General features: G+C 51.7%; 2 protein-coding genes and 1 long non-coding RNA gene across 7 annotated transcripts; 2 read left to right on the forward strand and 1 right to left on the reverse strand.

The window, feature by feature from the left end:
* Positions 1 to 1,043: 1,043 nt before the first annotated feature.
* On the reverse strand, positions 1,044 to 38,064 carry SYNGR1 (synaptogyrin 1). 5 transcript variants are annotated; one of them, XM_084750359.1, is made up of 4 exons: positions 34,775 to 34,942; positions 16,980 to 17,217; positions 15,911 to 16,056; positions 1,044 to 1,208 (listed from the first exon to the last, which is right to left on the reverse strand). In XM_084750359.1, exons 1-4 carry the CDS (start codon positions 34,871 to 34,873, stop codon positions 1,059 to 1,061), a joined length of 633 nt encoding a protein of 210 aa, XP_084606485.1. In that variant the 5' UTR covers positions 34,874 to 34,942; the 3' UTR covers positions 1,044 to 1,058. The 5 variants fall into 5 exon arrangements, with proteins under 5 accessions (XP_084606485.1, XP_084606487.1, XP_084606484.1 ...); XM_084750361.1 differs by lacking the exons at positions 1,044 to 1,208; positions 34,775 to 34,942 and adding exons at positions 2,874 to 6,927; positions 38,042 to 38,064; XM_084750358.1 differs by lacking the exon at positions 1,044 to 1,208 and adding an exon at positions 2,874 to 6,927 and having other exon boundaries at positions 34,775 to 34,941.
* A 6,780-nt stretch (positions 38,065 to 44,844) lies between these two features.
* On the forward strand, positions 44,845 to 50,939 carry RPL3 (ribosomal protein L3). The gene is made up of 10 exons (XM_084749257.1): positions 44,845 to 44,970; positions 45,695 to 45,887; positions 46,563 to 46,731; positions 47,315 to 47,450; positions 47,883 to 48,069; positions 48,740 to 48,900; positions 49,907 to 50,008; positions 50,293 to 50,388; positions 50,619 to 50,738; positions 50,841 to 50,939. The coding sequence occupies exons 1-10, from the start codon at positions 44,968 to 44,970 to the stop codon at positions 50,883 to 50,885; spliced, it is 1,212 nt and encodes a 403-aa protein (XP_084605383.1). The 5' UTR covers positions 44,845 to 44,967; the 3' UTR covers positions 50,886 to 50,939.
* Positions 50,007 to 50,284, forward strand: LOC311579051. The gene is made up of 2 exons (XR_014773036.1): positions 50,007 to 50,094; positions 50,255 to 50,284. It is a non-coding gene; the product is annotated as an uncharacterized lncRNA (long non-coding RNA).
* Positions 50,940 to 69,771: the final 18,832 nt, after the last annotated feature.

Below are 69,771 nucleotides of genomic sequence, written 5' to 3' on the forward strand. Positions count from 1 at the left end.
TAATCTTATGTATCAGTGTGTATGTGCGTGCATATATGCGGGGGGTGTGTGTGTATGTGTATATATGTGTGTGTGCAGAATTTGTCCTCGTGTGTGTGTGTGTGTGTGTGTGTGTGTGTGTGTGTGTACATGTGTGTGTTGCACTCACCTGGCCTGAGGTCTAATGTGCCATTCCACTTTTTTTTTCAAGACAGGGTTTCTCTGTGTAGCCTTGGCTGTCCTGGACTCACTTAGTAGACCAGGCTGGCCTCAAACTTATCAATCCACCTGCCTCTGCCTCCTGCGTGTGGGGATTAAAGGCGTGCGTCACCAGGCCCGGCTACCAGCTTTTTTTTATTTATTTTTTTTGAGACAAGGTTCTTTCACTGACCCTGAAGCATTTCGTTGGACAGGCTGCCAGCAAGCCCCAGGGTCCCCCTCTCACCATCTGCCCGCAGCCCCGAGAATACAAGCCGCCAGTGCTGGCCACCACACCCAGCCTCTTTTGTGGATGCCTGAGATCCAACTCAAGCCCTCATGCTTGCCCAACAAGGACTTGACCAACTGAGGCATCTCGCCAGCCTCTGACTTACTGTGCCCTTGTACTTTGTAAGTAAATCCAGTATACAAAGCAGTAGGCCCATGAGCAGAAGGCAGAGGCCAGATGGCACTGAGCAGGCTCAGGCCAACAAGCATGGCAGGTGGTGGAGAGCACAGGTGCCTAGGAGTTGGCCTGCCCACCTGGCATGCACTCATAAGGCTAGGCAGTCTGTGATACTGGCGAGCTGCAGGGGCACAGGAAGCTAGGATTGGTGCCCAGATGGACAGGAGCAAAAGAAATGGTGGTGGCAGAAGCCCACCAAGGCCCTGGCAAGAGAAGGGAGTTCACGTGGGAGGAGCCTGACCCTGGGGTTTGCACAAATGCAGCTCTGGCATCTAGGAAAGGGCAGCACAGGCAGCACTATAAGGCGAGGACTTTTGATAACCTGAAGGTTGCATTAAAGCACTGGGTTTGATTTAGAGAACGAAAAAGAAAGGCTTTTTTTTTAAAGCATATATGGGTATTTTTGCCTGCATGTTTATTGTGAATCACTTGTGTGCCCAGAGAGACCAGAAAAGGGTGTTGGGTCTCCTAGGACATAAGTTATAGACAACTGTGAACTGCCATATGGGTCCTGGGAATTGAACTCGGGTCCTCTGGCTCTTGACCACTGAGCCATCTCTCCACCCTGGGAAAGAAAATTATTTATAAAGACACAAAGCAAACATCAGACACAAAAATCAAGCTAAAGCTTCACCACACTCTATAGAAGATAATTGTTATGTTCTCAAGATGCTTTGACGTTAACCAAGGCAATTTTTGTCTTGTTTTGTTTTATTTTTCAAAACAGGGTTTCTTTGTGTAGCCTTGGCTGTCCTGGACTCACTTTGTAGACCAGGCTGGCCTTGAACTCACAGCGATCCACCTGCCTCTGCCAGCATAACCAAGGCAATTTTACAATACACTTTTCTTGCTGGGTGCGGTGGTACACTCTTGTAATCTCAGCACTCAGGGAAGCAAAGGCAGATGGATCTCTCAGTTCAAGGCCAGCCTGGTCTACAGAATAAGTCCAGGACAGCCAAAGGTGACACAGAGAAACCCTGTATCCAAAACCAAACCAAACCAAGAACAAAAATTACACTTTTCTTTGTAATTGAGGAAATCAAATTGCATACGCAAACTGGGGCTTAGAGAATTGGCTTAGCAGTTAAGAAGATCCGCTACTCTTCAGAGGACCCAGGTTCCATTCCCAGTACCCACAGAGTGGTTTGTGGCCATAGCTAACTCCAGTTCCATAGGATCAAATGCCATCTTCCGACCTCTACAGGGACTTCACACACATGATGCATTTACAGACAGACAGACAAAACACTCGTTCATATACATAAAAGTAGATAAGTATTTGTAATTGCATAAATAAATCACTCAAATGTTTACAGTGAGCCAGGCATGGCAGCACATGCTTTTAATCCCAGCAGTCAGGAGGCTGAGGTAGGTAGACCTCTGGGACTTCGAAGCCAGCCTCGTCTATATAGTGAATGTCAGGTCAGCCATTGATGACACGAGTTTGATCCTTAGGATCCACACAGTGGAAGGAAAGAACCAGTTCCCAAAAGTTGCCCTCTGACCTCCACATGTGCTCGATGGCGCACACACCAAGCCCACATAGATATGTAAACTCGATTTGGGCTGGGAGCATAGATTACTCAGTACAGTGCTTGCCTAACACACAGAGCCCTGGATTCTCTCTCCTGTACCGGATAAACCAGGCGTGCTGGCATAGGTTTATAATCCTAGCACGGAGGAGGTGGAGGCAGGACCAGAAAGGCAGATGACTCTGTTGCCAAAATGCTTTGTTATCTAAGTGTGAGGGTCTGAGTTGGGATTCACAGCCTCCGAGGAAGAATGGAGCCTGGCCCTGGGGAGGCGCAGAGAGAAGGCTCCACGGAGTCCTTCCAGGATTGATGAGCTAGTCTCTGCGGAAATGGTAAACTCCAGATTCAGTGACAGGCCCTGTCTCAAGAAAGTAATGTGGAGGGCTGATGAGTAATGTGGATGGCTCAGTGGGTAGAGTGCTTATACCACAGACTTGGCTATCTGAATTCGACCGTGGAAGGAGAGAACAGATGAAACAAAACTGTCCTCTGAGTAACCCCACGCACATCACAGCCCAAGTTCACCTGAAGCCACACAGCAGATCTGAGGCCAGCCTTGGAGACAAGCAACTTTGTCTTGGAAAAGCCAAGTTAACCAAATGTTAATAAACAAATAAAACTTGACCCAGGTCAGGAAGAGAGAGGAGATAAACAACACTCGGGACAGCCGAAAGAAACACAGGGACACAGTCCACTGGTGAGTTGGAGTCTTCACTTTATTACTATGTCACCAGAAGTCACCACCTTCACTTGGTTCACCACAGATGGATGGATGTCACGGAGGAGGATGCCACAGAGCCACTGGAACCACTCTGGGAGAGGCTTAACCAGAGTGGGGAGGAACTAGAGCAGGGCCCAAGTTTGGGGGCTGCCCTTCACCGCACACACACGCACGCGCACACACACTCACGGATATATTGTGGAGCCTTATATTATACATCTTATATATAGAAAATATATATTTATACTATACACAGGCAGTTACGCTGCGGGAGGGGCCGAGGCACCCAGACAAGAGCTGTGGGTACCAGGGGATGAGAGTATCAGGTCAGGGGTAGCACTGGGAGATGGCTAGCCCAGTCCATCCTCCATAAACTCTGGGGACTCCTGCTCACACTCTTTAGGGATCAAAGGGTTTATAGAACAAGGTTAGAGTTGGCCCAGGGGTGACAAGGGGGAGCTCTTGGTTACATGGGAAAAGCCTGGATCCCCAAGTTTTTGAAGATCAAGAATCATTAGGGACAGATGGAATGGAGACTAGTGGCCAGTCCCCTGAAAATTAGCCCCTTGATTGCTACATCCCAGGTGGATTGGGTGCCACCCAGGCAAGATGGCCTGTGACTGCGCGGGATATGTGATCTTAGAAGGCAGAAGATGGGGCCCCCAGTCTCTCACTCTGTGCTTGACCTTGGATGAGATATGAATTCTCTCAAAGGGTCCTTGCAGCTACAAACTCGGCGTGGAACCCGAATTTCCCAGACCTTCTTTTGTGCTTGACAGGGAAAGGGGAACCCGAAATTCTCTAGGACCCAGCTATGGGGGACCCTGTCCAAGTACGGTGTGAAAGGAAAGCAAAGGAGGTGGAGAGGGGAAGGAAACCCAGGATGGTACTGGCCTCGGGTCCTCCAAGGGCTACGCTCTGTCCGTGGGGGTGCAACCCCTCCCAAACCATTCAGTCAGAGGCCTGGGTCTTACTCAGCTCCTCCTCAGACTTCTCGCCTGCTGTCTGGTATCACCCCGTGATAGTGGCATGCATCTGGAAGGAGGGGAGATGCTGAGGTCCCAGCTCCCAATCGTGTAAACTTCCTCAGCCAGAGGAGGAGCTTGTGCTAGATGGCCAAGGCTGGGCAGAGTTTAACCAGCACCCTGCCCTCTGCCTGACATCACCAGCTGCCTGTTGCTGTCTAGGGAGAAACAGACGGGCAGCCCTCGGGTCTCTAGTGCCCACCAGCAAGGAAGGCTCTGAGTCTAGAGTAGCAAAAGCCAGGACTTTTCACAACTTCTTGGTGGCGCAGAAACACTCCTGCAGCCACAGTTGTACCCCATCCCCCACCCCCTGGGTCTGGTTAAGTCACCCATGTCCAAGCTGTGCCCACTTGAGCCACTTGGTGGGGGCATGGGGCTGGACACAAGAGCCCCCTCCCTGACATGGAAAATGAAAGTTAGCAACAGCCAGCTGCTACTCAGTCGCCTGGGGCCCTCTCCCAACACCATGGCCCCCAGTGAAGTTGGAGACCCCAGTATGGATCCATTTCAAATGCTAACTCTCTAAGCTCCTGGATCTGTAAACTACCTGAGGGCTGGCAAGGGTCTGCTTCCCTTTCTAGTTTTCTCTTCTGCTCAGAAGGTCCTCCTTCTAGACCTCTGAAGCTCCTGTCCCCTCCCTGACCGCCTTTCTCAGGCCTGCACTCTCGCCATGTAATGAGCCCTGTACCTCTACGCATTTCACTGGCTCCTAGAGGACAGGTACCACAGACACCCTTGGTGACACCACGCCAACGTGGGTACCGGAAGAGCAAACCTACCTGGAAACACCCAGTAGGGCATGGGATGATGTGGGGATTGTTGATGCTGACCCACAGCCTACTGCCCTGCTTCCCAAGGAACCAGTTGGTGTACACTGGGCGCACACACAGGAGGATGACCCAGACATCCTCGCTCTGTGTCTCCTTGCCGTCCCCTTGGGTCCCACTCACTTTCCTTTGTGTCTTTGAGACAACCTGCTCTTCTCTTTCCTGTGATGCGGTCCCCTGAACCCACACTGTGGTGTCTCACTTGTGCATCATTAGGGGATAGTGAGACGTGTGGCTGTGGCACTCAAACTGACCCTGTAGTTAAAAGCCCCTGGCCAGGCCTCCCACTGTTCCAGCACTGAAACCTTGCTCACCCAGAACAGAGAGAGACAGTATCCCAGGTGGTGACTGAGGGGACCCTCCCCCAGAGACCCCAGCCCCCCCCAAAGACCCCAGTTTGCTTAACTACTCCAACTCCATGACAGGCTTCAGGCTTTCACTCTGCCTAACTAGGCCAAGTTTCTAACAATTCCTGGAAAATACACAACTCATAGACAGCTTAGGACAGCTCATGGGCAGCTAATCAGCTTATAGGACAAAATGACCAGATACTATGTTTTTATTACTTCATGGCCTTGGTAAAGAACACAGCTGGCCCTATCCCACCAAATTAAAGGCCAACTCCTGAGTTAGAGCCAAAACCTCAATGACTCGAAAAGTCCCCAGTAACCTAACAAACAGCCAATCCTGAATCCCCTCTGATACTTTGACTCAATTCTGACCAGTTAAAGTTTGTCACCAATCCCTCTGACTGTCTGTAAATTGAGCCTGCGTGCTCATTTCGGGCTCCCCCTCTAGAGGAGAGAGGCAACCCCAGCATGCTGGAATAAATACTCTTTGCTCTTGCATACTGTCTTGGGGGGGGGTCTTTCTTCACCAGATCCCCCAGACCCTAACAGTGACAAGGGTGCAGCCACTCACTGGGTGCTTGGAGCTAATAAACTTAGGCAGCAAGGCCAGCTCTTCCACTTACTCACTGGGACCCTGGGCCAGTCTCCACTACCTCCTGGCCTCCTGTCTACCCAGCCATGAACAAAGGCTCAGTGAGCCCTCTAAGAGGCAGGGATGGCCACCCCTCCTTTGGTAAACTGCAAAGGGGGTTGCTGCATCACCTCCAAAGGAGCTCCCCATGGGATATGTTGAGCATGGAGCAAAACAAAAGGACAAGGGCAGGTTTGGGGGGGGGGGCCCTGCATGGAGGAAGCAACAGAGGCAGAAGAGGCTCATGGCTTGTACCATGCCTCACTGGACTCAGGTCTTGAAGCACTGCCCTTTTCACCCCACCCCACCCCAAATCAGAGTAACACTGAGTGGCAGAGCCTAGGTGTAGGAACAGGGAATAAAGAAAAAGCTGACAGAAGCTCTATATCTGTCCCATCTTGATGTGGCCTCAACACCAACACCAGCTGCTTGAATGACCTTGGACCTCTTAGACCTTAGTTTCCTCACCCAGAAAATATGGAGCTAGCCCTGCAATCCCAGGAGGACTGTTGTCTATCGAGGATTCAGGGGACGATGGCCCACGCCACGCTCATCATGTGGCTGAGCCCCTTGCACCAAACTTCCAGGTATCCATGTATCCCACCTTTCCTGTCCTGGAACAGGGAGGGCCTCCTCAGCCCACCTTCCCCCTACCCCCACCGCGCACTCCCCAGCTGAGCAAGGCCTGGCATACAGTAGGTGCTCAGTGAATGCTCAAGGACACAATGAATGACTGTAACCCCTGGGCCCCACCCTCTAGACCCCTGCTGGGCACACACTTGCACACACATGTGGACACACCCCACCTGGTTCCCCAACTCCTCACCCCAGCTGCACTGGGCCTCAGTGGAGTCACTTGGAGGCTGAGTTAGGTGCTAGGCAGGGTCACCTGGAGGGGGCAGGGTGTTAGGGAGGGGAGCTAGGATGAAAGGGCAGGGGCAGGGTAGGCGGTCACTGTCACCACCAACCCAGGGGCTCAGTAGCCCTGCGACTGGTAGCCCTGGGGCTCAGCATCGAAGGCGTTGGCTGGATGCTGGTAGGTGCCACCCATGCCAGCAGGATCCGGCCCAGCGCTGGGCTCCACGTAGGGTGCATAAGGCATGCTGGAGTCCTGGCTGGGATCCATGTAGTCCTGTGAGAAGAGGGCCGAGTCGGCGCCAATCTGGTACCGCTGGAAGGCTAGCACAGCCTGGCCCGCCTGGGATGGGGGCAGGTGGGGACCAGGAGAGGTGGGTGGGGTGGTTAGGGGAAGAGACAGACAAGAGTACTGGGTTAGTAGAGGTTAGCTGACAGAATGCAGAGGGTTACAGATGTTCAAATCACCAAGCCTGAAGGACCGTTTGCACAGCCACCCGTCCAGAGGCCCAGGACCACATCACCTAGACATAAAGAGCCTCAGAATTCACCTGCTCCATGTATCCCAAGCCAAGACCACTTTCCTGTCAAGGGTTATGACGGCCCAAAGACCCACAGCCTGCTCCCAACCTGTGTCCAAAGGAGAGTCATGTGAACTGGCAGGAAAGGCTGCCTAGAACAGAGAACTCTTGGCAACTCCTCAAAGCCATCTTTCTGTCCCTGCTTGTAGCTGGGCACAGTCACATGGTTAACTCCCAGCCAATGAGATGCAGCCATGTTCTTCTTCCCACTCTCTGATCTAATGCCTGGAAAGCAGATGTGACAGCTGGAGCTTTAGTTGCTAAAACACACTAGTGTGGGGGCTAGAGAGATGGTTCAGTGGTTAAGAGCACTGGCTAATCTTCCAAAGGTCCTGAGTTCAATTCCCAGCAACCACATGGCGGCTCACAATCATCTATAATGAGATCTGGTGCCCTTTTCTGGCCTGCAGGAACACATGCAGGCAGAACACTGTGTACATAATAAATAAGTAAGTCTTAAAAACAAAACCAAACCACATTAGTGTGGAAGATGGGTAAGAGATGGGGATGGAAGATGCCTAGAGCCACTCCGCAAGCCCTGCACCATCTCTCCAGACTTGGAATTTGTTTAAGCCATTATTATTTGGAATTGAAACCACTTGCCCCCAAAGCTAATTCTAGCTGCAACACTTGGTCAGACAAGTTTGGAAAACAAAACTAAGAAGTCAAACAAGTTCCAGAACTCCAGGACTGATCATAATCGTGACTGTTCAGTACATGCTGGGTCCTGTTTCTCTCAGCATAGTCTGGGAGAGGTCTGGCTGCAGCCACAAGCAGAGAGAGAGGATAAGGATGCTGAGTGTGGGGACCTCAGGAGCACATCCGCCCTGCAATTTGCAGCCTTCCCTAGACCTTTCCAGCCTACACTCCTAGGTCACGGCTTGGAAGGTGTCGCCAGGGAGGAGGGGGACCTGTGCAGAGTGCTGAAACTCAGCCTGTGAGGGACGGGAGTGGTCAGAGCTCTCTGGGGCTAGGGTTAGAGGGCAGGAAGCAAACAGGACCATTCCTGGAGAGGCACAGAGACCAGGCTCTCCCCACACTCCCTGCCTTCATGATGCCTGCACAGAGGCAGGAGGCTGGAGCAATGACTTCCATGGACCCTTCCCATTGTCCTCAACCTGTGGGGTTGCATATCCGATATTTACATTATGATGTATGAAAGTAGCAAGATTACAGTTATAAAGTAGCAACAAAATACCTTTTTTGTTGTTTTGTTGTTTTGTTTTTTTTGAGACAGGGTTTCTTTGTGTAGCCCTGGCTGTCCTGGACTCGCTTTGTAGACCAGGCCTGGCCTCCAACTCACAGTAATCCGCCTGCCTCTGTCTCTGGTGTGCTGGGATTAAAGGTGTGCAACACCATGCCTAGCCAAAATACCTTTATGGTTGGGGTTTACCACAACATGACGAGCTGTATGAAAGAGTGCCAGATTTTGGAAGGTTGAGAACCACTGAACTAGAGGCACTGGTGACTGTGTCTGTGGCTAGTCCCCTGCCTCGGCATCAATGCCTACTATGGCCAGCCAGTACAAGAGGCCACATACAGGAAAAGAGAAGGACCTGGCCCAGCAGAGCCATTAAGAGAGGAGGCTGAGGGGCTGGAGAGATGCCTCAATGGTTAAGAGCAGTTGCTGCTCTAGCAGAGGTCCCAAGTTCAATTCCCAGCAACTACATAGTGGCTCACAATCATCTATAATATGATCTGATGCCCTCTTCTGGCCTGCAGGTGTATATGCAGATAGAACATGTGTATACATAGTAATAAAAAAAGACTTTTTTAAAACTTTGGTTTTTCAAGACAGGGTTTCTCTGGGTAGCCTTGGCCGTCCTGGACTCACTTTGTAGAGCACGCTGGCCTCAAACTCACAGCAATCCACCTGCCTCTGCCTCCCAAGTGCTGAGATTAAAGGTGTGCACCACCACGCCCGGCTAAAAAATAAATCTTAAAAAAAAAAAAAAAAAAAAAAAGAGCGCTGTCTGTTCTTCCAGAGGCCCTGAGTTCAATTCCCAGCAACCACATGGTGGCTCACAACCATCTATACTGTAATTTGATGCCCTCTTCTGGCCTGCAGGTGTGCATGCAGATAGAGCAGTCATAAAAATAAACAAACAGATAAGAGGGGAGGCTGAGGGACTCTGTTCAGCACTCTGGGGCCTGCTCTCCATGTGGCATCTCACCAGGCAATAGGCTGTCTGGACTTGCATCCCTCCTATGCCAACAAGTTCACTCTGCATTCAGCTACAACAAGACAGAGGCATGCTCTGGGGTCCTCCACCCCTGCAGAGACTACAAGCATAGGTGGGTGCTCCCCAGGCTCTGGGACCCAAAGGAGGCACGGAGCACCTGGCGGCCAAAGTCTTCACAAGTATTTACTACGAATGAGATGCAGTCCCCGAGGAGGGAGTACGGAGATGCACCTGACTCAAGGAATAAATGAATGAATGAATGAACGAATGAACAAATGAACATTTATTGAGCATGGCTGTGCCAAGCCCTGTGCCGGCCCTTGTTCAGTCTGCTCAGCCGCCTGAAGAAGTTGGCCCATTATCAGTCAGGCTAGGAAAACTGACCAAGATTCAGCGAGGTACAAGAATTTGACCCCAGTCACACAAGCACAGGAGAACCGAGCCAAGCCCAAGGTCCTCCAACATTCCAGGCCAGCTCTCTAAAGGCAGCCAGCCCAGGGAAACAGTAAACTGGCCTTTCACACTAAATCGTGGACAGGTTATCACCAAGGCCACAGCTCTTCCATAAAGGCACCCCGGACCATCTAACAGCCCTCCCCACTTTGTGAAAGCCTCACTATTGTTCCCGCCCTAGCCGATAGGCTCGTGAGGCCAGGGAACCTATCTCATCCACACAGGCACAAAACAGCTGCTCAATAAACGTTTACTGAAGGAACGAACGCAAAGAATAAACAAAGGAAGCAACACAGCACAAGCGAGCGAGCGAGCCACAGCTGACTCCTCCAGCTAGCCTCATCCACGTCTCCTGTCCTAGTTGTCAGACATCTCCAGCACTGGGCCATTGCTGCAGCTGGGCCCTGCTGGGCCGTAGATTCCCTGTCCTTCAGGGGCTACGGTTGTGCTGAGGCGGGGAACAGTGTGTTGTACTCCTCCTGGAAGGTAAGGTCCTTGAATCTGCGTACGGCCAGGGCTGCAGTCAGGCTCTGCCGGAGAGAGCAGGGGTGAGGCCATTGAGGCAGAAGGGCAGAGCTGCCTCAGGAAGGCCAGCTGTGGCCAGCAGTGCCAGGCCATCATCAATCCGATCGCCGTGGTCCTGTCAGCCCCATCCATCTCAGCCAGCGGCAGAGATGGGGGAATTTCTACTTCTGGGGTACAGTCTTCCCAAACCAGATGCCCTGAGGTCACCTTGATCTTTCTACTCTGTCCTGAAGATACAAGAGTCATACGGTGACCATGGCTCACCCCTGGGGCCTGAACCACAAAACTCTAGTTGGCAATACTGGGGGTGTGGAGTGGCCCCAGAAGATGGCTGTTGGAGTCCTCAAAAAGAAAAGGAAGGGGTGGGCTGGAGAGATGGCTCAGTGGTTAAGAGCACCGTCTGCTCTTCCAGAGGTTCTGAGTTCAATTCCCAGAAACCACATGGTGGGTTACAACCATCTATATTGGGATCTGATGCCCTCTTCTGGCAGGCAGGTATACATGCAGATAGAGCACTCATACATAAAATAATAAATAAAAATTTAAAAAAGAAAAGGAAGGGCTGGAGAGATGGCTCAGTGGTTAAGAGCACTGACTGCTCCTCCAGAGGTCCTGAGTGCAATTCCCAGCAACCACATGGTGGCTCACAACCATCTATAATGAGATCTGATGCCCTTTTCTGATGTGCAGGCGTACATGCAGGCAGAGCACTGTATACATAATAAATAAATAAATCTTTAAAAAAGAAAAAAAAAAGCCAGGTGGTGGTAGCACAAGCCTTTAATCTCAGCACTTGAGAGGCAGAGGCAGGAGGATCACTGTGAGTTTGAGGCCAGCCTGGTCTACAGAGAGAGTTCCAGGACAGCTAGAACTGTTACAGAGAAACCCTGTCTCGGGGGGAAAAGAAAGAAAGAAAGAAAAAGAAAGAAAGAAAGAAAGAAGAAAGAAAGAGAGAAAAGGAAGTTATGGCAGGGAATGTGAGGACAGGGAGGCCAACTGTGTGCAGGCCAAGGGGTTCCTTGAAGAATGTAGAAGTTTGGACAGAGCAGCGAGAGAAGGGAGAAGCTAAGACCTTTCCACAGGAAGGAGATTAGGAAAGGAGGAAACAGACGTGACCTGGACCCATGAGGAGGGGCTAGCCTTGCTATGGCATGAAGAGGGGCTAGCCTTGCTATGGCATGAGGAAGGGCTAGCCTTGCTATGGCATGAAGAGGGGCTAGCCTTGCTAGGGCATGAAGAGGGGCTAGCCTTGCTAGGGCATGAAGAGGGGCTAGCCTTGCTATAGCATGAGGAGGGGCTAGCCTTGCTAGGGCATGAAGAGGGGCTAGCCTTGCTAGGGCATGAAGAGGGGCTAGCCTTGCTAGGGCATGAAGAGGGGCTAGCCTTGCTATAGCATGAGGAGGGGCTAGCCTTGCTAGGGCATGAGGAGGGGCTAGCCTTGCTATGGCATGAAGAGGGGCTAGCCTTGCTATAGCATGAGGAGGGGCTAGCCTTGCTAGGGCATGAAGAGGGGCTAGCCTTGCTAGGGCATGAAGAGGGGCTAGCCTTGCTATAGCATGAGGAGGGGCTAGCCTTGCTAGGGCATGAGGAGGGGCTAGCCTTGCTATGGCATGAAGAGGGGCTAGCCTTGCTATGGCATGAGGAGGGGCTAGCCTTGCTATAGCATGAGGAGGGGCTAGCCTTGCTATGGCATGAGGAGGGGCTAGCCTTGCTATAGCATGAGGAGGGGCTAGCCTTGCTATGGCATGAGGAGGGGCTAGCCTTGCTAGGGCATGAAGAGGGGCTAGCCTTGCTATGGCATGAGGAGGGGCTAGCCTTGCTATGGCATGAGGAGGGGCTAGCCTTGCTAGGGCATGAAGAGGGGCTAGCCTTGCTAGGGCATGAAGAGGGGCTAGCCTTGCTATAGCATGAGGAGGGGCTAGCCTTGCTATGGCATGAAGAGGGGCTAGCCTTGCTATGGCATGAGGAGGGGCTAGCCTTGCTATGGCATGAAGAGGGGCTAGCCTTGCTATAGCATGAGGAGGGGCTAGCCTTGCTATGGCATGAAGAGGGGCTAGCCTTGCTATGGCATGAGGAGGGGCTAGCCTTGCTATGGCATGAAGAGGGGCTAGCCTTGCTATAGCATGAGGAGGGGCTAGCCTTGCTAGGGCATGAAGAGGGGCTAGCCTTGCTATAGCATGAGGAGGGGCTAGCCTTGCTAGGGCATGAGGAGGGGCTAGCCTTGCTAGGGCATGAAGAGGGGCTAGCCTTGCTATAGCATGAGGAGGGGCTAGCCTTGCTATAGCATGAGGAGGGGCTAGCCTTGCTATAGCATGAGGAGGGGCTAGCCTTGCTATGGCATGAAGAGGGGCTAGCCTTGCTATAGCATGAGGAGGGGCTAGCCTTGCTATGGCATGAAGAGGGGCTAGCCTTGCTATGGCATGAGGAGGGGCTAGCCTTGCTATGGCATGAAGAGGGGCTAGCCTTGCTATAGCATGAGGAGGGGCTAGCCTTGCTAGGGCATGAAGAGGGGCTAGCCTTGCTAGGGCATGAAGAGGGGCTAGCCTTGCTAGGGCATGAAGAGGGGCTAGCCTTGCTAGGGCATGAGGAGGGGCTAGCCTTGCTATGGCATGAAGAGGGGCTAGCCTTGCTATGGCATGAGGAGGGGCTAGCCTTGCTATAGCATGAGGAGGGGCTAGCCTTGCTATAGCATGAGGAGGGGCTAGCCTTGCTATGGCATGAAGAGGGGCTAGCCTTGCTATAGCATGAGGAGGGGCTAGCCTTGCTATGGCATGAAGAGGGGCTAGCCTTGCTATAGCATGAGGAGGGGCTAGCCTTGCTATGGCATGAGGAGGGGCTAGCCTTGCTATAGCATGAGGAGGGGCTAGCCTTGCTATAGCATGAGGAGGGGCTAGCCTTGCTATGGCATGAAGAGGGGCTAGCCTTGCTATAGCATGAGGAGGGGCTAGCCTTGCTAGGGCATGAAGAGGGGCTAGCCTTGCTAGGGCATGAAGAGGGGCTAGCCTTGCTATAGCATGAGGAGGGGCTAGCCTTGCTAGGGCATGAGGAGGGGCTAGCCTTGCTATAGCATGAGGAGGGGCTAGCCTTGCTATGGCATGAGGAGGGGCTAGCCTTGCTATGGCATGAGGAGGGGCTAGCCTTGCTATGGCATGAAGAGGGGCTAGCCTTGCTATGGCATGAGGAGGGGCTAGCCTTGCTATGGCATGAGGAGGGGCTAGCCTTGCTATGGCATGAGGAGGGGCTAGCCTTGCTAGGGCATGAAGAGGGGCTAGCCTTGCTAGGGCATGAAGAGGGGCTAGCCTTGCTATAGCATGAGGAGGGGCTAGCCTTGCTATGGCATGAAGAGGGGCTAGCCTTGCTATGGCATGAGGAGGGGCTAGCCTTGCTATGGCATGAAGAGGGGCTAGCCTTGCTATAGCATGAGGAGGGGCTAGCCTTGCTATGGCATGAAGAGGGGCTAGCCTTGCTATGGCATGAGGAGGGGCTAGCCTTGCTATGGCATGAAGAGGGGCTAGCCTTGCTATAGCATGAGGAGGGGCTAGCCTTGCTAGGGCATGAAGAGGGGCTAGCCTTGCTATAGCATGAGGAGGGGCTAGCCTTGCTAGGGCATGAGGAGGGGCTAGCCTTGCTAGGGCATGAAGAGGGGCTAGCCTTGCTATAGCATGAGGAGGGGCTAGCCTTGCTATAGCATGAGGAGGGGCTAGCCTTGCTATAGCATGAGGAGGGGCTAGCCTTGCTATGGCATGAAGAGGGGCTAGCCTTGCTATAGCATGAGGAGGGGCTAGCCTTGCTATGGCATGAAGAGGGGCTAGCCTTGCTATGGCATGAGGAGGGGCTAGCCTTGCTATGGCATGAAGAGGGGCTAGCCTTGCTATAGCATGAGGAGGGGCTAGCCTTGCTAGGGCATGAAGAGGGGCTAGCCTTGCTAGGGCATGAGGAGGGGCTAGCCTTGCTATAGCATGAAGAGGGGCTAGCCTTGCTATGGCATGAGGAGGGGCTAGCCTTGCTATAGCATGAGGAGGGGCTAGCCTTGCTATGGCATGAGGAGGGGCTAGCCTTGCTATAGCATGAGGAGGGGCTAGCCTTGCTATGGCATGAAGAGGGGCTAGCCTTGCTATGGCATGAGGAGGGGCTAGCCTTGCTATGGCATGAAGAGGGGCTAGCCTTGCTATAGCATGAGGAGGGGCTAGCCTTGCTAGGGCATGAAGAGGGGCTAGCCTTGCTAGGGCATGAGGAGGGGCTAGCCTTGCTATAGCATGAAGAGGGGCTAGCCTTGCTATGGCATGAGGAGGGGCTAGCCTTGCTATAGCATGAGGAGGGGCTAGCCTTGCTATGGCATGAGGAGGGGCTAGCCTTGCTAGGGCATGAAGAGGGGCTAGCCTTGCTAGGGCATGAGGAGGGGCTAGCCTTGCTATAGCATGAAGAGGGGCTAGCCTTGCTATGGCATGAGGAGGGGCTAGCCTTGCTATAGCATGAGGAGGGGCTAGCCTTGCTATGGCATGAGGAGGGGCTAGCCTTGCTAGGGCACGCAGAGCCCTTTGGATTTGGGCCTAGCCCAGAAAAGAACAGGCTCCAGCAATGTTGGACCGCTAACTACACCTGCCTCCCTATGCAAGATTTGGTTTTCCCAGACACGGTTCCTCTGTGTAGCCCTGGCTGTCCTGGACTCACTCTGTAGACCATGCTGGCCTCGAACTCAGAGATCCACCTGCCTTCAGAACGCTGGGATTAAACTCCTGTGCTGCCATCACCACCCAGCCTAAAAGTAAAATTCCTCAAAAAGACAAAAAGTAGGGGCTGGACAGATGACTCAGAGGTTAAGAGCACTGGCTGCTCTTCCAAAGGTCCTGAGTTCAATTCCCAGCAACCACATGGTGGCTCACAACCATCTGTAATGAGATCTGATGCCCTCTTCTGGTGTGCATGCAGACATAATGTAGTCAGGACACTATATATATATATATATATATTTTTTTTAATTTAAAAGTCCTTTTTCTTTTTCTTTCTCTCTCTCTCTTTTTTGTTTGTTTGTTTGTTTGTTTGTTTTTCGAGACAGAGTTTTCTCTGTGTAGCCTTGGCTGTCCAGGACTCACTTTGTAGACGAGGCTGGCCTCATACTCAGAGATCCACCTGCCTCTGCCTCCCCAGTGCTGGGATTAAAGGCGTGAGCCACCACCGCCCAGCAAATAAATAAATCTTTTTTAAAAAGTAAATAAGCCCACTGCTATGTGATTGAGCCCCACTTTCCTTGTTTGGAAAGCAGAGCCAATAGGAAGCTTTCCCCTGGAATGGGGAGACTCCAGGAAATAAAGATTCATAACTTGAAAGCTTAGTAGCAAGGGCAGGGCGCATGCGCATGACCACTGAGGAGGGAGGGTCCTGAGATCAATACCAGTCATGGCTACGTCCTGATGCCCAAGCCACACCCTCAGGAAAGCTGCTCCACAGCAAGGCAAGGGAGGCTGCCTGTGGAGCCGGAGCAAGGTTCCTTCCGGAAGCAGAGGTCACTCAGCCTATCTACTCAACAGGGCTTAGCGTGGGGTTTGGTTAGGGCAAGTGGGGACGCTACGGGCACTGTACTCACCCAAGTGAAAATGGAGAAGAAAGAGAAGGCGATGGCAGCGCGGGCTGCATCCGTCCCTTCATTCAGGGGGTTGTCCTTAGGCTTGGAGACTTGCCACTGGTTGGCCAGGAAGCAGAAACCCACGAACCAGAAGAAGGCCCAGAAGGCTGAGGTACACGGGGCCAGGCCGGATGTCAGCGACACATATAGAGAAGAGGGAGAAAACAGGGGGACAGTTCAAGAGTGTGCTCCCATGCTCCGGAGCCCACAGATAACAAGCGAGGGGGTGGGGCAGAGAGAAGGAGCCAGATTGGGAATGACACAGAGCTGGGGTTGGGGAGACCACGAAGTGGGCAGGTCAAAGACAAGTAGCCCTGCAGGGCCTGGAGTACAGGGAGGACGCGGGAGGGGAGGGAGGCAGCCAGGTCTGGGCAGGCTCTTAACGCCTGCTGCCTCCCTGGCTTGGTCTGGAAGGCCTGCTCTGCCAATGCACTGGTGCAGGAGGCAGCGACCCTGCTCAGACTTCTAAAGAACTGATGGGAGGGGACAAACCCAACCGAGATAGGCCAGCAGCGGCTGCGCATCCTCTGAGGCCTGGCCCTTCCCTTCCCACAAGTGTGCAGGCCCCAAATGGAGCCGCCTCTGAAGCTGGCGTGTGTGGGCTGGGTAAAGGGGCAAGGTCTTCTGTGGGTGCCCATGGTCTACCCAGAGCTGTCCAGGACAGAGCAGGCATTCACCAGCCTGCCCTTCAGAGGAGCTGCTGGGAACTCCACGGAAACTAGAAAATACTGGTTTACTCTTAGTTCTTTCTAGAAGGTCCAAGGGACCCCAGGCCTGGAAGCAGGGACCACAGTCCTAATCATGCCTAAAGTGCCTACCAGGCTGATTCTGGGACTCCCAAGGTGGCAGTCCTGCCCAGGACCAAGGGAAGGGGGGATGCCAGGCTCCCCAAAGAAGGGGTGCAGGAGGGCACGGAGACCAGAGCGGACCACGGCCCCTAGCCTGTTGCATCACTACCTACACTTCAGGGGATGGTGGAGGAAAGCGCTCTGGACATGCCCTTAAGGGGTACCCCCCAAAGGAGCCTCACCCGAGACGCCGATGTCGGACAGCACGGCCTTCTTGCGATCCTTGACACTGCTGATCTGTGGGAAGTACACGTCCAGCGCCAGGTAGAGCAGGCAGGTGAGGAAGGCCAGCACGCCCACAGTCACGCCGTAGCTGCAGGCATTGGGGTTGCGGTTGTAGATGCAGAACTCCTCCTCCTCCTCTGGGTTGTTGAGGTAGCCCTCGTTCACGATGGAGCCGAAGACCACGATGGAGAAAACCTGCAGGGGGAGGAACCGTTTGTAGGCTCCACCAAGCCTGTCAGTTGTAGCCTGACACACTGTGAACACAAGGCAGGCAGCTATTACGCAAAAGACCAGAGAGGGAGGGCTACTTGCTTGAGGTCACACAGCACAGGCAGCATCAACCATTCCCTAACACTGCTGCAAGGGCTTAAGGGCCTCTGAGTGCACATGTTGCCCCTCCTACCACCGAGGGCCCCAGGGGCTGGCTTGGACCCCAGAGTAGGGAACTCGGGTCCTCCTCAGCCATAAACCTTCTAAGCCCCTGTCTTCCAGGTCACCTTCTACAGTTCCTGGCACCTGGCCCGCTCTATAGTGTTCCTCTGTGAACTGCCTAGGGTTGTTCTGGTCTGGTGTCTCAGCCCACAAGTCCTGGCCTTACCCCAGGTGAACGAAGTGACAAATCAAAACCTGGGCATGGTAGCAATCCTGCCACATGTATCCCATAAGCCACCTCACTTACAGTCACAGCCAACCCAGTTCACTTCAGCTGGGTGGGCAGCTAGATCAGGCCGTAGTAACCCTGCCTCTTGCTGGCCACACCTTACAGTGACTGACCTAGTGATCTGCTTCTGATAGTCAAAATGTGGTTTAAAAGGGTCTGGGTAGCCGGGCGGTGGTGGCGCACGCCTTTCATTCCAGCACTCGGGAGGCAGAGGCAGGCAGATCTCTGTGAGTTCGAGGCCAGCCTGGTGTGCAGAGCGAGTTACAGGCCAGCCAGGGATGCCCAGAGAAACCCTGTCTTGGGGGGGGGGGGGGAAGTGTCTGTATTCATGAGGCCCCAGGCAGCTCTGAGGAAGCTATAGGTCACTAGTAATTGCTGGGGAAGGGCAGCCATCTTCCTCATGGTGTAGGACTGATGAACTGCCCTGGCCAAGTAAATAAGCCCCTACTGTGTTCATGCAAACAACCTGCGCAAAGACAGTGCTGGAGAGATGGCTGAGCAGTTAATAGTTTGCTACTTATCCGGATGTGGTAGTGTATGCCTTTAATCCCAGCTCTCTGGGAGGCAGAGGCAGGTAGATCTCTGTGATCTACAAATTGAGTCCAGGACAGCCAAGGCTATACAGAGAAACCCTGTCTCGGAAAAAAAAAGAAAAGGAGAGAGAGAGAGAGAGAGAGAGAGAGAGAGAGAGAGAGAGAGAGAGAGAGAGAGAGAGAGAAAGTTTGCTACTCTTCCAGAGGACCTGGGTTCAGTTTCCAGCATCCATTTTGAGTGGCTCATAAACTCCAGCTCTGGGTGGAATCTGATGCCCTCTTCTGGTCTCTGTGGGTACTGCATGCACTTAGCATACACAGACACAAATGGCACACAAGTAAATAAAATACAAATAATCAAAGACATGAAGGTAAAAGCTTGTTAGGAAGGGGAGGTTCGGGAGGAGAGAGATGAAGGAATAACTGGGGGAAACATCCATGTACACTCTCTAAGTATGAGGTTATGAAAGGATAATTTAAGTGACGAAGGATTGCTTCTGGCTCCCTCTTCGCTCACTTCTCTGGTTTCCTGACCCTGCCTGCTCTACTGTGTTCTGGGGTTAAAGGCGTGCGCCACCACGCCCGGCTCAGCGCCCGGCTTTTAAATGAATACTCGGTTATTGAACTCAGGTCCTCATGCCTACATAACAAGAATTTAGCAAATGAGTCGTCTCCTCGGCTGCTACTTTCCATTTACTGCACGCCTGCAACCTCAGCCCTCGGAGAGGCAGAGGCAGGAGGACCGCTGTGAGTTCGAGACCACAGAGCGAATCCAGAACAGCCAAGGCTACACAGAGAAAGCCTGCCTCAAAATTAATTAATTAAATAATGAAAATAAAAATGTATTTTATGTCAGGGATGTTTGCCTGTGCACCACAGCATGCAGTGCCCATAGAGGCCAGAAGAGGGCGGCAGATCCCCACGGGACTGGAGTCACGACCACAGATGGCTGTGAGCTGCCGTGTGGGTGCTCAGAATCAAACCCTTGGCTTCTGGAAAAAGATCCAGTGCTGTTCACTGATGTGCCATCTCCTCGGCCCCCCTTTTCATCTATAAAAAAAACAAGCACTTCAGTATCAGCCATGCATGCTCTCTGCCACAGCTAACACCCAGGAGGGGTAGCAAGGAAGGGGTGAGGTGGGACAGGAGGGAAAGCCCAGAACCATCCCCGCTGTTCTCCTGTCTTGCACGTCTACACCGTAATGTGACAGTGGTCCCACTCGGCTGTTGCCTGGTGACCCGCTCCCCCCCCCCCCCCCCCGCAAGGCCTCAGCGCACTGTGATGTTTGAATTCTGTAGTGTGGCTCTACAGGAAGTGCCTGACTTTATGAGATACCGCAGAGCAAGTTACACCAGGCAGGGAAAGTCGCACTCCGAGGGCTCGAGCAAGAAGGAGCTTGAGGCAACCGGTTCAGGACACTGACTGTGGCCTAGACGCGCACTGATGGAGGAAGGAAAGCAAAACCCACATCCCTTCACAGGCCGGATTCTGATTGGGCCGTTGGAAGGATGTACTGAAATAAGCAGCGAAGCCGGACCACCGGGGCGAGGGGCAGAGGTGCGCTTGGCATGCATGAGGTCCTGGGCTTCATCCCCGGCGGCCAAATCCAAAACTCGATCTGGACACAAGAGGCCACGTACTGTGACTATTTTCTTTCTCCTTTCTTCTGACAGGTCTCACTCACTATGGAACTCTAGCTGGGCCAGAACCCGATATATAGACCAGGCTGGTCTCGAACTCACAGAGACCCTCCTGCCTCAGCCGCCTGAGTGCTGAGATTAAAGGCATGCACCACCACGTACTTTCTGTGGTTTCTTTTCTTTCTTTCTTTCTTCCTTTCTTTTTTTTCCCCCCCCCCGAGACAGGGTTTCTCTGTGTAGCCTTGACTGTCCTGGACTCGCTTTGTAGACCAGGCTGGCCTTGAACTCACAGCGATCCACCTGCCTAGTTCTGTGATTTCTTTTACCAGCTGTTTTCCCTAGACAAAACAGCAAGAGAGCAGAGCAGAAGGTGAGGAAAGGAGGAATAAGGATGACTGTCTGATGGGCACTGGGTGGTGCTCCACAACACGGAAACACTAACGGCCACTGGATTTGAAGGGTTATTAAAAAAAAAAAAAAAAAAAGAATAGAATAGAATAGAATAGGCCAGTGTGATTTCACACACCTTTAACACCATTCAGGAGGCAGAGACAGGCAAACCTCTGCAAAGGTGAAACCAGCCTGGTCTAGACTACAAGTTCCAAGATACTCAGGGCTACATAGTGAAACCCTATCTCGATTAAAAAAAAAAAGGGATGGAGGGCCTAGGTTTGGGTGAGCCACAGGATACCACAGACTATCCATGCAGAATATTCTGGATAACTGACTCTCCATCTCTGCACCTATGAAGGCAAGAAATGTGATTTAGACGGGCCCACTGATAGAAAAGGGAAACTGAGGCTCAGAAGGCAAAGTGACACTGTGCTCAGCAGCCGAGCCAAGGAGGAGGGCCTAAAGAAAGGGACCAGGGGACCAGGTGGCGAGGCACAGAGAGGCTAGCAGGCAGCTTTGCTGTACCTTGCAACATCAATTTAGATGGCCAAGGCAGCAAGACTGAGTCCAGGCTGGTGCTCAGGGGAACAGGAGGGGAGTAGCTTAAACTAGGGTTTCAAAGACCCTGTCAGGGAGGGGCCCTTGGTCTACTGACACCCCAGGCAGGCAAGGCAGGCTCTGAGGGACAGCTGAAGTGCTGCTACCCGGTCCCTGCACACCACCATCTGCTTTTAGCAGCTGCAACGACCCAAGGCTTCTAGCAACAAACGGCCAGGTCCTTCCTGCACACTGCCAGATGCCACCAGACCAGCCGAACGGCCAGACAGGCCTGCTGCATCCAAACCTGAGGCTTGCTGTGTGCTGGACAATGAATGGTCGTCTAGAAAAATTATCTTCTGGTGAGATAGCCCAGTGGATAAAAGTGCTTGCGGCACAAGCCTGGTGACCTGAGTTCGATTCCTGAGACCCACATAAAAGTAGAAGGAGAGAAAACAACTCCTCGGAGTTGTCTTTAGACTTCCATCTGTGCGCGCCATGGCACACTCATAAATAAATATATATATATACACACACACATACATACATACATACACAGGGGATGTAGTTCATTGGTAGGTCAGGTGCTAGCACTTAAAAAACAAAACAATACCAACCTCTCAGCTTGGGGAGGTTGGCACGCCAGAGCAGGGCATGCCTCACAGGAATAAAGAGGTCCTTTCAGGTTGCTTTCCCTCTCAGGCAAGAAGGAACAACGCCAGGGGCCTCTCTTGAGCAACACTGCCTGGGAGACGCGTGCTTCCTGTGGCCGGAAAATGTACCACTGCAGCAGGGGCTGTAGGAGCACAAGAGTGGGCCCCACTTCTCAAAAGCAAGGAAAATGGGCTCCCCCAAAGGCTAGGAGGAGGCGCTGGGAGGAGAAGCAGGCAGGCAGAGATTTAGGCCTTGGGGAAAGCTGAAGAGGAACCATTAAGACTGGGAATCTAGGGGGAGCCAGGCAGGAAGTCCTTGGAGAGGCCAGGAAAAAAGTGCTGGAGACATGTGTCCCCCAGTGGGGCAAGGAACAAAATCAAAACACCCTCAGAAGAACAGGAATGGGGCTGCCTGTGGCCTCACAGCATCGGCAGCAGGCTCCAGCCTTGGTCAGGCATTCACCACAAGTTGTAGGCTTCCTGGGGCCTGGATGGAACCTTGCAGAAACGGGTCTTGAGTGCACTAGGCCCTTCCTGTGGGGAGTGACCCTGCGGGGTTACAAGTCTGACCAGTGAATCATCATGCCTGCCTGCCTTGGGTCTAGCTAGCAGCTTTAGCTATGCAATTTCACCTCTGGGGAACAACAGCAGCCCGTGGCTCCCGGTGTGCTTTGAGAATGAAGGCCATGCATGCCAGGCCCATGGGCGACGACCCGAGCGAGTATCAGAAGTGTGTATGTCAAGGGGAATGGATGCTCAGGGTGATAACATGTCCAGGTCGTGGAAAAGGTCAAGAGGACACATCAGTGGTCAGGGAAGGTCAGTGAAGCCAGGCCCTTTGAGATGGACTGAGAAGCCGCCAGCCTGCATGGGTGGGGGCCTGAGGGTGGGGGCACAGATAATCCAGACAGAGGGACGGAAGCAAAGAGCCTGGATGTGGACGAAGGAGATGGTGGCAGAGTGGGACGGAGGACAGCTGTAGCAGTCATTAGTGACCGGGGTGGGGTGGGGTGGGGGACACCTAATGGCCTGTGGAGTAGCCACTGTCTTCCGGTGCAATGAGCACAGGGTTCTGAGGGAGCTGGTTGACAAGGCATGGCTCTGAATCACAGAAGCTTTCTCACTGGTCCTGTTCTCTCCCATGTGTCCCCGCTCTACAGTCGGGGAGGTCACTTTTGGGGTTCCTCTCTACTGTATGGATATACCCTGAGTTTCTATGTACAGAGGCCAAATGGGCACCAGCCCCATTCAACTCTGGGGGCTCCGCTCCCTGACAGCAATGTGCTCCCTCCCTTGCTTTCCCTGCGCTAGGCTCCTCCCTACGAGACTGTTCCTAGCACAGGTCACATCTCAAACTGCCACAGGTACAGGGAGAGCACACAAACGTCACGGGCACACTATCCAGGGACCTGACTGTGTCACAACCACAGATCTGCACTGCGTCACTGTGGGGCCTGGGAGGCCTCTTCCTAGAGGCTGGTGTTGATGTCACTTAACAGCCACTCCCGGCACCTCATGCGCAACTACATCAGAACTCCGAGGCAGGCAAGGTGTCTGCTCACACGCAAGGAGACAGGTATGTACTTAAGTTCTGAAATGTACCACAAAGAGGAGACAGACTGGGTGGCCAGGTGGACCTCTGATGAAGTGACCACTGAGCCAGGCTGCAGCAAAGACCTGGAACCAATCAGGTAGCTGGAAAAAAAGATGGCCCTGGAAGGAGCCACATGTACAAAGGGCCTAGGGCGCAGATGAGTTCATTGTGTTCAGGAGGGAGATGAGGGAAGCTGACTCAGAGCCAGGAAGACATCTGAGAATGAAGGTCACCAAGATTAGCAAAGACTGGGCCCTGGCCTACAGGTCAGGGTGGGTCCAGGAGCCAATGCAGACTCAGAAGCCGTGTTTGCAAACAATCAGCTGGCGAGCTCAGAGAGAGACTGCAGGGAGCTCCTGCGGTGTCCAGGCTGAAAAGAGCCAGGGAGGGAGGAAGCTGGGGGAGCTCAGACCGCAGTGGAGGTGCGGCCTGCAGAATCTGCCCAGCTCGCACGCAGTGACGGAGAGGGCCACTGAACTGGACAGTGACTTGATGATAATCGGGAGAGAGGTGTGCACCTGAAAACACCACACACCCCGCAGGCCCAGGAGCCTACAGATGGACAGACTCCAAGGACCTACACCCAGTCTCTAGAGGTCACCAGACCCTCCTGCAGGACTCCTCACACACAGCAAAGATCAACTGTCTCATCTGAGTCGGAACCCCCAGAGCAGAAGACAGGACCTCAGGTGTGTGCTGCCCGGCTTCTCACAGATGTGGGAGAGGAAGGGACTACAGTGTGCACTGATGTGTGCGCCGACCCACCAGGCTGACACGCTCATCCCTACCTTAGGTCTGGAGACTGACTAGGTCTCCCGGGCTGAGGTGGAGCCAGCACCAGCATGCCAGGCTCTATGAATCCAAAGCTGGTACCCTATGCCAGGCAGCCTCCCTGGGTAGCTCATTAAGGCCAGATCTGCAGAGACTGCAGGGAACACACAAGAGTTGTGCAAACAGACACTGGAGAACCGGAAACCAAACCAGAAGGAAACTCTATATGGATCCAGCAGCGCCCAGGACACAGGGGAAAATACATTGCGGTTTTAGCTGTGGCACAGGCAGAAGCAGGACCGGCAGAGGACCCAGCAGCGGGAGGAGACAAGGGGGCGGGCTCAGAAGGAACCTCCTTCTCCCCCTGGCCCCCACCTCCCCCTCCCCCGCTAGCCAGTGCAAATGGTGAGGAAGGGCTCTGCAGGTAAAGGTGTTTGGTGCCAAAGCCTGGCATCCTGACTGTGACTCCAGGATCCACATGGTGAGAGAAGAAAAGTGGAAGGTGTCCTCTGACTGCCACATGTGCACTGCGGCAGGCACCCCTGAACACATACAATAAGAAAACAGAAAGGAAAAACCCAGGTAAACAGCCGGCCTCTGCCATGTTTCCACCCGCTTGTGACTCCATCCATCCTGTCTCTAGGAACAGAGCCCAGATGGTGCTTGCTACAGACCCGCAGCCAACTCAGAAGCAAGCCAGAAGGAAAATCAGATCGGAGGAGAATTTTGGTGATACTGGGCTGCTAAATACAGAGGTGCAGAGAACCAGTCACCCCAGAAGGCCTGAGCTTCTCTGACCCCCGCACCCTGGTCAGCCTTCGGGAGGGTAAGGATGGCACAGACGCAGGGTGCCGGAAAATTCTGTACATGCCACTCCCCTTAAAATATGGTTTCCTGAGCCGGGCGTGGTGGTGCATGCCTTTAATCCCAGCACTCAGGAGGCAGAGGCAGGTGGATCGCTGTGAGAGCCTGGTCTACAAAGCGAGTTCAGGACAGCTAAGAATACACAAAGAAACCCTGTCTCAAAAAAACCAAAAAAAAAAAAAAAAAAATATATATATATATATATATATATATATATGGTTTCTTTCCTTTTTTCCATCTAACAGGATTGATGCAGTGCCTTCCCACTTTTTTTGTTGTTGTTGTTTCTTCGAGACAGGGTTTCTCTGTGTAGCCTTGGCTGTCCTAGACTCGCTTTGCAGACCAGGCTGGCCTTGAACTCACAGCGATCCACCTGCCTCTGCCTCCTGAGTGCTGGGATTAAAGGCGTGTGCCACTGCGCCCCCACCCGGCTGCCTTCTTACTTTTACAGACACTATTAGGATGTGATGACCCCAGCAACCTTCTGGACACCTCCTTGGTGGCTCCCCCTACCCTGATCCCATGGGCTGGGATGTTTACTTTTTGTCTCCCATGAGGTCCTGGAGACTCCTGCAGGCCCGGAGGGCCAGAAGCCAATAGGAAGTACCTCACAGATTGGCCTTTAATAGTCACAGAGACCCATACATCCCAACAAAGTAGCTGTCACCCAGTAGGGAGGCTGAGATTCAGAAGGAGGCAAGAGTGTGGCCTCTGCCCCAGCCTGCCCCTCCAGAGCACTCCAGGACACAGCCAGGACCCTGCTTACAGTTGCTTCCAAAAGGGACAGATTCCAGACCCCAGCTCCAGGGTACCATGACAGCCCTGTGCAACCTACCCATCTCCCGAGGGACCAAACAGCCAGAATCATTAGAGGACAGGACCAGGAGGCACGCGCCTGGACCAACTGCAGGGCTCTAAGATCAGCTCCCCTCCCCAAGCCCATCCCCCAGCAAGCATGGGACAGCACAGGCTGCTGTTGCCCCAGCAACTCCAGAAATCTAGGTATTTTTCCCCCTCTCCTTCTCTTCCCTCCTTCTTTTAAATAAATTCTTCTGCTGGGTAGTGGTGGTGTATATCTTTAATCTCAGCACTCGGGAGGCAGAGGCAGGCGGATCTCTGTGAGTTCAAGGCCTGCCTGATCTACTAAGTGAGGCCAGGACAGCCAGGGCTACACAGAGAAACCCTGTCTCAAAAAACAAAAACAAACAAATATATATATATATAATAAATTAATGATAATAAATAAATAAATAAACAATAAAATAAAGCCTTCTTTCCTTATGTTTAGATTTAGTTTTATTTGTGTGTGTGCCTGTGAGAGTGTGTGCCATGTGTATGCTGGTGCCCTAGAAGGCAAGGCCAGAAGAAGATGCCAGCAGTTGTAGTGCGCTACCTATCATGAGTGCAGGGAATTGAACTTGCTTGGGTCCTCCAGAAGCACAGCAAGCACTCTCAGCCACTGACATATTTCCCCAGCCATCCCCTGTCCCACCCCCCCCTCTTTTTTTTTGACAGGGTCTTAACTAGTCTGGTACTTGCTTATGTAGCCCAGGCTGGCTTCGAACTCACAACAGTCACCCTGACTCAACCTCCTGACTATCGATTGGACCACAATATGCCACCCCACTGGTCTGGAAAGGTCTTTAGACAAATGCAAGGCTTACCCAGATAAGCTGTAGACAGTATCCTGTGAGGCCACACCCCTGCCCTGCAAGGTCCCAACACCTTCCTCCGGCCCTGCACAGACACTGATTCCTAAGCCAGGTGGCTGGGAGGAGCCTGGTCCCCACCCTTTGGCCCAGGCAGCAAGGCAGCTTGCTCACCACCTCAGGTCCTTCTCTCTTTCTCCAATCGGATCCCAGATAGCAGCTAGGCAGATATCACCAACCTCAAATACCCTGTCCATCCCCTAGCACAACTCTGAGGCAAGCAAGGTTCTGGCCCTTAGCTTCTGCCAAGACCCCCATCCACCACTCACCCACACACAGGGTCCCATCCACCTACCAGATCCTAGACCTCGCCCCCAGCCAATCTGGCCACCTGGCCTATTATTTCAGCTTCTCTGAATACCTTCAACATTTCGTTGTTACCACCCCTGTGGCTACGTCCACTGGTCTCCAGGCAACGACACCGGATGCTCTCTTTAAACCTAAACCAAGGCATGCTAGTTAGGCCCCTACTAAACTGGCATTCACTTACCCAGGAAGTGAAATCACCCTTACCACGTGCCCCTTACCTTCTTTCTCTGGCTCCTTACCAAGCTCACCCACCCAAGGCAATAAAACCTCAAGGCCGTTCGCCCTTGCCTGTCCCTTGGCCTGGCATACCTAACTTTCCCCTGATTGTCCCAAGGAGGCCCACGCCTCTGACTCTGAGCCGCCATAGGATCCACACGGCCCCAGCAAGCCCTCCAGACAAGACTCTCAGATCCACCGCAGCTACCAGTCCTTGGTAACATCCTTACATAAGTTGCTCCCTGTAGCTCAGTTGTTGGGTTCAGCCTCCCTAGACCCAGGATGCAGGTCAGGAGAGGCCTGGAGGGGAACAGGAGCCACTCTGACAGGCCCAGCCAGTACAAAGTTCACGGGAAGAACTTCTCGGTGACCCTGGCTGGTAGTACCGTGCACACCGCTGAGAATAAGGCTCTTAGTCTCAAAACCTACAGTGAGCTGAACCTGGCTTCCAGCCAGCATCTGAGCGGATGCAGCCCCCCCTCCTTAGCCCCAATCCTGCCTCCTGGACCAGGAAACACGCAACCATGCTGAGATGAGTCAGGCTGCCAAGGGCCCTACTACAGACAGGTCCCTGGCCCACAAGATCATGTGAGGACAGCAGAGAAGCCAGCGCAGGGACACATGACGGCTCCCTGCAGCGGCTCATCTGCCTGAAGAGCCTGGGCCTCTTCTCCCTGTAGCCTTGGATGTGGCTGTTGAGGATTAGGTGGTAATCTTCCCACAGGCTGTCCTCACATGGTCTCAGTAGTGGCGGGTCGGGGGGGGGGGGGGGGGAGGTGCTGGCTGAGGAGGGCACAGGAACCGAGTGTCATTGGGTGCTAAGATGCTAGCAAACTTCCCCCTCCTGAGGCTATGAAAACACGGGGACCCAGAAACCTCACCAGGAAGAGGAAAACTAAGACCCAGAGGGCTGCCTTGACTGGCCAGCACCCCTCAATCAACACCACCTCTGCCCCTTTTAGAAGGAAGAAAGAAGATGTGAAGCGCAGTTACCACCTGGAGAAGTGTCTATGGCGTCAGATCCCGTCACAGCTGGACCTCAGCTCCCAGCCCACCCAGAGAGGTGGACAACAGAGACTCTGGAGTGCCTCAGCTAGTGGGCAGAGCTCACCACTCAGCGACTGGCTCTCACCTTGTCAGCTGATGCACCCCAGCCTGACACTGCCATCTCTCCTAGCCCTAGAGACACCCAGAGTGGGAGACAATACAGCTTTGCCAATTTTCAGCTGTCTGCCCAGTGCACAAGAGCAGTGAGGAGTCAGGGAGCAAGCTGGGGAAGCCAGGAAGACGTCACAGGAGAGATGACAGTTCTGGTAAAACGAAGGGACAGAGCAGGGCAAGTCCCACCTCACACACCTACAGTGCAGAGTCCTCCCAAGAAGTGCCACCACCACCCAGCGCTGGGGGTCTGACAGATTCCCTGACCCCAAAGGCTTACAGGACAACTCAGCTCTGCTATGCCTCTCTCAGCCTATGCCATCAGCTCCTTCTGCCTGTTGGTTCTTATCCTGCCAAGTCCAGTGACACCTTCTTGTCGCCAAGGCAGGGCATACATCTCCTGCTGGTTCTCCAGTCACTGGATTCTGGACCACATTTTTCCCACATTAGTGCGGGAGTCTTCGTCGCCTGGACACACTCAGAGCTCTAGGTTAAACGAGAGGGCAGAGTGTCCACATCCTATGCATCTGGATCCATTGGGAAGGGCATGCAGAGGCCCCCCTGCTGCCAGCCGGGCACTGTGGAGATCCATTTATAACAATCGGCCACGGGATTTGGTTGGCTATGTGAAGGTCATGGGTGAGCCTGACCAGAGGGAGAGGTGAGGCGGGAGGAGCCTGCCGGGCACTGTACTAGACTGAGCACACTCAGCTCAGGAAATGGGGAGGGCGTGAAGCAGGGGACACTGAAGAGGAGGAAAGGGCCAAGAGCAGAGAAGGGGGGGTCTGAGGTGAGGGCAAGAGGAGTGAAGGAAACATGCCAGATGCCAGACACAGGAACTTGAGCATGTGACAGGGACAATATCCACCAAACAGAGAGCTGGCCAGGAAGGGCAGAGTGAGAGAGTAGGGTGGAATTTAACCGAGCAATGGCAGGAGGGTGCAACTGCAGAGTTGCCAGATCGGAGATACACAACTCCTGAGGGCCTAAGGTGGAGAGGCTGAGGGCCATGGAGACGGCCTGTGGCTCAGAGGCCCAGATACAAGATCATGGGAATCAGGGGAGGCGACACATAAGAGGGACATGGGGTGAGGACACACACACAGCCTGGGGTGTGGTTGGTAGCTGTGGCTCTGTCAGATAAGGATGAGACTGTGGAGGAAGGGGAGGAGGGGGGGAGGGGGGAAGGAGAGGAGACCCTCTCCCGCCCCCCACCCTGCAAAGTTTAAAAAAACAAACAAACAGGAACAGAAGTAGACACAGCCAACCAGAACTGAAGAGAGCTGCTAAACTGGGAAGGTGTGCGGGGCCAGGGGAATCGCGCTGGAACTGGTCTATCTGTCGGAAAGGAAGGGAGCTCTCAAGGTTGCTGTCAAGCCGGAGGAAGGCATAGAAGAGGCTTGAGAGACAGAAGGACCCTGAGCCCGCCCACTTCCGGCCTGCCAGAGTGAAGGTGGGAAGAAAATGACCCTCACTGAGTGGCTTCAGGGGACAAACAAGGGTTCAGGGACAGACCAGGTTACAGCGCAATTCACACGGACTATGAAGTCACAGACTGGGACTTCAGGAAGGATGGAGAGGCTGAAGCCCCAGGGAGCACGCCATGTCCGCTTGCTTGGTGACTGCGGGGTCACTTGAGAAATCTGGCTTGCTCGGTCACCGTCCTAGGCTCAGCTGACAGTGCGGGGCTGTACCAGCCAAAGTACATCTTCCTCCACGTCACTTCCCCTGCACCTGCCTCCTCAACAGAGGAGAGGAGCCAAACTCCATGCCTGGAAAAGAAAGCTCTCCCAGAAACAAGGGGGTGGGGGGTTGGGGGTAGGACCGACTCGCCAAGCTCCAGCAACATTCTGCTCTCTCACACACGTGTGCCAAGGCGTCTCCCCCCGCTGCAGTGCTTTGTGTGTGTACGTGCGGGTCAGCATGGGGTGTCTGCCCTCTGTCTAACTTTTTGAGGCGGGGTCTCTCCATGAGCCTACAGGTCAGTGATTTGGCTAGGCTGGCAGAGCTCCAGGGACCTGCCCGTGTCTGCCCGCACCCAGTGCTGGGGTTACAGACATATGCTACTGCATCTGGCTTCTACAAGGGTGCTAGGGATCCAAAGCGAGGTCCTTTTGCTCACAGCGCAAGCCTTTCGGCATGGCTTCCTTAAGGATGCGCATACAGCATGGGGCTGGAGAGGTGGCTCAGTGCTTGAGCGCTGCTTGCTCTGGCACGGGGACCCAAGTTCAGGGGCCACCACATGCATGGTGGCACACGACCATCCATCACTCCAGTTTCAGAGGATCTGAATGCCTTCTCCTTACGTCCCCAGACAGCAGACACAGAGTGGCGTGTGAACATACACGGAGAGAAAACACTCATACATACAGAATAAAATAGCTAAGCCAATATCCTTCTCCTACTTAATGAATGGGGAAACTGAGGCTTAAAGAACACGTTGCTCCGAGCCAGGCATGGTGGCGCACGTGTTTGATCCCAGCACTCGGGAGGCAGAGGCAGGCGGATCGCTGTGAGTTTGAAACCAGCCTGGTCTACAAAGTGAGTCCAGGACAGCCAAGATAACATAGAGAAAACTTGTCTGGAAAAACAAAACAACAACAACAAAAACAACAAAAAGAGCACAGTGCTCTGACCACACAGCCGACCAGGACTGAAGGAGATGCCACACGCCTTGCCCTGTACCCTGCTTACCGTCTCTCCCATCAGGAAGCAGGTTTTTCAGGTCTGGCTTCCAAGTCTGGCTTCTCCAACTACCTTGTTGTCTGTCTCTCTCCCCTCCGCCCTCTGCTTCTGGCCTCTCCTCTCTGTCCTCCTGGCCTTTGTTCTTTTCCCCCCAGGCTCAGCTTTGCTCCTCTGGGTCATGGGGCAGAAAACTCACTCACCTATCCTAGCACCTGGGATCAAACTGGGCTGCACATCTATAATCGGGAAACGAGAAAATCTCGTTCAAGGACATCCTGGGGTATATACATCGTGACGAAAGTTAAAAGGGGGTTGTAAAGATGGCTCAGTGGTGAGTGGTGGTAACTCGCTGCTCCTCCAGAGGACCTGAGTTCAGTTCCCAGTGCTTACAGAAGATGGCCTGCAACTCCAACTGCCAGAGATTGGTGTCTTCTGGCCTCTGTAAGCTCACACACTCACATGATGCGTATACACTAACACACACATATATACGCAAATAAAAACTAATCTTAAAAAAAATTTTAAAAAATCAGCAGTGTGTGCCTTTAACCTCAGCACACAAGAAAGGAAAGCAGGAGGATCTGTGAGTCCAGAACAGCCCGATCAACAGAGCAAGTTTCAGGTCAGCCAGGGCTACACAGAGAAACAACAACCAAAAAGTACAAGGTGCTGGGGAGACGGCTCTACAGTTAAGAGCATGTGCTGCTCTTCCAGAGGACCAGTATTCAATTCCGAGCGAGGTTCATAATGCCTCAAATCCCAGCTCCAGGGTTTTGGGTGGTCTCTTTCATCCTCCTCAGCCCCCTGTATGAATGTGTACACATACAGATACATACACATAAAGAAGTCAAATTAGCCGGGCTTGGTGGTGCACGTCTTTAATCCCAGCACTCGGGAGGCAGAGGCAGGCGAAACGCTGTGAGTTCAAGGCCAGCCTGGTCTACAAAGCGAGTCCAGGACAGCCAAGGCTACACAGAGACACCCTGTCTCGAAAAACCAAAAACAACAAAAAAGGATATCTCAATAGCCCACAGACCATTAAAAAAGACAGGACAGAAATAACACAGTACAACATGAAATTTACCATCTTTATCATTTCTTTCTTTTTTTTTTTTTTTCTCTCTTGCATTCTTTCTTTTCTTCCTCCCACCCCCACACTCCCCACAGCTGAGGTTGAAGACCAAGGCCTTACACTTGCTAGGCAAGTAGCCTACCCCTGACCACACCCCCAAGCCTGCCCCTGACCACACCCCCAAGCCTGCCCTTGACCACACCCCCAAGCCTGTCCCTGACCACACCCCCAGCCCCATCTTCACCCTTTCTGAGTGTGTAGGTACTTCAGTGGTATTGTGTATCTCATGTTACTGTTCAATAATCACCAGGTATTACTTTAATGATTAGGTGGGGGGAGGCAAAAATATTTATCTTCTTTTTACACAGTCTCATGTAGCCCAGGCTGGCTCCAACTTGCTATATAATTGAGGCTGGCCTTGAACTCTTTTTTTTTTTTCCCAGACAGGGTCTCTCTGTATAGCCTTGGCTATCCTGGACTTGCTTTATAGACCAGGCTGGGCTCGAACTCAGAGCTCCACCTGCCTCTGCCTCCCTAGGTGCTGGGACTACATGCCTGTGCCACCACACCTGGCCTTTTTGTTTGTTTGTTTGTTTGTTTAGTATGCATACAGTGCTCTGACTGCATGTATGCCTGCCCGCCAGAAGAGGGCATTAGATCACATTATAGATGGTTGTGAGCCACCATGTGGCTGCTGGGAATTGAACTCAGGACCTCTGGAAGAGTACCCAGTGCTCTTAACCACTGAGACTTGCTTTGTAGACCAGGCTGGCCTGGAGCTCATAGAGACTGGCCTGCCTCTGCTTGCTGGGATTAAAGGCATGCACTACCACGCCCAGCTTTGGGTTTTTGTTTGTTTTAAGACAGGGTTTCTCTGTGTAGCCTTGGCTGTCCTAAACTTGCTTTGTAGACCAGGCTGGGCTCGAACTCACAGAGCTCCACCTGCCTCTGCCTTCCGAGTGCTGGGATTAAAGGCGTGCGCCACCACACCCAGCTTGTTTTGTTTTAAAACAGAGTTTCTCTGTGTATCTCTGGCTGTCCTGGAACTCACTCTGTAGACCAGGCTGGCCTCGAACCCAGAGATCCACCTGCCTCTACCTCCAGAGTGCTCAGATCAAAGATTTGCACCACCACCACCCCGGATCAAAGCTTTTTAATCTATATTTTAAACATTTTTCTCCAGCCTACAGTACATCCCATTGCTTACAGTATAAAGCACCTGGGATCCAGGAGTATGGGGAAGGCTGGGCTGGGAAATCATAAAAGCCTCTGGACCAGGGCTGGACTTGGTCACCTTTACATCCTTGCCACCTCTCCTGGAGCAGAAGCCCAGTCCTTGGGTGACAGAAAGACTTGGATTCCAATGCGTGCCTGCTGTTCCCAAGATCAGTGAGTGGGTGCTAGATCTAGTTACTTTTTCTCCCTCCGGCATGGCATGTCCTCCTTTTACCCGGATGTGCGCAAGTGTAAACCCTCTGCATCCCACTGGACCCAACTGACATCATCTCACCTCCAGGAAGCACCTCAATTCCACAGCAGGAAGACCCCTGTCCTGGCTCCCTCCCCAGTGGGGACTGTGAACTCCCTGAGCATCAGAGCTGAGCCTGAGTCATGCAAGCTGCCTTTCCCTCCGGGCCTGGCAGACTCAATAACGCTTTGCTAAATGAAGCCATCACTGGTAGAAATGACCCGAGCACAAGGAACGCCCACGCCCCCTCACAAAGCTTGGGCTTCCTTCCAGCCAGGGGCCCGAGAGGAGTCAGCTGAAACAAGCAGCCCACCTGGCCAGGTAGGTGTCTCCAGGATTCCCACTTTACCTAGGGCCTGTAGGGGCTCCTGCAAGCTGAGGAGTGCCAAAAATGAATAAATTCGGTGTCGCAAACCCTCGCGGATCTATCTGGGCTGCACAGCCGTAATGAATAACAGAAACCAGGTTTCCCATAAGGAGGACATTTAAATATTTCCTAAGACCGGAATAAATCTCAAGCCATTTCCACCCATCGGGTCCCAATATAGCCCTGAATATCAGGAAAGGAGGGCGTCTCAGCGAGCCCAGGTCGCAGCTGACTTCAATCACAGCCCAGAAACATCCCTGACCTGTGTCACCAATGCAGGCTCCTCTGGTCTTAGCACACCAAGAATGGCCCCCAGATCGGCAGAGGCAAGACCCTCTTCCACGAAGCCCAGCCAACCCCAGAGCCTCTCCTTCAAGCTGCCCCACTCCCAGGTTTGAGCTGAGCCCCACTCAGCACTGGGGGTCCTGCACTGACTAGGTGGGATGAAAATTGAGAGCAGACCTCCCTGTTATCCACTGCGTGGAAGGTACCTTTCTCCAGACAGCACCTAGTAGCCACTCAGGTGTATGCTGGGAATGGGAGTGTTGCGGATTCATAAAATGTCAGAGCCCAAGGGGGCCCGCAAGGAGGCTCCTCCCACCCCTATAAATCGAGAAACTGAGGCTTGACAGAAGAGGTGACGCTCCCCACCCAGCTCGGAACCGAATCCCTCATTCGTTTCCCTGATCTTTTCTTGGGTGGTTCCCTGCCCAAGGTCACGCGGCAAAGCAGATGCGGGTCTTGGAGGAACCCAAGTATCCAGGGTCCAGCCCCAGGGCTCCGCAGTGTGCGGGGCGAGCAAGAAAACCTAGTTTCCGGTCCTCGCGCCGAACTCGCGCGGCAGGTGCAGCGGTGCGCCCTAGCTAGAAGATCCACGCCCTGATCCGCGCCCCCCAATAAACGGCCTTGGACTCGGTCTCCGTCCCCACGGACGCGCGAGAACCAAGGCGCTGGCTGCAGAGCAGCGACAGCCTGGAGGTCACGGCGATGAGGCTGAGGGACTCGGCGGCAGGGGCGAGGAAAGCAGGAGCGGCCGCTGCGTCGGCAGGGCCGCCCGAGCCAGGTCAGGTAGCGCCTTTCCCCAGAGCCCGGCGCCCTAGCCCGCCTTGCTGTGTCCTTACCCAAGACACGACGCGCAGGATGGTGTGCGGCTGCCGTACCAGGGTGTAGGGGTCGAAGGCGCCCCCGGCTTTACCAGCTCCGTACGCACCCCCTTCCATCGTGGCTGCACCGCGCGGCGCCCCCCGCTAGGCGCGCGCCGCCGACCCGTGCGCGTGCGCGGCGCCCCCGCCCCCTCCCCTGTGCGCGGCTGGCGTGACCTGGGGCCCCCGCCAGGGGGCGGTCGTGCTCGATAAGCGCAGTTCTCAGAAGCGCGCGCTCGGGGAGCGCTTGCTGCGGGGGGTCCTGGTGCGGGGCGCGCTCCTCTCCAGCCTGGTGACCTCTTTGCAAAGTAGCGCGTAAGTCTGGGTGTGGACAGAGAGTGCAGGCGCGTCCCAGCCTTCGGGAGCCCTCCAAGCAGTAGGAGCCCTTCAGGAAACCCTCTTCGTTATTTGTTTGCTTGTCTGTTTATTTATTTGTTTGTTTGTTTATTTGCCTCTTTCCTTTCACTATTTGCCCTAAATAGGGGAAGGGGCTCCTTTTGACAGGACACGGCCCACTGAACGCACCGCTGAATCGCTGGTTGCAGAAATGACCCTCTATAAGAGACCTGCAGTGCTTCCTAGCTCTACCAGTGACGTCATGCATGCGCACCCCCACCTGAAGGGACCTGTAGGGGAGGCAGAAAGCTGGAAAAAATACCCATAGATTTCCACTCCCCTTTCACCACAGCTCCCTACCCTTTCCCTTAAGTAATTAATTATGCAATTATGTCTTCCATCCTCTCCTCTGTTTGTAGGCTCCCGCTGGCCAGGTATTGTACAAATCCAAAGGCTTCACAAAGAGCAGGTGGTCAAAAAATATACCCTAGTCCCAGCCCTCCCCCCATCCCAGCACAGTTTGACTTTAGGGCTCCAGGGTATTTGTTTTGTTTTGTTTTGTTTTGACTGGTTGGTTGGTTGGTTGGTTGGTTTTTCGAGGCTGGATTTCTCCTGTAGTCCTGGCTGTCCTGGACTCGCTGTGTGGACCAGGTTGACTTCGAACTCAAAGAGATCCTCCTGCCTCTGCCTCCCGAGTGATGGGATTACCCACACACCACCACACCCCGCTGGGCTCCAGGGTTTTTAGGTTTAGTTTTTAGTTTTTGAGACATGGTCTCTTTGTAGTCCAGGCTGGCCTCTGGAGCTCATCATGTGGAGGGGGATGACTTTGAACTTCTGATCCTCCTGCTTCTTCATCCCAGGTATGGAGTGTCAGGCCTGGGTTACCATACCCATGTGTAATGAGAGAAAAAAAAATTTAACTTATCTTATGTATATCAATGTTCTATCCTCATGCACACTTACAAGCTAGAAGGAGGCACCAGATATCATAGGTGGTTGTGAGCCACCATGTGGTTGCTGGGAATTGAACTCAGGACATCTGGAAGAGCAGCCAGTGCTCTTAATGCTGAGCCATCTCTCCAGCCCTGAGATGAGAAATCTTTGAGGCAGCTATTATACAACAATTCTATAAAACCACTAGAGGAAAACAAGAGAAAATCTTTGTACCTTCGTGGATCAGAAGACTTTGTCATTTTTTACAAAAATCTTTCTTTTGCATTCATGTTTGCCTGCATCTTTGTACCTGCGTCATATAAGTGCAGTGCCTGGGGAGGCCAGAAGGGGGCGTGGGATTCCCCTAGAACTGGAGCTGCAGACCTTTGTGAGATCCTGTGGGTGCTAGGAACCAGGCTCTGGTCTGCTGCGAGAACAAATGCTCTTAACTACTGAGTCATCTTTCCTGCTCTTTTTGTTTCTTTTGTTTTAAAAAGATTTCCTTATTTATTATTATGTATGGAGTGCTCTGCCTGCGTGTACACCTGCAGGTCAGAGGAACCCACCAGATCACATAGATGGTTGTGAGGCCCCATGTGGCTGCTGAGAATTGAACTCAGGACCTTTGGGAAAGCGCTCAGTGCTCTTAGCCACTGAGCCATCTCTCCAGCCCAGCTCTTTTTGTTTTATGACAAGCCTCACACTGTAGTCAAGCTGCGACCTCGAACTCACTATGTAGCCCATGCTCAGTTCAAATTTGGGTGGGTCTCATGTGCTGAGCTCACCGACTTTAGCACAGCATCTAATGAAGCATTTTCTCAGAAGCACAAAGCTGTGTGTGATCAGGAGGCTCCTGGGCAGCCAGCCTGTACTGACTGCGTGTCCACGCATGTTGTAGAAACTTTCTCCTCAGGGGCTAGAGAAATGGCTCAGAGGTAAGGAGCACTGGTTGTTCTTCCAAAGGTCCTGCGTTCAATTCCCAGCAACCACATGGTGACTCATCTATATGTGATCTGGTGCCCTCTTCTGGTGGACAGGCACACATGCATGCAGGCATAATACTGTATAAATAATAAATAAATAAATGTTTTTTTAAAAAAGAAAGATGCTTTCTCCTCTTGTCTGTATCTACCTTGTCCCCTTGTCCAGAGTTCTATACCACAACATAGCTGAGCATGTTTGTGTCTTTCATGATGTCAGAATTTATCCAATAACAATAAATTCATGTGGTGGAACGGCTTGCCAGATAATCCTGCCTACCTAGGCAATCTAGCCCAGGTGAATGCAGGTTCTTCTTATTCTCTTTTTTTTTTTTTTCAAGACAGGATTTTTTGTATAGCCTTGGCTGTCCTGGACTGGAATTGTAGACCAGGCTGGCCTTGAACTCACAGAAATCCTCTGGCTCCCAAGTGCTAGGAGAATGCAGATTATTTTAGTCCAATCTTAATTACTAATATTGACTCTCATGCCACACACCACCCAGTAAATCACTTAATCAATCTATCTGTATATATGTGCTTAACACAATGAGTACATAAGGCTATTGCATAGCCAGCTGAGTTCAAGGCCAGCCTGTTCAAAGCCAGTTCAGACAGAGTTCCAGGACAGCCAGGGCTACACAGAGAAACCCTGTCTAAAAAACAAACAAATGCCCTTGGGAGGCAGAGGCAGGCACATCTCTGTGAGTTCGAGGACAGCCTGGTCTACAAAGCGAGTCCAGGACAGCCAGGGCTACACAGAGAAACCCTGGCTCCAAAAACCAAAAAAAACCCAAGAACAACAAAATAATAACTATAGCTACTGCATAGTGGAAGAGGTTTCATACATGAACCTACAGAAATGCATATAGAATCTGCCTTGATAAGGAATCACAGCAGCTCAGGGAAAAGGCTATTGCTGAGATTAAAGGCGTGCACCATCATTCCCAGCCTTATTTTTTATTTCTAAAAGTTGTCAAGTAATTAATGTGAGTACCTTCATCTTGCTCTGTTTCTTCTTTGGCAATAAGATCTCACCCTGTAGCCCTGGTTGTCCTGGAAGTTGCCATGTAGACCAAGCCGGCTTGAAACTCACAGAGACCCATCATCTTCCTCTGGCTCCCCAGTGTTGAGATTAAAGGCATAGACCCCTTTGTGAAGACGATAGCAGGATATAAGGAGCCATCTGGGGAATGCATCCACACCCACCTACTGCACTCCCACAGGCACGCCATGTGATGGGCCCCTGCCAATCAGCGGGGGGGGGGGGGGGGGAGGGCGGGGGGTTGGGGGGGGTGGAAGGGGGTGGATGTAATCATCATATGTAGTTGGCCCTGATCAAAATAGATAAGTGATATCTATGTGTCCTAATCCTACTTCCTGGCACACAGCCCCTTAAGCTCTTGTGTAGAGCTGGTACAGATCTTTTTGTATGCTAATTGTTATACCAGAGCCACAAGCCTGAACAGAAGTTGTGGTAACCTTATACTGAAAAGACTTCTGGGAGGATATCCGCTCAGCCGCTCTATTCACCAATAGATTAACATCATCTTTGTTATTAAGCACTACGGCAGAAGATTATAGTTTCAAAACACCTTGTGTCGCGGTCCTCCTTTTTTCTGCACCGGGTTGGCTGTGGTCCTAGAACGTGGGGGGTGGAGACTGGAGAACCAGTTCAAGGCCAGCTCCAGCACTCATGTTCCAGTGTCAGCCTGGACATCCTCGAGACTACCTCAAACACAACAAAACAAACAGAGACAAAAAAAACAACAACAACAAACCGACTGGAGAGAGGGTGCAGCACTAAAAGCAAGCGTTGCTCTTCCCACAGTCACACTGGGTGGCTCATAAGCTGTAACTCCAGCTCCACAGGGTCCCCATTGCCTGTAGCCTCCTTGGGCACCTGCATTTGAGTACACACCCCCGCACACAGACACATACATTTAAAATAAATGAATAAATAAAAAATAAAAAAGTTAAATAAATCCTTATTTTTGCCATCTAAAGTTCCCAGTAAGCCAGGGAATTGGCTCATTAGGTGGAGTGCTCGCTTCGCAACCCTGAGGAGCCCACTTCCAATTCCACACACTCACATTTAAGAAGTTGCCCAGCCGGGTGTAGTGGCGCACGCCTTTAATCCCAGCACTCGGGAGGCAGAGGCAGGCGGATCGCTGTGAGTTTGAGGCCAGGCTGGTCTACAAAGAGAGTTCAAGGACAGCCAAGGCTATTTACACAGAGAAACCATGTCTCAAACCCCTCCCCCCCCCAAAAAAAAACCCAACAACAACAATAAAAAAACCAGACCCTCATAGGCTCATATTTCAACATTTGTCCCCCAGGAGGTAGATGTGGCCTTGTTGCAAGTGTGTAAGTGTGTGTCACAGGAGATGGGCTCTGAGGTTTCAAAAGCCCATACATTCCAGATTCCCTCTCTCTCTCTCTCTCTCTCTCTCTCTCTCTCTCTCTCTCTTGTTTATCATCTCAACATATAAGGACCTGTTCCAGTGTCATGCCTGACTGCTGCCACGCTGCCTCACGTGAAGTTCCTAGACTCACCCTCTGAGACTGTAAGACCCAATGAACTCTCTCTTGGCCTTGGCCCTGATGTCTTATTACAGCCATTAAAAAAAAAAAAAAGCTGGGTGTGGTGGCGCACGCCTTTAATCCTAGCACTCGGGAGGCAGAGGCAGGTGGATCGCTGTGAGTTCGAGGCCAGCCTGGTCTACAAAGTGAGTCTAGGACAGTCAAGGCTACACAGAAGAACTATTCATCATCTCTCTGGCTTTCCACACCCTGGAGAGAGGGGACCCATGGCTGTGACATTGTTGTGCAAGTTTCTGCTTAAACCAGCGGAGAAAATTTAGATGGTGTTTTAGGTTTTTAAAAGATTTATCTATTTATTTATTTATACAGTGTTCTGTCTGCACGTGTGCCTGCCAGAAGAGGGCACCAGATCTCATTATAGATGGTTGTGCGCCACCGTGTGGCTGCTGAGGATTGAACTCAGGACCTTTTGAAGAACAGCTGGTGCTCTTAAGCTCAGAGCCATCTCTCCAGCCCCCTCATTCAGATTTTTAAAAATATATATATTCCTGTGGGCCACAGTGCTTGTAGCATTTAGGGGACTAGTTTTCTTCTCCCACTATATTTAATTATGTCAAAATTAAGGAAATGTTTTTTCAGTACTAGAGGTTGAAATTAGAACCTCATGCATGCTAGTTAAACACTCTTCCACTGAGCCACATCCCCAGCAAAATGAAAAAAATTTTTTTCACTGCAAGAGACTGTAGATTGATTGATTGATTGATTTGAAACTGGATCTCTATATGTAGCCCTGGCTGTCCTGGAACTCAGAACAATCTGCCTCCTATATATTCGAGACAGGGTTTCTCTGTGTAGCCTTGGCTGTCCTAGACTCACTTTGTAGACCAGGCTGGCATCAAACTCACAGCGATCACCTGCCTCTGCCTCCCAAGTGCTGGCACATTATATTTTTAAGTCACCCCCACTAAACAGCCCACTGTTCTTACTACAGTGAGTTTGTATTATGTTTTACTATTTGATAAAATACGTCTCCACCTTGGCTGAATGTTTTCAAAAATGTCTTAAGCTGGGGCTGGGTGTGGTAGTATAAACCCAGGATTCCAGCCCTTGGGAGGCATCCTTAGGAAAAGCCAGAGTTTTGAGGCCAACCTTAGACTGCATGGTGAGGTCAAGGGCAGGCCATGAAACAAAACCAAACAAGGCCAAAGGATGAGGCTCAATGAGAGAATATTTGTGCCGTGTTCTTGTGCTTAAGGGAGTTTGTTTGTTTGAGACAGAGTCCTGCTGTGTACACCATGGCCAGGAACCCACTGAAATCTGTTTTCTTCCTCAGGAGTGTTGGCATTAAAGGTTTATGCTACCACATTGGGCCCTATTTTATTTTTACTTTTGTGTTTTCCAATATGGATGCCCATGCAGGTGTCTGAGGAAGCCAGAAGATGTCAGATCCGCTGGTGGTGAGGTGAGTGAACTCAGACCATCTGGAGAATCAGTGACTAGCTTAGCCAATAAGCCGTCTCTCCAGCCCTTGCTTTAAGACAAGGTCTCGTGTATCCCAGGCTGGCTTCAGAATCTATCTGTAAGCAAGAACAACCTAGAAACCCTGATTCTCAGCCGGGCGTGGTGGCGCACGCCTTTAATCCCAGCACTCGGGAGGCAGAGGCAGGCGGATCGCTGTGAGTTCGAGACCAGTCTGGTCTACAAAGCGAGTCCAGGACAGCCAAGGCTACACAGAGAGACCCTGTCTCGAAAAACAAAAAAACAAACAAACAAACAAAAAGAAACCCTGATTCTCCTGCTCTCACCTGCCAAGTGCTAAGATTACAGACCTGAGCCACCATGCCTGTCTTTATGCAGGGCTTGGTATCAAACTCAGGGCTTCCCACATGCTAGGTAAATACTCTACTGGCTGAGGCACAATTTCCAGCCCCAAAGTCCTAATTTCTTTAAGAGTGTCAATTTGTTATTTTATTTTATTTATTTTGAGACCTCACTATATAGCTTTGGCTGGCTCGCAGCTACCTGTGTAGACCAGGATGGCGACTCAGTCAGAGATCTGCTTGTCTGCCTCGCAAGTGCTGAAATTAAAGCCATGTGGCACTACATGCAGGTTGAACACTTGATTTCTCTCTCCCTCTCTCTCTCTCTCTCTCTCTCTCTCTCTCTCTCTCTCTCTCGTTTTTGTTTTTGTCTTTTTGAGACAATTTTCTTCAATGTAGCCCTGGTTGTCCTGGACTTACTTTGTAGACCAGGTTGGCCTCGAACTCACAGAGATCTGCCTGCCTCTGCCTCCCAAAGGGCTGGGATTATAGGTCTGTGCCACCTCACCAAACCTAAGACTTGATTTTTCTTTTTTCTTTCCTTTCCTTTTTTGTTTTGTTTTGTTTTGTTCTGGAGACAGAGTTTCTCTGTGTAGCCTTGGCTGTCCTGGACTAGCTTTGTAGACCAGCCTGGCCTCGAACTCGCAGTGATCTGCCTGCCTCTGCCTCCCAAGTGCTGGGATTAAAGGCGTGTGCCACCACTGCCTGGCAACACTTGATTTTTCTAAACATATTTTATAATAAGTTTAAGAGTCTCCCCCTGGCCCCTAATCTCATGTGCGGTCAAGGATAGCCTTGAACTATTGATCTGTCAGCCTCTGCCCACTGAAACTGCACCAGCTTGCTTGCCTTTCCCTATTGATTGTTAAAGCACCCAGCCTGAGCAACAGAACAGTATCAAAGAACTTGAGGATTGCCACATGGCCAGAAAGTATTTGTGAACAGAAAACAGAAATGAAGGTGAGACCCTCAGCTTCCCGAAAGCTTGTGTTACACTGTCTTTCTAAAACACGAATCAAACTGAATTCTGATCAGTTTGCTTATTTGATCATTGGCTGCCTGGGGCTGACTGGAGCTTGGACACTGTAACCAATCAAAATGCATATGTTTCCTTCAAATACATTGGTCTTTGACTCATGTTACATGGATGCCTCATTACTGGCATAATTGGTTGAATCCAGATAAAGAGCCTATTCAAAACCAACAGCCTCTTACACATTTAGGTATGCCTTTAATCAGAATTTCCTCTTGGTGCTGGAGAGGTGGCTCAGTCGTTAAGAGCCCTGGCTGCTCTTCCACAGGGTCCGGGTTCAATTCCCAGCACCTGTATGACAGCTCACAATTGTCTGTAACTCCAAGATTTGACACCCTCACACAGACATACATGCAGGCAAAACACCAATGCACATAAAATAAAAATAGATGAGCAGTGGTGGTACATGCCTTTAATCCTGCACTTGGTAGGCAAAGGACAGCCTGGTCTACAAAGGGAGTTCAGGACAGCCAAGGCTATATAAAGAAACTGTGTCTCGAAAAACCAAAAGTTAAAAATAAAATAAAAAAAAAAAAAATAAGTAAGCCAAGCGTGGTGGAGCACGAGTTTAATTCCAGTACTCGGGAGGGAGATGCAGGTGGATCGAGGTGAGTTCGAGACCAGCCTGGGCTACAAAGTGAGTCTCGGACAGCCAAGGCTACACAGAGAAACCCTGTCTCGAGAAACCAAAAAGTAAACAAAAATAGATTTAAAAAGAAAATGAAAAAGCAATTTCTTTTTGGGGCTGTAGGAATGGCTCAGTAGTTAAGATCTCTTGCTCTTCTCCCCGCCCCCCAAAGAAAACAAGACTTTATTGAATGCTTGACTCTAGCGGCTGGGGGGATACGGTTCAAGTTGCTGTGGTTCAGTTCATGGCATCTAGATTCTCCAGGTATCAGAACCAAAGTTTTTCTTGGCACTCACATGGCAGCTCCTGGTCCACGGGACTTGGCGCCGTCATCTGGATTCCACAGGCACCAAGAAAAACTTTGGTTCTGATACCTGGAGAATCTAGACGCGATGCGGTTGTCCTGGGCTTCTTCCTGTATTGCCAGCCACACCTGGAAAGCTCAAACCTCGTTTAGCACGGGGCAGGGCAGGTGTTAAGGATGTACCTAGGGCCTAATCCACAGGCTGATTTAGGCAGCTAATCTTTCCCGCTCATCAACGGCATGAGCCTCCACACACCCCAGCTACTGGGAGGTCTTCTCTTGGCTATGATACCCAGTACGGTCCCGAGACCAAGCCTGCAGTTTCCCGGGGCAGCTGGAATTCACATTGCATCCCCTGGCTTAACCGGCGGCATAGCACAAGGATCTGTGAACTGTGCTCCCAGGAGAGATCTCTTGCTCTTAACCAATGTTTGGTTCGCAGAACTACTATTACTCTATTCCTCTGCTTCAGCCCACCTACTTGTGACGTCATTGCTTACCTACCACAGGCCGTGACCCTGCCCAGGGCCTTGTAAAAGGATAGACCCTCCTCGTGATCTCTCTCTTACTTTCTCTCTTACTTCCCCCCGCCCCCTCTCCACTCTCTTCCTGTCTCAGTCTCTCTCTGGGGTACCCCTCTCCCCCCCACCCCCTGCTCATTTAATAAACTCCTCTACAACATAATGTCTGCTGCCTGGTACCTTATCTTGCCTTTAATTTTAAAATATAACAACTATCCTCTGTAACTCCAGTTGCACAGTCTCTTCTGATCCCCCCACTACCGCACATGTGCGGTGCACATACATAGAGGAAAACAAATGAGGAAAGGCAGCACTCGGGAGGCAGAGGCAAGCAGATCGCTGAGTTCGAGGCCAGCATGGTCTACAAAGTGAGTCCAGGACAGCTAGGGCTACAAAGAGAAACCCTGTCTCAAAAACAAAAACAACAACAACCAAAAAAAAAAAAAAAGAAAGAAAAGAAAAGAAAACGTTGCTATCTCACCGGACTAGGTTTGGTTTACAGCACTCACAGCTGTCTGTAACTTAGAAAACGCCAGGCACGCACGTGGTGTACATACATACACGCAGGCAAAACACTCATCCGTATGTAAATCTGAAAATTAAAAACAATATGAACGAGACATGACATCTGTGTACTGAACTGAGTGACAGGACTTGAGAGAGGTGTGCCCGAAATCATGGCCTATTAAAGGCAAGTCAGTGTCGCATCAAAATCACTGGCTCAGTTCTAAAGGTGACAGCGTAGCGCATGGACACAAACAATGCAGCCATTTTTCTTCATTATCAAGTTTGGCTGCTGCAGAATGCCGTAGCCTCCCTGTGTTCTAAACGTCTGCGTCGCCGAGGTATTTGGTTAAGTTTGAGCCCAACCGCTCGCCGTACGGCTGCTACTTGTCAATCACGAGTGGGCGGGAATGCGTGTGCAACGGGACGCCGGATTCGCGCCCTTCGACCCGGCGTCCCCTGCGGCAGCACGCTCGCACGCTGAGGGGGGGGGGCGGAGCCATTAAGTGGCTTTATATAGCCTGCGCCGGCGCCTCGTCGACCTCTATCGGCGGCGTGTGACGGTCAGGATGGTACGTATGGGAGCGGTGCTTGTGTCCTTTGTTTCCTGCTGGCCTTGCGGTGTCTGTGGCCCGTCCGCGCCATCGCGTCCTCACCAACACTAAGGGTGTGCACTAGGAGCACGGAGGCCGTAACGCAGGCCGCGAGCGAGCCTAGGTGCCGGGGCCTCGACGAGCCCTGTAGACAACGTGCGTGGGGGGCGGCGTGGGCCTGGGGGAGAGACTTTGTGTTGAGCGCAGACCTAAAGGCCGCTCATTTCCGGATCGTTTATTTTGGGGTTATTTCGAGGTTTGGGCCAATGCTTAGCATGCTAGGGAAGGTCGTGGCCTTACCAATTGCATTGACTAAGACGGAGTCGCTGCGCAAAACCGGTCGATTCTCCGTTTTGGAGTGTCGGCCTCCGGAGTTCCCAGAAGCCACAAATGATGAACCTTCTGACGGGCGGACAGAAACTCTGTGCTGATTGTCATGTTCTGATTTGGCATTGGGAGTTCCCGAGGCCTACCTGTAGCCGCCATGTTGCCGGCTTAGCAAGTGAGTCATGAAAGAGCACAGAACATGGCCTGTTTGGCCATTTGTAGTAGAGCGTAGCTGGGAAGCATGTTAAGTAAAGTCTACTTTCTGATGGCGTTCTTGAAAGTGGAGTGCTCCCCTGGGCTTAATCACTGAAGTCTACGGAAGCAGTCTGTTAAACAGGTGAGAACGCTAGTGTTGATTTCTCTCCCTTTATCCCAGTCTCACAGGAAATTCTCGGCTCCCAGGCATGGGTCCTTGGGCTTCTTGCCTCGGAAGCGCAGCAGCCGGCATCGCGGGAAAGTGAAGAGCTTCCCCAAGGATGACCCTTCCAAGCCGGTTCACCTCACAGCCTTTCTCGGCTACAAGGCTGGCATGACCCACATCGTCCGGGAAGTCGACAGGCCAGGATCTAGTATGTAGAATACATTTTCCTTGTAAAATTTGAACAGATTATAAGTATAGTTATAATTCCTGTAGTTGCCAAGAGCCGCAACAGGAATGGCTTATCTAGTGTGGCTTGCGCTGAAGCTGACTTAAGGTGTTAGTGCCCACTGAGCGAGAAAGGCAGTCACAGAGTGCTGGGTAGATAATAGTCCTGTGGGGCTGAAGAAAGTTCATCCTTCCCATCCATGTGGGTGCCTGGGAATCAACCCCAGCTCCTCTGGAATGTCAGGCACAGCTGCCGAGCAAGCCCCTTCCCTAGAAGGATTTCCTCCTGCATACTTTTCCAGGAACAGGTAGCAGTTTCTTGTCTGGGTAGTAAATTGTGAAGAGATCTGAAACCAGACTAGTGATAGGTTTTTTTAAAGACTGCCTGGAGTGAAGCACATGGCATTTTGCTAATACGTTAGTCCTGCAATTGTATATGGTAGGCACCATCTGGCTTCCTGTCTGTTAACAGCAATTGTATAGGTTAGGCATCATGACCTGGAACATTAGGGTTTAGCTGAGTTAGAAGCTCCCATTGGGCATCCTGGAAAGCCAGATAGGGCCCAGTGGCCTGATAAAGAAGCAGAAAGCCCTTCTGAAAAATGTGCGCGCGTGTGTGTTGGGGAACTTGACCACCTTCTGATGGCTGTCTTCACAGAGGTGAACAAGAAAGAAGTTGTGGAGGCTGTAACCATTGTGGAAACCCCACCCATGGTGGTTGTGGGCATTGTGGGATATGTAGAAACCCCACGAGGCCTCCGGACCTTCAAGACAGTGTTTGCTGAGCACATCAGCGATGAGTGTAAAAGGCGATTCTATAAGAACTGGTAAGCTGGAGAAGCTCAGAACCATCTGGGCTGGGCTAGAAGTAAGGGATGCCTTGTATTGGGTCTTTCAGTGCAAGTGCTTTGATTAAAGGCTTCCAGAGACCTTGGGTTTTTGAGCCAAAAGCTGATTCCATTAAGCCTTGTGGGTGTTGGTTGGCTTAACTACTGGAAAGTGGCAAATGAAGCTGGGAAACAGGCAGATCTTGCTTCTGGGCCTTAGTTTGGCTTGCTTTCTTGGCCTGGAGATTAGCTTTAAACAAGTCTTGTACCTCTGACCTGGGTCTCTAAGTTTCCAGTAGTGTGAGGTGTGCCCTCAAGTAGAGAAAGGGGGGTTTGGTACCCTGGAGCAAGAATTGTGTTCTGTATGTTTGTGGCTTACATTAACCTGTGGACCTCTGCTCAGCTCCGCTCGGCACTGCCCGATGAGCTCCATCCAGGCTCCGCTTGCCGGTGGAAAAGGCTCCTTAGAAGCCGGCAATGAGCCCAGTCCCCACATGGTGCCAGTGTGCCTTCCTCTCACCCTGTGCAAGGGTGATGAAGGCCTGCACCCGGCCCCTCCCCCAACTCTGCTCTGCTCCTGAAGGCACAAGTCTAAGAAGAAGGCCTTTACCAAGTACTGTAAGAAATGGCAGGACGACATGGGCAAGAAGCAGCTGGAGAAGGACTTCAACAGCATGAAGAAGTACTGCCAGGTCATCCGCATAATTGCCCACACTCAGGTGAGCACCTGCCTTTATCTAGTAGTGTGATGCCTTTTTCATTGACTCCTACAGTTTTTTTCTGTCATTGCACAGGGATTTTACAATATACTATGAGGGGTATTAGGACTTACAGTAAACCTGCTTAAACTTCTGGCCAGTGTGCTCTAATTGGCGTAGTGCTACTTTGGTGTCTCTAACCAGCAGAGGGCGCTATGGCACTTGTTTAGATCTCAGGCTTAATTTCTGTTTGTGGCCCTGGCTAGCCTGGAATACTTCTGTTTCAGGGTATGGACTTCCTCCTCTTGACAGTCTAGTCAACCAGTGGGGATTGTTCCCACTGGCAAAAGTCAGGGCCCCTTAGACTTAGAACTTGGGGATGATTTCCTTTCCAGTTCATCTACTCAGAGCATGCTGCTTCCAACCTGAGCTAAGCTTCATCTGCTCTTCCAGATGCGCCTGCTTCCTCTGCGCCAGAAGAAGGCACACTTGATGGAGATCCAGGTGAACGGGGGCACCGTGGCTGAGAAGCTAGACTGGGCCAGGGAGAGGCTGGAGCAGCAGGTTCCTGTGAACCAGGTGTTTGGACAGGATGAGATGATTGATGTCATCGGGGTGACAAAAGGCAAAGGATATAAAGGTAAGCTTCGGATTGTGTGATTCTGTTGACCTGTGGGAGCTTGACCTAGCTATTCTGAGACCCTAGAGTGTATGCTGTACACACCCAAGGAACTTCCTCACAAAGAATAACACTCTTACCCAGATAGGATCCAATCACTAGCACCCATGTGGCCATGGAGGTGGGCTTCCCCAGAGGCAAGCTCTGCCCCTAAGGTAGCTGAATTGGTGAGCTATAATTAACTGCTCATACATGGCCAACCTCTGGCATCCAGCTTGTGTGTAGCTGCAAATGCAGACAGATACTGCAAGTACAGATATCTTGGAATGAGGGTTGTATTTAGGCAGGCACCCATCTATCCAACCTGATTGAAATAGGACTAAAGCCGCGTGTGGTGTTGCATACCTTTATTTAATCCTAGCACTCGGGAGGCAGAGGCAGGCGGATTGCTGTGAGTTCGAGGCCAGCCTGGTCTACAAAGTGAGTCCAGGACAGTCAAGGCTACACAGAAACCAAAAAAAAAACAAACAAACTAAATACGCGTGGGATTGGTCTTGAGCTATGGGGTTCAGATTTACCCATTGTGTGGTAGCTAATTCAGTAATCAATGCTCTCAACACACCTCAGATGGGCACTCACAAGGAAGGAACATTGTGCCAGGCCCCTTATTACAGTTACATCTTCTTTCCAGGTGTGACCAGTCGTTGGCATACAAAGAAACTACCCCGCAAGACCCACAGAGGGCTGCGCAAAGTTGCCTGTATTGGAGCCTGGCACCCTGCCCGTGTGGCTTTCTCGGTGGCTCGAGCTGGGCAGAAGGGCTACCATCATCGAACAGAGATTAACAAGAAGGTAAGGCTTGATAGAGTTGACTGGTGTTCTGCAGATGGGAGACCTGGATGATGAGACTGTTAGTCCATTAGCTGTATGCCTCTGCCTGTCTCAGATTTAACACCACTGATCAATGTGCCAACCCTTCCCTAGGGAGATTTTTGGAAGGTTCGTTTTTATAAGCAATCAATGTTTTCTGAGATGGCTGCATAGCACACAATCCTGTCTGGATTAAGATTAGAGGTGTGAGCTGCCACCATACCCAGTATCTTTTAGTTAGGCTCATGTAGCCTGGTGGCTATAACTGCAGCAGAAGAGGGACCTTGAGCCTCTGTCATTCTTGGGTCTTAAGTGCTGGGACTACAAGCAACCATGTCCCACTAAAGGAGCATTTTTTAAAATTAAAGATTCATTACATACGGTGTTCTACATGCACACCAGAAGAGGGCACCAGATCTCATTGTTATGAGCCATCATGTGGTTGGTGGGAACAGAATTCAGGACGTCTGGAGGAGCAGGCAGTGCTCTCCAGCTATCTCTCCCGCCCCTAAAGGAGATTCTTTTTCAAGACAAGGTTTCTGTGTATCCTTGGCTGTCCTGGACTCACTTTGTTGACCAGGATGGCCTCGAACTCAGTGATTGGCCGGCCTCCTGTGTGCTGGTATTAAAGGCCTGCACTACCACGCCTGGCTCCTAAAGCAGTATTTTTAATCTAGCCCCACTACCTGGAAAACACAGCTGTAGAACGCCTAGGCTTGCTGTTAATCTTACTAGACTAGTTGCTGGCAGCTCACTGTATTAATCTGCTTTCTGACCTTGGGTGTTAGTTTTTGTTTTGTTTTTCGAGACAAGGTTTCTCTGTAGCCTTGACTGTCCTGGACTCTAGTCCAGGCTGGCCTCGAACTCACAGCGATCCGTCTGCCTCCCGAGTGCTGGGATTAAAGGCGCTCACCACCACGCCCGGCTGGGTGTGTTAGTTCTTACTTGGGCTGCCTTCTCAGTAGTTGATGCCCTTGTGTTTGTTCAGATTTACAAGATTGGCCAAGGCTACCTCATCAAGGACGGTAAGCTGATCAAGAACAATGCATCCACTGACTATGACCTGTCTGACAAGAGCATCAACCCACTGGTGAGTGCTGGCTGACACCTTGCATGCTTTTGTCTGATAGGGGCTCCATTCATGCCCCTACACACGTCTGGCTGCTTGTCCCCTGGGTGGGGGTTGGTAAAAGGTAGGGCTCAAGCACAGCTGTTCTGTGATGAGGCTCTGGAATATGCGCTGGGCACAGCGCCCGAGTGAAGCTGAGGAACCATTTCCTGTTGCCTTCCTTCTGAGAACAGCCCTGCTGTGGGTTGTTGGCTGATCTTCAGCTAGTTTGCCTCACTGACCAATAGCTTTCTGTGATCCCCTAGGGTGGCTTTGTCCATTATGGTGAGGTGACCAATGATTTCGTCATGCTCAAAGGCTGTGTGGTGGGAACCAAGAAGCGAGTGCTTACCCTTCGTAAGGTGAGATTGATTGACCCTGAGGCCAGTGACCCCAGGGAAACTGACAAGCCTGAGCTGTGGGGAAATTGGCCTGTCTGGGTATTGAAATCCTGAGGACGGACCATGTGTGGCCTCACATAGTTTTCCTAGTTTGCACAGAACCTCTGCTCAGCTTCATGTCACTGTGGTGGCTAGGTGTTTGGTCAGTGCTGGATGTCTGTAAGTCACTGACTGTTCATTCTGGCCCACAGTCCTTGCTGGTACAGACCAAACGGCGAGCTCTGGAGAAGATTGACCTGAAGTTCATTGACACTACCTCCAAGTTTGGCCACGGTCGTTTCCAGACCATGGAGGAGAAGAAAGCATTCATGGTAAGGAACTACCTGGGCTGGGGGCACCTGCCAGGCTCTAACATCTTGGCTGTCAGTGGGGATAGAGAAGATGATAAAGCTCTGCTGTTTCCTTCTTCACAGGGACCACTCAAGAAAGACCGCATTGCCAAGGAGGAAGGTGCTTAATGCCAGAAGCAATTTGTGCAGCTGGTGGGGTCTCAATAAAAACTTTTCCAGTGACATTGGCTCCTCATTTCCTTGAGCAATACATTGGTGGGAGGGGAGTTGTATGCTGACACTTGAGGTCAGAGGAACAGTTGTTGCTAAGACAAGTTTAGTACCTAAAGCAAACATGGTGGGTGAGGATGCAGAGGTTTAGTATGATAGCCTCCAGCTGGGGCTTGTTCAGGTACTTTAACAGGCACAAAGGCTTTATGCAGGCCTTGCCTCAGCACCTACAAGGTGAGCGAGCATTGGCTCTGAGGGCAGCCTACCCTCATTAGATGGGCCTGGGAGTCAGCCCTGCAACTGATGGTAGGCTAACACCTGGGGCAGGCCCAGGAGACTAGAACCCTGGACTTCAAGTTAAGGATAGTTGTGGGTTCTGGAAACAACCTTGACCCTCATCTCCAGGCACCGTAGCTCAAGCACCAGGCAGGGTGGTAAAGTGTGTAGAAGGCGGGAGTTTGGGTTTTTGAGTGTTTGAACTGTGGAAAGCCATCCTCCAGGCTTTTTTTATTAACTGGTTCCTGCTGTTAAAGTAGTGGAGAAAGAAACCTGGACCTTGCAACTCCTTGGACACTTGTTTCCTTGAGAGGTAGGTCAGTGCAAAGGAAAGCTATTGGCTACCAAAGACCTCAGGCTTGAAAAGATTCCTCAGATGAAGCTCAAAGGGGCAGGTGCAGAAGGGCCCTCTTGGGCTCTGGTCCCAGCTCCTGAGGGAGGAGAGGTGCAAAAGCAGCCTGTACCTTCTTGCTTAATTACTGCAGGTTGCCCTGCTCTCCCCTGGACAGCTTGGTGCACACAATTGCTTATTTAACTTTGGAGTGCTGCATCTGAGCTTGGGTGGGGGTCCCCAGGTACAGATGCAGTTCCCCCAGCTTGTTCTGCAAAGCTATTGGATCATTGTCTGCCCAGTTTTCCGTGTCCAAGAGCCCACCTCCCATACCTGTGCCTTCCTGCCCTGCTTTCCTCAAACCAGAAACCCCAGACATGCCTCACTGGAATCCAGTGGTGACAAGGAGTTTCAATCCTGAAAAACATACCCACTGAGACTTAAGCATTTGAGAACAAGGAAGATGTGGCTGGATTTGCTATCTCCTTAAAAGGCATGACAGGGCCTTTACCTAGGTGAATGGCCCAAGGAGGCAGAGGGGTGGCCAGCTGGCTACCAACCTCCTGGGCTCACCTCAAAGTTCTCTAACCTGGATCCTGGTGAGTCTCCCTGGGGTGGGGTGGGGATGGCCTCAGGCTGCCTCCATTCCTCAGTACTACAGGCAAACATTCTGCCAGCTCTCTGCATGCTGCTACTTGTCTGAGACTTGTGGTCCCCTTAACTGCCCTACCATCTACTAAAGACCTGCCTGCCTCTCTACCTCGGGGTCAAGCCTGGGGCCAATTCCTAAGATCCTGGTAGCTCTTTGTCCCTGTCTGAGCCTGAGATTGTCACCCCTCAGAATCCTTAGGGTCACTCAAGTAGATTCTGCCAACTACCCCATGGTACAGAGGCAAGGCCGTATGACATACAGCATGATTAAAGGTGCGTGGTGAGCAGCTGTGGGCCTGCAATGTTGGGACTGAGCCCGGGCATCATGAAGGAACAGCTGTAAAGCCTGGTGTGGCTGCTGAGGGGAGCAGAGCCTGTCTGGTGAGCACCTCCTGTGTATCTTGCCTCCTGCTGGCCTTCAGTCCCTACAACTGAACTGCTGTTCCCATTTCACAGATGGGAAATGAGGCTATAGCCGCTTCTGAGCTACTTTGGGTCACTCACATCACTAAGTGATCCTGACAGCCCATAGAGGTAAATTGAGGCAGAGAAGCTAACCATTCCTTGGTGAGACTCCCAGGGGTAGGCAAGCCAGAGGTAGGTACTGCTTCGGGAAGCTCTAAGCACCTCACTACCATGTCCACCAAAGCTCCATGAAGGATGGAGGGATGTTCCTAGTATTACTTAGGTCCCTTGAATCTAGGTCTCTTCCCCTTTGGCCTAAGCTTTCTTCACAAATGGGGGTGATGGACTGTTCACCCCTGACAGGCACAGAGGCGTCAGACACTGCAGTGTGGGTCCCTGAGTGGCCATAGTAGCTGTAGGTCACTGGCTTCATGTGACTATGGAGAAGTGGCCCTGCCTCCCTTTCCTCACTTGAGCTCTGTTTAGCCTGGCAGTCAAAGGCCGAGGGAAGGTGCTAAAGATAGCTGAAGCAGCCACTTCCTCATCCCTGCAGCCTCCACCCTGTTGCCCAGTTGGCCCCTCCAGCAGGCTGCCTGGCCAGTGCCTAGCCTGGGGCATGACACAGGGTACCAGATGACAGTGGCAGTGGCTGACCTGTACTTCTGAGGCAGCCTTATCCTGTCATTCCACAGATAACAGTAAGCAAAGTGGCAACAGTCCCCATGCATATACCATATGCATCTTGACATGGGTACTACCCTTTCTCTATACCAGAACAGCACCGCTAAGGCTTGTTAACCAACCAAGACAGTCACCCATTCATCCATGGTAGACCTGGGCCCTTTGGCCCGAGAGCTGCCAGCTCCCAGCTTCCAGCTCACCACTGACCTCAACTTTTGGGTCTTGCACTGGGGACTCCCAGCAGCCAAGCCAACCAAAAACGACAAGTTAAGTTTCAAGAAAGAGTTTCTCTGTGGCTGTCCTGGAACTCACTCTGTAGACCAGACTGGCTCTTAACTTACAGAGATCTGCCTGCCTCTGCTTCTCTGAGTGCTCCAGGTTGGTGCTGTTTCTAAAGACAAGGTTTGGGGTACAGAGCAGGGAGTGGAAGGGAGTCAGACCCGGGGTTGCGGTCTCTTCCCTGTGAGCATTTTGTTATCCGTTTCTTCTAAGGCAAGGCCCTCCTGGGTGAAGGGCTTTCCGTAGTTCACACTTTTCACATGTCAACAACATTTATGAAGCACATGGCATGCTCCTTAGCCCCATTTTGGGTCTCTAAATATTTGCTATGATGTCTAGTCACCCTTGCAAGGGGACTATAGAAGCAGGGCAGTGAGAGGCAAGCTAACTAACGTACCCAGGGGGACATAGCAAACATCTCTGCATGACCTTGTTCTCTAAAGATTTGTATTTTTATTATGTATAGTGCTCTGCCTGCATACCAGAAGAGGGCATTTGATCACAATCAGAAGTGGTTGTAAGCCACCATGTAGTTTCTGGGAATTGAACCCAGGTCCTTTGGAAGAGCAGTTGGTGCTCTTAACCTCTAAGCCATCTCTCCAGCACAAGATTTTTCTTTTTCTTTCTTTCCTTCTTTCTTTCTTTATTCATTTATTTTTTGCTTTTTTGAGAGGGTTTCTCTGTGTAGCCTTGGCTATCCTGGACTCCCTTTGTAGACCAGGCTGGCCTCAAACTCGGGTCGATCTGCCTGCCTCTCTGCCTCCCGAGTGCTGGGATTAAAGGCGTGCGCCACCACGCCTGGCAAGATTTTTATTTTTAGATGAGGTTACCCAGGCTTCCCTGGATCTCACTCTGTAGCCTAGACTAAGCTTGCATCCTGATCCTTCTGTGGTCAGCCTCAAAACACTAGGGAGTTCAGGCGTGTGCCACCATGCCCAGCTACAACCCAGAGCGTTTGCTTTGATTCCCAAAACTAGAGGTGGCACTCAGCAGTCTTAGGCAGGGCCAGCCCAGGCCTTCTACATGGCAAAATAAAATTCAATGGCATGAGTACTGCGTGGGCAGGAAGCTCTGACACAGAACTGCCTCGCCATCTTCCCTGGACACTGTACTCTGTGGTCATAGCAGCCTGAAGCTATGCTTAGCCTTCTGCTGCCTGTACCTCTGCTAGTCCTGCCTGGTGTGACCTCTGCCTGTAGGCTAGGCTGTCTCAAAGCAATTTGTGCAGGGCCTGGCACACAGTAGGCACTCAGGAACTGAGTCAAATGAACTGCCTACTGTATGTTTAAGTTCACTAGCCTGGATAAGCTGGGAGGGTTTTGTTTTGTTTTTTTGTTTTTTGTTTTTTTTGTTGTTGCTGCTGTTGCTGTGGCTGCAGCTGCTATTTTGGTTTTGTTTTTGTTGTGTTTGTTTTACTTTTGGTTTGCTTGAGATAGTCATGTAGCTGAGGCTGGCCTTGAACTCCTTATGTAGCTGAGGATGACCAGAACTTCTGATCCTCTACCACAACCAGAAAACCATTCTGCAAGTTGTCCTCTGACCTCCATCTATGCATTGTGGTATTGCCCCCTCCTACCTAAAACACGTATACACACACACAGCAACAACCACATTCATAACAGCCTGGCAGCAGGCAGAAAGCCAGGGGTGGGAACCAGGAGTCCCTACCTCCCCACCCAGATCCAGACTCTGCATCTCAGTCCACACAGGGCCTCTTGCCACCCAGGATGAGCAGGGTGATGGGGAGACCACTCTCGGTAAGGCCACACTTGGCTTATGTCTCACATACCATTTCACAGCAGAGACCACAGACTAAGTCCCAGTCTGTCCTGGGCTCCTTCACCTAGGCAGGGAAGCAGGTGGCCCACGCCCTACAGATTCCGAACAAGTTGTTCCCTTTGCTTGGATGTTTTTCCCTCCTCCACACGGGGAACAGGGGCTTACCCTGCTGATTTCCTCAGTGGGCCCTCCTCCTGAGCAAAGCCTGCTGAAATGCCCCCAGTTTCAGAGCCACTGGTCAGCTCTTACTTTCTGGCCTTCTTCACTGTGCAGGGTGTCTGACCCCATGTCACCACATGTGCTGCTGTTGACTCTGGGTCCTAGCCACACACCACCTCCTGGAGTCAGGGCCGTCTGTCCAATTGTTCTTGTGCCCCACAAAAGTCAACTGAAAGACCTATAGATTGAGACATGAATAAGGAAGCTAAAAAAAAAAAAAAGGAATGAGGTGATAGTGTCCCTGCCCTAAGCTATGGCAAGCTAATGTACCTCCTCAGGCCCTTTGTGCTGGCTCTGCCTACTTCCTAGCTTTTTGGTTCCTTAGAAGTGACATGTCCACTCTGTAGGCTGCTCCCTGCACTCTGCCCTGCCCACCTCTTCTCTCCCATCGCTAGACCTGCCTCCATCCTGCTTATTGTCACCCTCCTGTCCCATAGGGCAGGGCCCTCTGTTTTGGTCACCATTATCCAAGCTTCCAGAGAAATGTGGGTGGAAATGGAAGTGGCTGGGAGTGCGTGAGAAAAGGGGGAAAGCGCCCAGCCACAGTGACTTCCTCAAAACAAAATTAGGAAAAGATGAAGTGAAAACGGCTTGGGCAGCAGAATACGCTCTGTAACCCATCACAGGAAAGGGGTGAGCTGTGTCTCAGGGGACAGGCCTGTGGCTCAGTGTGTCTGTGTGACTTGGAGGGGCTTGTCTCTGAAATAATGGGCTTCTGGGCCTTGGAGGTGAGGGTTAGTTAGACTGTCATCTCTAGCCTAGATGCTCTGAGACTCCCCAAGGCTATTGGTTTGTTTCCTCTGTCCTGCCTTCCCCTAAAAGGCCCCAACCTCAGCTTTGGTACCGACTGTGTGACCTTGAACAAGTGACTAAACCCCTGGACTTTGGTCTCAGGCCCAATCCAAGACCCAGCCAGGCTGAGCTCCAGATGCCTCCAGAGACCCCGGGTGGAAGCAATAGTGATGTCTGAGGAGCCCAGGACTCCAGAGAGACACCTGGGGAGGCTGTGAGCAGCCACAGGAGGGAGCTTGGACTTCATCCTGGGGTAGCAGGGAGCCATAGGAGGAGAGGCAAAGGTTTAAGTGGGAAAAGGGTCCCAGGAGAGGGTGAGGCATGAGGCCTTTCCAGAAGAGGGGACCTGGAAGTGAGCCTTGGAGCAGTAAGGGGCTGGAGAGCTGGCTCAGCGGTTAAGAACATTGACTACTCTTCCAGAGGTCATAAGTTCAATTCCCAGCAACCACATGGTGGCTCACAACCATCTATAATGTGATCTGATCATACTTTATACATAATAAATAAATCTTTTAAAAATTTTTGAAAAGAGAGCAGTAAGGTTGGGTATTGTGGCACACTGCTGTCCAACTGCCACACTGGGAAGGTGATAGCAAGAGATCAGATTAGCCAAGCTGGGTGGTGGTGGCGCCCACCTTTAATCCCAACACTGGGGAGGCAGAGGCAGGCGGGTCGCCATGAGTTTGAGGCCAGCCTGGTCTACCAAGGCTACACAGAGAAACCCTGTCTTAAAAAAAAAAAAAAAGAGATCAGATTAGCCTCAGCTACGTGTAAGGAGTTTGAGTCCAACCTGGGCTACATGAGACCCTGCCTCAAATCAAAGTAAGGTGAGAAGGAGCTAACAAAAGAAACAAACAATAACAAAAAAAAAAACAAGCTTTAAGCAAAAACAAGTTGTAAAGAGCACAAGCATGCTGGGACCCTTTGGGCAAACTGCTGCTCTCTCTGTTCTTAATTCCCACCTGCCCTGCCAGGGCCTCACTTGACCTGTTTTTGTCTTTTGTTTGTCTCTTTTTATTTATTTATTTTTTAATTATTTATTTTTTTATGGAACGCTTCACGAATTTGTGTGTCATCCTTGCACGGGGGCCATGCTAATCTTCTCTGTATCGTTCCAATTTTAGTATATGTGCTGCCGAAGCGAGCACTTGTCTCTTTTTAAAAAATAAGTTCTTAGCTGGGTGTGGTGGCGCACACCTTTAATCTCAGCACTCGGGTGGCAGAGGCAGGCAGATCGCTGTGAGTTCAAGGCCAGCCTGGTCTACAAAGCTAGTCCAGGATAGCAAAGCTACACAGAGAAACCCTGTCTCAAAAAATCAAAAAAAAAAAAAAAGTTCTTGAGGGGCTAGAGAGATAGCTCAGCGGTTGGGAGCACTGACTGTTCTTCCAGAGGACTTGGGTTCAATTCAACTGTCTGTAACTCCAAAATCTGACACCTGTAGACATACAATGCAAATAAAATAAAAATAAATTAATTAAAAATAATAAATTCTTGAGAACACCTGTAATCCCAGCACTTGGGGAGGCAGAGGCAGGTGGATCTCTGTGAGTTCAAGGCCAATCTGGTCTACAAAGTGAGTCCAGGTCTACAAAGTGAGTCAGCCAGGACTACAAGAGAAACCCTGTCTTGAAAAACCAAAACCAAACCAAATCAAAACCAAGACCAAAACAAAAACAAAAACAAAAACAAAAACAAAACCTAATATAAGTTCTTTTCTACTTAATTTCTTTCTTGAGCCGGGCATGGTGGTGCACGCCTTTAATCCCAGCACTCGGGAGGCAGAGGCAGGAGGATTGCTGTGAGTTCGAGGCCAGCCTGGTCTACAGAGCGAGACCAGGACAGCCAAGGCTACACAGAGAAACCCTGTCTCAAAAACCAAAAAAAAAAAAAAATTCTTTCTTTTTTCCTTCCTTCCTTCCTTTCTTCTTCTTCTTCTTCTTCTTCTTCTTCTTCTTCTTCTTCTTCTTCTTCTTCTTCTTCTTCTTCCACTGCCAGAATTTCTCTCTGTGTAACAGTCCTGACTGTCCTAGAACTTGCTTTGTAGAACAGGCTGACCTTGAACTCAGAGATTTGCCTGCCTTTGACTCTGTGCTGGGATTCAAGGCTGTATTACCACTGCCCAGTGATTTCCTTTCTTTTCTTTCTTTTTTAAAAAATTTATGTTTTTTGGATATGGGTGTTTTGACTTCATGTATGTCTGTTCACCAAAGACATGCCTGGTTCTGAGGAAACCAGAAGAAGGGATTGGATTCCCTTGAACTAGAGTTACAGATGGTTGTGAGCCTCTATGCGGGTGCTGGGAATTGAACCCGGGTCGTCTGGAAGAGCAGCCAGTGTTCTTAGGCATTGAGCCACCTCTCCAGCCCCTCTTAGAGTTTTCACATTGTATAGTCAGGGATAGAGATATCTGGAATCTTCCAGAGGGTGAGTCAGATTCTGAATTTAGCCAGAGATCCTGCCTTCCTGCCTGTCTCAGTTTCCCCTCTGCACCAGGCTAGGGTGAGGCAGGAAGGATAATAATGGTGGATTGTCAGAAACCATCCAGCCCCAGGGGCCAGATGCCAGGGATTGTTTTCCATCCCTAGGAGGGTGGGCCTTTCCTGCCAGGAGAAAATTCCAAGGGAAAGATCCTGCCACCCCCGGTGACCACACACCCTCCACCAACCCTTTGGCATCTCTCTGCACGTTCCTTCTTTCCTGCATCTCTCCTGGCCTCTCATGTGGGGAGGAGAGGCCTCCAGCGCCCAGGTTTAGCTCACAAATGCCCTGTCTCTTTCCTGTCCCATCCTGTTTGCAGCCCAGGCTCAAGGTACTGGCCTGATGTTCCCAGCCAGCGCTTGTCTTGTCTTGCTGTGGCACATTAGTCTGCTTGGCTGGAAGGGTCGGCGGGGGGGAGGGGGGGGGTCCTGTTTGGGGTGCAGGGGATTATGATGGGGAGGATTTCAGCCTCTAAGAGCTTTGCTCCCCAAGCCCCTGATTCCTGTGGTTCTAACCCTTGACTGTAAGAGTCTGGGCTTCAAGTCTTGATCTCGGCTGAAAGGTCAAGAAGGAAGCAACACCAAGCTCCTGAAAGTCTCTATGTTCGTTCTCAGCGACAGAATGGAAAATGGCCCAGCAGTCAATGGTCCTGGAATTTTCTGGTTGAAACAACTTGTGTTCGAATTTCTGCAGAGCCATGCTGCTGGTGGGGAAGACACGACAGTGGCTGCGATGGTGGCAGGCCAGGTGCACTGGTGTGGGCGTAGGTGGCAGCTTGGGTGCTGACAGCTGGGCAGGGGCTATTGACTGAGCTTATCACCCCTGGCCCTGACCCAGGAAGAAGAGTGACAAGGACAAGGGGCTAGCCCAGAGACCAGAAGGGGACCTTTCACAAGCTCAACCATGGGTTCTCTTACTTGGGCTCCTTCTCCTCCTCCTCTTCCTTATTTTTAGTTTTATGAGCATTTGCCTGCATGGATGTATATGCAGTTTGTGCATGCCTGGTGCTTGAGGAGGCCAGAAGTGAGCATCACATAGTCTGGGACTGGAGTTACAGACAGTTGTGGGCTACCATGTGGATGCTGGGAACTAAACCTGGGTCTTCTAGGAAAGCACAGTCAGTGCTCTTAACCATAGAGCTGCCTCTCAACCCCCTTCTTTCTCTTTTCTTTTTAATCTTTTGTTTATTTTTGTTTTGTTTTGAGACAGAGTCTCAATATGTAACCCTGATTATCCTAAAACCAGGCTGGCCTTGAACTTCTAGAGATCCTTGCAAGTGCTGGGATTAAAGGTTTGCACCACTATGCCTGGACCTTTCATGTTCCTCAGTGTAGAATGGCTGAGCATGCCATGTCTGGGAGACACCTCTGAATAAGTAGGCCCCCAAGCACAGCCAATGGTGGGAGCAGTCCTTGTCCCGGTGAGAGCAAGGGTAACCAGGACTTTCTGGGGCCAGCCAGGAGTAGTCCCATGGGTCTCATATTAATCGACCCTTTGCAGGGAGGGTTACCCTTTTCCTAGCTTTTGGTGTCTGACTACAGAGTGACACCTACATCATGCCTGCCCCTCACTGGGGTTTTTACGGCCTAACCTCTGCTGCATTCTGCACTTGCCTGTCTTCTCTACCCCCTACAACCTGCCAAGTGTCCCCCTGCTCTGGGGGAGCTTTCACCCCTGTCCGCCACACTTGGCAGGCTCTACACAGGGCTGCGAGAGCTGGAATTTGGAGCAGCTCCTGGCATATGCATACTGTTGCATCCTGCAAGCCTGCTGGGGCGCCTCCTCTGACTCTGGGCCAGGAATTCCTCTTGATTGCTCCCCACAAACCCTGGGGCAAGAGGTTGCTGAGAGAAGGGCTAGGCGGAGGCTAGAAGTGGGGATAGAAGGAAGGAAAGGGGGACGCTATGGCTGGAGGTACTGGGCAGGTGGGTTGAAGAGAGACAATTTCTGACTTTGTCCCCTCACTGTTCCCTCCTAGCTCACCATTACAGGCTGTCCGTGGGCACACGTGACCACAGCTTGCCTCTTCTGTAGGCTTCTATGGAGTCCATGATTAACTATTCTATACATTATTGAACATTTACATTCTAAGACTGCATTGTATGCTGGAATATAAACCTGAGAGACAGAGAGGAACCCTGTCCGCACAGGGTCACCTTCCTTGGGAGGACACCCTCACCATGTGTTGAAGGCAGGGACGTGAGGAGAAAAGCACATAATAGGAAGACATAGCCAGTGGATGCTGGGGTGGAGAGCTTAGGGAATGCATGATGCGAGTTGGGAAGGAGACATTCGTGGCTGGACCAGTCCCAGAGAAAGCACAGCTCAGGCAGAGACCTGAGGTTGGGAGATTGACAAAGAGCTGGTTTTTTGAGACAGGGTCTCTCTGTGTAGTCTTGCCTGTCCTGGACTTGCTTTATAGGCCAGGCTGGCCTCGAACTCACAGCAATCTGCCTGCCTCTGCCTCCCGAGTGCTGAGATTACAGGCATGCCCCACCACGTCTGGCTTCAGTTTTGTTTTTAATTTTACGCGTGTGGGTGTTTTTTCCTGTGTGTATGACTGTGCACCATATGCATGCTGGTGCCAGTGGAGGCCAAAAGGGGGCACGGGATCCCCTAGAACTGGAGATGTGTAGGCTGTGAGCCACCATGTGGGTGCTACAAATCAAACCTGGGTCCGCTAGTACGCTTAACCATTGAGCTATGTCTCCAGCCCTATCTTTTTTTTTTTTTTTCAGATTTGTTTATTTATTTATTTATACAGTGTTCTGCCTGTATGTACACCTGCACTCCAGAAGAGGGCACCAGACCTTATTATAAATGGTTGTGAGCCACCATGTGGTTGCTGGGAATTGAACTCAGGACCTCCTGAAGAGCAGCCAGTGCTCTTAACCTCTGAGCCATCTCTCCAGCACCTCCAGTCCCATCTTTTAAGTTTTGAAAGATTTAGAGGCTACGAGGTAGATGATGGGCTGGGAAAAGGTTGGGAAGGAAACAGGGTGCAGGTGACAAAGGATGGAAGGCTGGGCCCAGGAGGGACACAGGTAATCACTTCTGGAAATCTCTGGAGAGAAGGAGAGAGAGCCCTGCTCTTAGCATGGATGTGGGCAGAGCTGTGCTGGCTAATGTCTGACATCTGGTAGGAGGCAAGATCCTGGGTTTGTAGCATTTGCCATTTGCTGTGGGGTAAATACAGAACCGTAGCTCAGTGTGATTTCTCACACCTGTTATCCCAACAGCAAGTGGAGGCAAGAGGAACAAGAGTTCAAGGCCAGTCCTGGACTATATAAGATACAGTTGGAGGAAAAATTCTAAAATAGGCCAAGCATGGTGACACACACTTTTAGTCCCAGCACTTGGGAGACAGAGGCAGGAGGATCTCTATTAGAGGCTAGCCTGTTCTACATAGCAAGTAGAGCCAGCTAAAGCTACATAGTAAGACCTTGTCTTAAAAAAACAGAAGCCGGGCCGAGCGTGATGGCACACGCCTTTAATCCCAGTACTCAGGAGGCAGAGGCAGGGGCATCACTGTAAGTTTGAGGCCAGCCTGGTCTACAAAGCGAGTCCAAGACAGCTAAGGCTACCCAGAGAAACCCTATCTTGAAAAACAAAACAAAGCAAAACAAAAACAAAAAAATAAAATAAAACAAAAAGCCTAGCCGGGTGTGGAAGTGAGTACCTTTAATACCAGGGCCCAGAAGGCAGAGGCAAAAGGATCTCTGTGAGTTGGAGGCTAGCGTGGTCTACATAGCAAGTTCCAGGCCAGCCAGGGCTACTGAGATTCTGTCTAAAAAACAAACAGGCCAGGTGGTGGTGGCCCAAGCCTTTACTCCCAGCGCTGGGAGGCAGAGGCAGGCGGAACTCTGTGAGTTCAAGGCCAGCCTGGTCTACACAGAGACCAAGACAAGAACAGTCAAGGTTACTCAGAGAAACTCTGTCTCGAAAAACCAAACCAAACCAATCAACTCCCCGCCTCTGTCCCCTCCACTAAAACAAACAAACAAAGCACTATAGTCAACGTAGCTTGCAAAGTGTATTGTGGTCGCACACACCAAAGCCTGTGGAGAGGCAATTAGGTTGGGCTAAGAGATGAGGGTCTGATGTGTTATGATTTTATTAAAGCTGTGTGTGTGTGTGTGTGTGTGTGTGTGTGTGTGTGTAGTATTTTATGTGTTTGGGTGTTTTCCCTGCATGTCTGTGTACCACATGCGTGCAATGCCTAAGGAAGACAGAAGAGGACATCTGATCCTCAGCCGGTTGTTTGCTACCTTGTGAGTGCTAGGATTCAAACCTGGGTCCTCTGGAAGAGCTGCCAGTGCTCTTAGCTGCTGAGCTATCTCTCCAGCCCCTGTGACCGCATTTTAAATCGGGAGACGAACTCCCAGGCACCACCAGAGTCCCATGAGTGTGAGGAGAAGATAGAAGACCTCTGAGGACCATCGCCTCAAGGAGCTGGCTTGGAAGGCGGAGCATCCTGCTGCGAGGAGCCTGCGTTCTTACTCTAAGCCTGCCTGGCCACTCATTTGCTGTGCAACCTAGAAGAACATCTTGCCCACCTCGATGGCCTCTGGGTCTCAAGGCACGTGGGACAACTGACTAGCCCCTGAATGGGGCTATGGTTTTATTTATTTCTTTTCTTTTTTACTACTGATGTGTTTGAAGACACTCACTTGGCCTTGTCTCGGCTTGCCCAGTCCTCCAGCTGTGTTAGTGATGTCACCCCTGGGGAGACAGTGACTTCAGGTGGGGTTTACCCTGCCCCAGGCTCCTCTGGCTCAGTGCCAGGAACGGCTTCTTCCTGGGAGCTTTCAGGGGTTGTTCTCCTTTCTGACCCCCTCCCTGTAGGTTGTATGGGGGTGGAGTTTGTGGTCTGGGCCTTCCCAAGCAGACCTGGAACACCTGGAGGTCAAGGTAGGGCGGGAGACTGCAGGGCAGACATGGATTCTCTCCTCACAGTGGCCAGCTGCGCGGCCTTGTACAAGTCAGTTTTGCTCTCTGGTCAATTCTGGGGCGGGGGTGGGGGGTGGGGGGCAGGGCTCCTTCTGCTGAGACGAAGCCTCTGCTGCTTGAAGTCACAAGAAATGATTCCATCAGCATCATGGATAATCAGGATATGTGGATTTTGAAGGCTCAAATGCCACCCATGCCCAGATGGTGCACACCTGTGGTCTTTTTGTTTGTTTGAATTTGTTTTTGTTTTTCAAGACAGGGTCTCTCTGTGTAGCCTTGGCTGCCCTGGACTCACTTTGTAGACCAGGCTGGCCTTGAACTCACAGTGATCTGCCTGCCTCTGCCTCCCCTGTGCTGGGATGAAAGGCGTGCGCTATCATGCCTGGCCTCAGCTGTTGTCTTTAAGCCAGTCCTGGGCCCAGTTGCCTCCTGCCCCCTCTCTGAAGATGCTCGTGGCCCAAATTAGGCTATAGCTTCTTTGTCTTCTTTCTTTCTTATTTTTTTTAGATAGGGTTTCTCTGTGTAGCCTTGGTTGTCCTGAAACTTGCCCTGTAGACCAGGCTGGCCTCAAACTCACAGAGACCCACCTGCCTCTGCCTCCCAAGTACTGGAATCAAAGGCGTGTGCCACCATGGCCTGGCAAGAGTGTAGCTTCTGACGGCTGGCACTGCTCTCTCCTGGCTGCTCAAGTTAAGCCGCGCTGGTCCCCAGTGCCCAGAACAAGGTGACTTCTCAACTAGTGCTGTGAGCCAGTGGGGATGGAACATCATATACACCCTGATGGCCTTTTACTTGGGTACCATTTCTGTGAAGGTCAACAGAAGTTGGGGTTTCCGGTGAGAGAATTGGAGGGGGTGCCCATGGGGTAGGGGTGGCTACTGTTCATTCTGGTGCTTCTCTCTGGAATAGAAGCAACACAGGCCGGTTTTTCAGGTGAGTGGAGTTAAAAAGCAAACCATCAGTCTTGGTTCTTCTTGTTCCTCCCTGCATCACCCAGCAAGAGACTACAAATCCCGGTGACACACATTTCCTGTTCTAGAGTGAGGAGATACTTGGGCATCATCCTGTCACAGATGGCACTGGACCGTATTGAGCACAGGACGCGCACGATGGGGCTGGGAGTGACATCCCAACACACTGCTTGGGATGGATGCTTGGTGCTAGAGAGAAGTGGGTGCTGGGAAGGGTTCTGGGTGGGAGTATTAGGTGTCAGAGGGAGAGGTGCTGGATGCTAAGTGCTACTGGGTGCTGGATATGCATTAGATGCTGGAAGGGCCTGCTTGTGGGGAGGTTCTGAGGGAAGTGCTGAGTTTAAGACTTATTTATAAGCCGGGCGTGGTGGCGCATGCCTTTAATCCCAGCACTCGGGAGGCAGAGGCGGGCGGATCGCTGTGAGTTCGAGGCCAGCCTGGTCTACAAAGCGAGTCCAGGACAGCCAAGGCTACACAGAGAAACCCTGTCTCGAAAAACAAAAACAAAAAAAAACAAAAAACAAGACTTATTTATTATTTTGCATACAGTGCTCTGCCTGCATGTATATCTGCAGGCCAGAAGAGGGCATCAGATCATGTTATAGATGGTTGTGTGAGCCACCATGTGGTTGCTGGGAATTGAACTCAGGACCTCAGCAGTCAGTACTCTTAACCTCGGAGCCATCTCTCCAGCCCACAAGATTTTTGTTGTTGTTGTTGTTGTTTTAGATTTATTTATTATGTATACAGTGCTCTACCTGCATGTACACCTGCAGGCCAAAAGAGGGCATCAGATCACGTTATAGATCGTGGTGAGCCACCATGTAGTTGCTGGGAATTGAACTCAGGACCTCTGGAAGAGCAGTCAGTGCTCTTCACCTCTGAGCTATATCTCTAGCCCCAAACCTGATTAGTCTTAGAGGAAGTGAGAGGAGTTGAGGCATCCAGGAAGGGAGCAGTAAATCTGTGGACTCTGGGATCATACATAGACAGAACAGCTAGGTCAGGATGCGTGCTAACCAGCCATGACAGCTAAGTGAGAATAGAAGGGCAAGGGCCTTGATGGCTTCTACCCAGAGTCTTTGCCCTCTCTGCAGCATTTAGCCTCCAACCCCATCTCCTCAGACCCTAAGGGCAAGGCAATACTGCGTCTTCCCAGATGTCACAGAGCCTAAGCGGAGCCATGTCTGCACCCTGGCCAGACTTGGCATCTGTTTGATGGGTGGTTAACTAAGCATGCCTGTCCTGGCCGGCTTGGCAATCCTGCCCCGCCTTGGTGTATCAAGCGTTTCCAGGCAGGCTTCTTTGTTGGATCCACTTTCTCCCCTGACTGTTCTTCTACATTGGGCTGTTCCCCACAGGAGGTGGAAAGAGCGTGGGCTGGGGATTCACGCTGTTGACCTGGGCTAGATCTCAGCTGCTTCCTTGCTGGGTGGCCTTGGCAAGGGTTCCCTTCCCTGAGTCACACTCTGGTCTGTAAAACAGAGGTATGCACACGTGGGCTGTATGTAGGGTCGCCAGTGGCCAATGAGGCGAGAGGTACAGGGGAGCCAGGCCTGAGCTGACAAGCGGTCATACCCAGCTGGGTGGGAGGTGGGAGAAAGCATGAATTAGGGGCGGGGTCTAGAGTTTCTGGTGGTCTGCGTGCCTGCTGAAGGCCACTTTCCTTCTCTGACCTTAGCTTGGCTGCCAGATAAATGGCATCGCTGTCCTTTGGGGGTCGGAAACCAAAAGATGGATGTTTGGACTTGTGGGGCCCCACCTGGGAATGGGAGGATGTGGGGAGGTGTTGGAGGCCGGAGGCAGCAGCGGCAGCTCAAAGTGTCTACGGCAGACAATGGGCACTGTGTGCGGGGCACGGGTGGGGCATTAGGGGGGCAGAGTGACACCCTGGCAGGAATGTGCCAGGCCTGTCTGGGAATGTCAGCAGGGTATTACTCCCCCTTGCTGGCTCCCCTGTAGCAGGCTCCTTCATGGGGGCAGCCCAGGCACTCAGAACACTGTGGGTCAGGGGTCAGAGCCTGGAACAACAGAAGCAAGCAAGGATGGGGGGGTGTGGATGGCCTTCAAGGTCCGTCCCCCACCCCTGCCCCCCCACCCCTCCCCCACCAACCTAAGCTGTCTCTCGGTGTGGGAGGAGTAATGGGCAGGGACATCGGATTTGCTGTGCCACTGACTGGATGGGGTACATCAGTCAGGCTCTAGTCTCCCTCCGGGACTCAGTTTACCCACCTGTGCAAACATTCTCTGGTCACCATGTGGTGGAGTCTCTAGTAGCACCTCCTTAGTTGCTCTCCTTCCTCCCTGTGGAGTGGTTAACTTTGCCTGCCATGATCACCTCTTGTCCCAGTGCTCACCCAGAGAGTGAGAACACGCTGCCTGCAGGCATTTTCCTCTAACTCAGGTGAGGCCTGCTTTCAGCTCCTTTCCTACAGGCCCCAAAGGGCCCCGGGAGGTAGGTTCCCCTGGCAGATAGCTGGGCAGAGGGTTTTCTGTTTGCCCCCTCTTTGTTCCCTTGCCTGCAACACTGTAGTTCTCTTGGTGGCCTTCCTCCTTTTTCTGGCTTTTGGACCCCTCTTTTCTTTCTTTCTTTCTTTTTCTTTCTTTTTTTTTTTTTTAGGTTTTTTTTTCCCCCAAGACAGGGTTTCTCTGTGTAGCCTTGGCTGTCCTAGACTCACTTTGTAAATCAGGCTGGCCTCAAACTCACAGTGATCCACCTGCCTCTGCCTCCCGAGTGCTGGGATTAAAGGCGAGCGCCACCACACCTGGCTGTTTTGGTTTTTCGAGACAGGGTTTCTGTTCTAGTCCTGGCTGTCCTGGACTTGCTTTGTAGACTAGGCTGGCCTCGAACTCACAGAGATCCGTCTGCCTCTGCTTCCCGAGTGCTAGGATTAAAGGAGGCAGCTCCCTCAGCCCCCTTTTGAAGAATTCTTCCCTAGAGCCTTGTATGCTTTTCACATCTGGATGCAATGTCCGTACTTGCTTGCTCCTCCCCAAACTAGACTGTTTTCGTGTTAGTCAGATAAATATAGAAGGGAAAACTGAGGCCAAGGGGTGTGATGGGAGCCCCAGATCCCACAGCTGATGGTGTAAGGACTTGAGCCATTGTCCTTGGTACTCCTGTGCCTGGACCTTGGTTTGATTGTCACAGTCAGAAAAGTTTAGACAGCTTAGCAGATGACACAAATGACCAGGCCCTGCCAGGCCCAGATCCCTCGGACATGGCTTGTTTAAGGCTTTTCCTTTGTTCCTCTTTGCAAGGCAGCTGGGATAAAGGAGTAGGGCAGCCTGAGCCTGTTTGCCCAAGGCCACATGTTAGAGTCAGGGAGTTCAGCCAGAACCTGGAACCTCTGGGGACGGTCCCCATCTACATCAATGGGGGTGTCCCTCTTGCCTACCCTTTCCGGGATTCCCCAGCCAGTGAGTGAGTCCAGAGAGCGTCTCATGAGCCCCCAAGGTGGCCCAGGCTGCCAGATGATGTCACGGGTCTTTCCCACACCTGACTCACTGTGGCTCACAGACTGACCCTGGCGGGGTTGGGGTGGGGGGTGGGGCCGTGCTGGGCAGGTCTGGGCTCTGCTGAATAACAAACAGAGGAGACAGGCAGAGGGAAGCTGGAGGTGTCCCAGCTGGTGGAGCCTAGGGAATTCCTGCCTGTCTCTGGGCCTCGAGTCATCTGTGGTTCCCCTATCCCACCCACACACCCCCTGCCTCCTAGACACTCCAACTAGGGCTGTGCCAGAGCCAAGGAGAGAGGACATCCCTGTCTATTTTCTCTTTGCCCCACCCCCTGACAAGCATGGATTGGCCCAGGTGAGGAAGCTGACTCACTTTTCCCACCTGGGGAAAGGGCCACTTTGTCTTTTCTAAGGCTCTAGGGCTCGGAACTGAATTTGACTGCTAGTCTCAGACGAGAGTAGGCCGCCAGATAGTGGGGGTCTGGGGATTGTCACCGAGTACCCAAGTATCAGGTTCCTGACATCCCCTCAGCAGATGGTGTCTCCCGACTTTATCTCAAATTCTCAAAGCCTTGGGGCTTAGCAGTTAAGAGCAATGGCTGCTTTTCCAAAGGGCCCCCGGCTGGATTTACAGCGCCCACACAGAGGCTAAGAAACATCTGTAACTTCAGTTTTAGAGGCTCTAATGCCCTCTTCTGGCCTCCAATGGTGTTGCACCCCCATGGTGAAGAGACACACATTGAGGAAACACACACACACACACACACACACACACACACACACACACACACACACAAATAAAATTAATTGCCAAGAAGTACGCACCATTAATCCCAACACTTGAAAGACAGAGGCAGACAGATCTTTGAGTTCAAGGCCAGCCTGGTCAACAAAGCAAATCCCAGGACAGTCAGGGCTACACAGAGAAACCCTGTCTCATAAAACAAACAAACAAACAAACTAATAAAATAAATCCTTAAATAAATCCTCAGAGCATCCATGTCTTCATTTTGTAGCTGTGGAAGACGACACAGCCTTCTACAGTGAGGTCTGACCCAAGGCCAGAGTTCTTGCTCTCTCTCTCTCTCTCTCTCTCTCTTTTGGTTTTTTGAGACAGGGTTTCTCTGTGTATCCTTGGCTGTCCTGGACTAACTGTGTGGACCAGGCTGGCCTCGAACTCACAGCGATCCACCTGCCTGACTCTGCCTCCCAAGTGCTGGGATTAAAGGCGTGCTCTACCATGCCCAGCTCAGAGTTCTTGCTCTCATTGGGACTTTCTGCACTGGTTTAGATCTCTCAGTTCCCTTTGGAATACGCTCCCCCTTCCTTAGAAAGCAGCAGGGGCTTGGGGAGAGGCAGGAGAAGTGGAGAGACAGTCTTTCTCACTTCCCACCTCCTGTGTCCCAGTGTCCAGGAGCAGCCAGCAGAGGAGTAAGTGCCATACCCGCTCCATGTCCCCATAGCTCTGGTTAAGCCTTCTGCCCCCTGCACTGCCCCTGCTCTGCCCCTGTAAATCTTTAAACAGCCTGATGACTAATTAATTACCAGGGGTCACTTGAGAGCACCTGGTGCC

This window comes from Acomys minous (genome assembly GCF_964271855.1).
Source record: "Acomys minous genome assembly, chromosome: 12".
In the NCBI taxonomy this organism is placed as follows: Eukaryota; Metazoa; Chordata; class Mammalia; order Rodentia; family Muridae; genus Acomys; species Acomys minous.

Coding starts and splice junctions, on each gene's coding strand:
- SYNGR1 (XM_084750358.1), bottom strand. CDS start 34,873: ATGGAAGGGGGTGCGTACGGAGCTGGTAAAGCCGGGGGCGCCTTCGAC. Junction 17,218..34,774: donor TCCTGCGCGTCGTGTCTTGG/GTAAGGACACAG, acceptor CTCCCCCTGCAG/GTTTTCTCCATCGTGGTCTT. Junction 6,928..15,910: donor TCTTCTCCATTTTCACTTGG/GTGAGTACAGTG, acceptor CCCCCATCCCAG/GCGGGCCAGGCTGTGCTAGC.
- RPL3 (XM_084749257.1), top strand. Junction 45,888..46,562: donor AGTCGACAGGCCAGGATCTA/GTATGTAGAATA, acceptor CTGTCTTCACAG/AGGTGAACAAGAAAGAAGTT. Junction 50,389..50,618: donor GAGTGCTTACCCTTCGTAAG/GTGAGATTGATT, acceptor TCTGGCCCACAG/TCCTTGCTGGTACAGACCAA.